Below are 60,948 nucleotides of genomic sequence, written 5' to 3'. Positions count from 1 at the left end.
AAGGGAGACAATTATTATAATCTAATTTTGATAAATTTTTTATAAAGATTTAAAAAAAATCCAAAAAAGCAAAAAAAAAAATATTTTTAATGCATGTCAGTCATTTGCAAACCATTTTATAATTTTGACTATTTTTCTCTTGATGTTTTCTCAAAAACAATAAAAATCCTAAAATATATGTTCGATGCACCTGTGTCATTTTAATATTTTTCAACATCCTTAAAAAAATAAAAAATAAAAAAATAAAAAAGGTATATTCAATGCATTGTGCAATAACTGTATCTACTAAGTGCAAGATACACTTAGTGCACTAATAACTTGCATTGGTTATATAGTCACTGCATTTGACATCATTAAAAAAAAAGGGCAAAGAAAAATAATTGAAGAGGTAGAAAAAAATAATTGAAGGGGGCAAAAGAGAAAATAATTGAGGGGGTGATTATTGAGGATTTAAAAGAGAAAAAAAGGCCTTTCTTTCATTTGCAAAAATGGTCATTCTCTCACCATTTTCAAAAGAAAAGATACATTTTCATAGACACACTAACAAAATAAAATGTGAAAAACTAAGGGACTGACCATTGTGAAAAAAGGAAGAAAATCCAATTAATCCTTATTATTTCATATTTTTCTCCCTCATCACCAATCATCTTTCCCATAATCGACCACTATATCGACGTTGATAATGAGACCACCAACAACAACCATTAGCAGCAGCTACTCTATCTAGCCATTGACAGCTCCTCTACCAATCACCAATACCCCCACTTTAAGAAACCATCAAGAACAAATATAAACACAAAATACACCCACCATAGCAGCTCAACTAAAATCCAAACAAAAAAAAAAAACTAGCTATTTTTTCCTCTACAACGTCAACTATTCATCCCATTTATCTCCCTAACTATTAATATGTGTATGACATCAACAACAACGTCACCTCCTCTCACTCGCCACACCAACAACATTGCCTTAATTTTCTTTCGTTGATGAATAAATTACTCTAGCGAGACCAGACTAATTGAAAACCGACACCAACAACATTTTCCATGACATTTCAACCCATATTATTATTATTATTGATGACAAACCCATTATTATAGCTTCCATCTTCGTGGCCTTCATTAGGAGAACTAGAAAATAACAATGAATAAAAAAAAGAAAATCAGTAGTGAGCAAGAGAGAGCGAGAGATAAAAGGAAAATGATAGAAACTTGAGGGCTACTGATATCTCACTACCTATGACTATAGATGACATTGACAACACTGATATAAAAAGGAGACATAGGCATGCCAGATCTGGTAGGTGATAACCTTCAACAAGCAATGACGTATGGTTCCATGTGCTAGCGTCGGTGGCGACGCATGAATCACATCCATCGATAGTCTTTTGCATCAATTCCAATAGTTCAGTCTCATTCATAGCAGCCTCGACCCAACTTCAGCCACCATGAAAGGTTGATTTCAAATTTAAAACCTTGTTTATAATTTTGTTTTGGTATGTGTTTGATTTTGAAGATTGTGTTGAGATCTTGTGTATTTTTAGAAAATTCTAATATGTTATTATTAATTGATAGATTAATCTGTGAAATATTTAAATTATTTTGGATTGACGCCTGTTGCATGAAAATACTAGTGGTATGAAGTAATCGAGGATTTGTTTTTGTTTATGGTGCAATAAAGATAGAAATCAATACCCCGTGATGAGTTTAGGAGGATTGGGTTGCAACAAGCTTATTCAAGTTGTAATGATTTGATCTTAATGTGAAATTTAATGCCCATTAATTTTTTTTAAATTGTCAATTTTAATGTATTAGACAATTTTAAAATGTGTTTTTTTCTATGGTGATGTTATTTTTAAATTGTGAATTTTAATGTGTGTTGATATATCTTTATGATTTTGTGAAATTTGTATGTGTATGTTTGATTTTTCTTGCATGTTTAATTTTTTTTTATGATACGCTTTTGTGTATAAATGTGTGTTGTGAAAACAAATTATGGTAGAAATATTTTCACATATAAAAAAACAAACCATGAAAAATCTGTGTATATAAAAAATGCAATGTTCTTTTTATTGTCTTTATTTATAAATATATTTGATATTTTTTTTTACCATATTATTTTTATTATTATGAGAGGATTCAGGCTGGATCAACCTGACTTCATATAGGCCTAATGAGTATGAGCGGCACCCTTTAAGAGATGTTATATAAAGTGGGGCAAAACCTATTTCCATCATCCAAACATGTCCAACTCCTTTTTTTAAATCCTATTTAAAAAACATTTTATTATTTATTATTTATATTTAATTTAAGTAGACTTATAATGAGTTGTTGCCATGGATATTAAAAGGAGTAGCGCATCCTCTTAGTTTTTCAAAATAATTAAAAATTTTCTATTTAATATTCACTAATAAAAAAATTGAGAGTATTATTCTCATTTAATATTGACTGATGCTTGAGTGAGAAATATTAAAATTTTGCTTGTAATATTAATCGATGTTATAATTAGGGATGTTATTTTCACTTCAATATCACTAATGCTAGAGTTAGAGATATTAAGCCTTTTCAATATAATGTTTCTCGATACTAGAATTGAAGATTTTATTTTTATTTCAATATTCATTAATGCTTGAGTAAAGAGTATCAAGGTGTCATATGACAAGTGAACCTTATTGAAGCTCATTTCATGAACTTGTCTTAGTACGCCTATGTTTGAACTAGCAACAAGAGCTTAACTCACTGTTGTAAATCCATTTTCACCTTATAAATACACCACCGATAGATTAGGTATAACAGACTATTAACAATTTAAAACAATATTAACATTGTATCTTATCGTAGGTAGGATGCTTTAGGGTGATAACATCTTCTCTCTAGCATAACTAGTTCCTTACCATAGATCTTTATTGACTAGTTAGGGTTCTAGTGATCATAAAATACTAGGTGGCAACTCCTTCATAAAGATTAGACCTTCTCTCTTCTAAAAAATATTAAAAAGACTATTTTTCTCTGGATTTTAAAGAAGATAGCGTCGACCCACCGTGATGTCAGGTGTGACACATTCAATTGAATCTTTTGAAATTGTGTTTTTTTTACTAATTTAATGATGATGTAGCATGTATATTTTCTTTGGCTCTATTTGTGAATGTATTCTAAATTTAGGTTTCAATATGTCTACAAAAAATAATAATTTTAAAGAAATATGAATTAATAATTTTAATCAATTCAATTATAAGCATTTATGATACTACACTACTGACACGAATCAACAAACATCACTAAAGAATCTATTAGAGGTACCAATTGAATGTATTACAAGGTCTGGAACTAATTGCGACGATTCTTGATATTTGGCTTAGTAAGTTGCAAATCTACCACACTAGACTTTGTGTATTATTTATGCTATATTGAAAGTTACAGAATGAATCTCACTACAATTCTAGTTGGGCTTATTTGTGTAAATTGTGTTTCCTTCATTTTTTTAGTGTATTTCTTTATTAGCAATGTTTTCTTATCATTCAAAGACATTGAAGGTAGTTTTTGGGATTATTTTTTATAATGCATAATTTTACACTAATAAGTATATTATTCAATCTAAGCATTGGATCAAGATGAAATAGAAAGGATCAATTTGACCATGAGTTTATGGATCTTTATATCTATGAGATTCACATTAGTTGGTATTAGAATAAGACTTTAAAATCAAGTCATATCCCTTTATCTTTTGGTTTATGCGTTATTTTTTTGTTGTTGTAATTTCTTCTAGAGTTGCAATATAATATATGTGTGTGTGTGTGTGTGTCTAAAAGCTAGGTTATTTTTGATCAGGGTGCTTACAATTTAAAAAAGAAAAAAAGAGATCAAATTCATAAAATCATATTAATATCTTTAAAAAACAAGTCTACATTTAAGCAAGATAATGATTTGAAGTTGAATACTTTTGAAGAGAGTGAGAATGATGTGAATTAGTGAGCATCACCAACAGATCCATTAAATGTACCAATTATGTTTATTTTAAGGTCTAAAACTAAAAGGATCAAAGAGGAACTAATTGGATTAATTCTGGATATTTGGGTTAACAAGATGTAAATATACCAAACTAGATTTTTATGTACTATTTAGGTCATATCATAAGCTACAAGAGGAATCTTGTTGCGATTCTAGTTAAGCTAGAAACTAGACATCTCAATATTCCCATCCATGTATACTAGACATCATAATTCATCTAGATAATAGAGAATGACATGTTTGAAGTTAAGTTAGAAATTGTTGTGTAAGTTTTGCTATTTATTTTATTATGACTTATTTAAAATTATTTTATAAGAGTTTTAAATTGATTTCAACTAATTCTAGAAATTGAATAAATCTTAAATTAATCGGGGAAAGGAAAAAAACTATATTTTGAAAAATAATAATGAAAAAAAATAACAAGCATTTATATTTATTCACCAAAACATCACTAAAAAATATGTTTAAGGAAACTAAGCTAACATTCTCTAACAAATCTAAAAGAGAATGACTTGTCTTTCTTAAGGGGCAAGCCATATAATTAAAATGATAATTGGTTGAGGATGAAATCTGAAGAGCTTTATAAGAGAGAATTCAATGCGAGATTTGAGAATGTGGATGACCAAGCCATTAGTGTTAGACTTCAATGTGGATATTGAACCTAGATAAATCATATTTAACTATATTGGACAAATGGATGACTTAGGAAACTTGATATTTGACAATGCATAAGTGACCATGAAATTCAAAGAAAACATCATTATCTAAAGTCACTTGTCATATAAAAACTAGAGATTTCTTGGTATTAGGAACATGTAGAATGAAAGATAGTTTTATCGATCATTAAGGTGCATGAATTGAAGTATAACTAATGTGTAAGATATTAAGTTTCTTACCATCAACTACTTCAAGTTGTTTGAAACCAGTGTAGGATTCCACACAAGTACATCTAAAGATGTTTAGCGTGACATGATGTATTGCCCTAATATTAGGTTGTTATGATTAACTATAATTTAAAGACAAGTGATTAGCTAAAATGATATCGAGTGAAGGTGAGCGGTTTAAAATTAAAAAGGCAAAAAAGTTTTCTATAAGAAGATAACTAACACCAAAAAATGATAAGAATATGATAAGGCAATATGATTATAGTTACCATTGATTTGACACTAGGTTTAAGTGTCATGCTTGATTGATTCTAAACTTATTCATTTCATTCACTATAATTTCATCTATTTTGACAAGCTTGTTGATTCTATTATGCCCCTTATTAAAAAGATCATTTTGACCAAAGATAAAAAGAAGAGAGTTAAAGTTCTTACCTTTATGAACAATAATGGACTATCTAGCAATGTTGCCTAAAAAGGTCATTAAGTCATCAATATGCATGGATCCCATGAAGAGCACAAAAAAGCATCATTATATAAGAATCATGGATTAGAAAAACTATGAAATTTCAAGAAGGTTATAAGTTCAGACTGAGTTATTAGAATGGTTACTAAGTACTTGAACTCTAATAATAAACCTTTGAAAATATACAAGTTAAAATATGCAAGAGTGAGTAATTTACTAACTGCTACCAATTTATTGATGTATGTTTTAATATATATATATATATATATATATATATATATATATATATATATATATATATATATATAGAGAGAGAGAGAGAGAGAGAGAGAGAGAGAGAATTTAGGTTGTTGAGAGTGAAGCCATATCTTATTCTAGGATTGTTCAAATAGAGTGATAGGTTTTATAATCCATTGCATGATATAATACAATGGTAGACAAAGATGTAATTATAGTTCTTATTATTAATTGATCATATTAAATCAGATGTAAGTAATCTAGGTTTGATATGGTAGTGGACGTGTTCTCATTAGTAAGGAGAATTGGTGTCATGGTTTTGATCCATCAATGAAGCCATACAAACCTTGTTTAATGATAAATGACTAGATTTGAACCTTTCAGAATGAATAGTTTTCATTTTAGAGACATATAATGATGAGCATTCTAAAGTGGCAACAATATGATATTATTGCAATTTGTTAGTCGGTTAATAAAAGAGATGTAAGATGTTGTTCTTGATTGATAAAAGTGCAATAATGATTATTTGAGGAAGTCACAGATGTTATTAAATAAGGCTTTGATACCAAATAAAATCAACGAAAGGAAAAGAAGAAAAGAAAGAAGATAAAAAATAATTTTACAGAATATATTTTCTTGTTGTCATGAGTTTTATATATTTATGATACATTAAGGTATACATATATGTTAACCCTAGTATAGATTATATGTGTTTGATACAAATTAGAGCATTTAAAAAAAAAAAAAATTGAAAAGCATGTCTATATAGTCGTTTGTATGGATATGTAGTCTCTTGGGCTTTCTCATCCATATTCGACTCTAATATTCATGATAATAGGATCAATCTCTAGAGAACACATGGATAGTAAACGTACTTTCATATAGTTTATGTACATTTTATCTTTGTGGTTGGTTATGAGTAAACTAGATTTGATCTAGATGGAATACACCTAGATTGAACAATTGGCTTTAGGATATGTCTGACTAGTTTAGTTTTAATCCTACAGGGGATCATAGCTAACCTTTTACCCGAGGATATTAACTTGCTACACTTTAGACCTAAATTTGAAAATGAATGTTTAGGCTTGTTAGGTAATCGTTACTTTTAAGGATTTAAACCATTTTTTTCAGATCAATAAAAAAATGAATCGTCTAAAAATCCTAAACCTAAAAGAATGTAATTTGTTCTTAGACCCTGGATGCATGAATAAGCTTCATGGCCTAAAAGAATTTTAAGCCTTTCTTTTATGAACCTTACCTCTAATTCTATGACATGAACTATATGGTAAGAGGTATAAATCATGGTTCATCACAAAGATTTTCATAAATCTTTCTATTACTTTCTATTATTTAAAAGTGAATTTAAACAATTATATTACTTAGGATGAAAATTTGAAGATTTTTTTTTAAATTTAGATAAGTGTTTGTTTTTTAGCTAAAATTGAGAAATTCTTATAATTTAGCCATAATAATTGTATTACATGCCTATTCTCTATTTCTCTCTTCCTCTCCCTCTTCTTTCTTTGTCTTTTTGTGCAAGTCAATTATTGCCGAGCTCAGCCCACACATAACCTCAGAAGGAAAGAGGAAACATCCACGTCTAATTAATAATTTACTCTTATATATATATATTATCTTTTGTTCACTCCACAACATATAAGGTAATCAGTTCCCACCCCTTTCCTTTTAAACAAATTCACAAAGATTGTGTCGGTGAATTTGGATTTTCTCTCTTTCTCCCTATCACCCTGTTAGCCAAAAGAAAAGAAAAAAAGAAAAAGAAAAGAAAAATCCTCTCAAAGAATTATTATCAACGTGTATCCTCCCCCAAATGATACCCCTTGTTCTTCTCCAAGAAACCCCTCAAAACATTGCCTCTCTGCTCTCATCCCAATCCCAACGCTTTATTTCTTCCATGAAAATTGTCCAAGAATTCGAACCTTGAATAAGTTTTTTTTTATCGTTTTATATTTTTGAGATGGAAAGTGGAGTAGACAAGGATATGGCAACAAGAAAGAGAGCCGGGATAGAAAGTGAGAGGCAATACAAGGGGATAAGGATGAGGAAGTGGGGAAAATGGGTGGCTGAGATAAGAGAGCCCAACAAAAGGTCGAGGATTTGGCTTGGTTCCTACTCAACACCAGTAGCGGCGGCTCGTGCTTATGACACCGCCGTTTTTTATTTGAGAGGGCCATCGGCGAGGCTCAATTTTCCTGAATTTTTGGCTGGAGAGGGTTTTGGCGGCGGTGGATCATGTGGGGACATGTCAGCTGCTTCTATAAGGAAAAGAGCAACTGAGGTTGGAGCTCATGTTGACGCTATTGAGACAGCGTTAAACCACCACCACCACCACCTTCATCATGATGACCGTCAAAGAAACAGTAATAATAGTAGCAGTAGTAATGATAATAATGAAACGGTCGTTGATAGTAGAGAGTTGAAGCCACGGCCGGTTGACTTGAATAAGGTGCCTGACCCAGAGGATTCCGATGGAGATGAGTGGAAGAGGAGTTAACCACCGGTAGTGGTACGGTGGGAAGGTACTGTAATATGGCTGATCAAAATCATGAAGCCTTGTATGTTTATTAATCAATTTTAAAGTTAGTAGTAGTATTTTACCTACTAGTCAAGTAGTTCATGTTTTCCACTTGTTAAATTTAGCTAGGGTTTTTTAATTGATTAAACCTTCTTCTTCTTCTTCTTCTTCTATTATGGTAACTAAGCAAATTTTGGTAAATGTAAATTACTTGGTTTATGGATCATAATTAAGGATGTTTTATGTTCCAATCATATATATTGTTTTCCCCCTCCTTGGTTTCTACAGTATAAGATAGGCTTGGAACTCTGCTGGACTCTTTCTCCTAGATATTATTGGATTGAAGAACAATCAGTCACCCTTCCTTGTTCTGTATTCATGGGACATGGATGCAACAGAGAGAGAGGGAGGCAGGAGGATTTGCCCGCTTGGCAAATTTTTCTTTTGGGAGAGGAGGGATGTTGAGGTGAGGAGCTGGGGAACAGGAGGTGGCCTACATAGCCAGCAGTTGGTGCAAATAGCCATGCCAACCACTAAAGTTATAACTACTAAAGCGATAAAATTTTGAGTTTGGATCTTTTCTGGTTCTTCACTGTTGCTAAATTTGAGTTGCGGGCACAAGGGGAAAAAGGGAGTCAGAGGAGAGTGATTGCTGCTATCTTGCCAGTGCATGATGACTATGATAATGGGGCCAATTTGATGGGTTTTGCTACCTGAGACGATCCATCACCTGTCAAATCGCCGCTCCTGATTTCTTAACAAGAAAATTAGCGTTTGCTTTAAGACCTACGAACACCCAGATCCATTTGAAAATCGTAGAGACAAGTTGCCTGCCACTGTTAGACAGGAGAGGACAAACAATTAGCCCGCCATTAGCGGATTAATGTTGCCGCTTCTGATTCCTACAGTGATAATAACACGTCCAATTTAATGCGAATCGAGACAAATGATTTCGGGAGTGATTCACATGGCTCATAGGTGACTTTTTTTAAGAATTTTTAGTTTTTTTTTAAATATTAAATTGGTGTTTTTATATATATTTTTAATGATTTTAATATGTTAATGTTAAAAATAAAATTATTTTTAATAAAATCACCTTGTACCGTGATCCAAAACACCTCTTCATGTTGTTGCTGAACATTCAATGATACCAGCTATTATCCTTGGGCAAATAATAGTGCTTCTAAGTTGTAAAACGAGCTCAGGTTGGTCCACAAGTGCATTTAAAGGAATCATGCCTGCCATGAATGGATCATCCAACCAAAAAAAGAGAAAAGAAAGAAGCAGCAGACATGCGCTGTTATAAGCACTGTAAAGAGCTTCAACTACCCTCAAGCATAAAAAGGTGTCCAGCAATAACCACAAAAGATGGTAAGAGATTCCAAATCCGCAAGTGATTGGTTTGCTGTCTTCAGACATTTCCTTACCTCATCCAAACATTCTGCCTGGTATTCCTAGAATAGAAGATGTCTGTTCATAGATGTTAGATGGTTTTCAACAAAACCTACATTTGGCCTACAAAATTGGATTGGGATGACAAAAAAGGCAAGCACATAACAGCACTTCGCACGTAATAGTAACACGCCCTTTCGAGTTTTTTTGCGATGTTTAAGGCTCTTCCACTGTTGGGTTCAGCAATCAGTATGACAACGAGGGACAAAGATCACAACTTGCAATTCAACAACAAACATCCGTATTTAATGTGTTCTGCAAGGACAGATAAACAAATGCCTGCTATCAGCTTCAAACATATCAGAAATTTGAATAGGCCTCCATGATCATACTTCAGTCCTACGATGAACTCATTAACATACAAGTAAAGGGTATATCCATGTAACATTTTGATTATCTGGTTTCAGTTTCTGTCCCTCTCATTTTAAGGGAATAATTCACATCATGGATGGGGTCGAACAGAGGGACCCACAATAATTATTGGTTCCCACAGTCACTGATCCTTGTAGTTATAACTACCAGTACTATACTGGGAACAGTCGACAAACGATGCGATAGAAACATGAGCTGAAATTGTATGTATGAAGCAGCTAAGCCCTTCCAGCCCTTTTTTTTCCTTAGCTCGAAACACCTCGCTTAAAAAGATTCATCCCAGGCCCAGCTTGCCATGTCGACAGCTGCATTTTTTTCTTGAAGAAATACGTGGATACTATGCTTTCCTTTCAATGTCACGTTTTATATGTAGAGCAGCTCTCACAACATTTCCTCTTGTGATAATTCCAACCTTCAACGGTGGGGGAAATGGCCAATTAAACCACCACTAAACATGATTAGAAGAGATTAACCAATACAAAAGTCGACATCTCTTACCAGCTTGCCATCAGCATCAACAACTGGAAGTCTACGATACTTTGTCTCAAGTAATAATCTGGCATTACATAGACCGAGTCAGAAGTTAACTTTAGGTCACAGCTTTTCAGAATAAGCATAAACAAATCAAAAGGATTATTCAAAAAGAACAACTAAGAAAAAAAGCAGAAAAAGAAAGGCTGACAGTACCTTGCAGCATCCTCAAGATTGGTGGTTTCGCGAACGACGACTGGTGCTGGTGTCATCAAGTCACCAACGACCTTCCCATTGGTTTTACTGAGCAACCTTTGCACCTCATTAAATGTCTGCAATCATCATTTACTATATTGTATCAGAGAAGTACATGGTTGGATCATATGCAGCATCTTATCAACTATTAAGCAGCTTGAGTGCCTGCAACAAACAGAACCATGCTGCTCTTTCTGACTTCAAGGTGTCCAGATTGTGTCTTCATATTTCATCATTAAGATAAGGTCAGGAAACATGGTCGTAATTGCAGATTCAGAGCAAATGACTCTTGCAACCAATTTCTCTATAATGCAATTTCATAAAAAACAATGCAATTTCTACTAGATGTGAAGGACAGACAGGTGCTAGCAAGAGAGGAGCTTCTGGCGTCTAAACTCCATAGAACTAGAAGTTCATTTTGGGGACCAGATGCCTTTTCCATTGAAACATGATATGGCTGAACACACACACACATGTATAAAAGGAGCATGAAGCTAACTGCAAGTCATCAAAAACATTTTAAGGCACTCGGCACTTTTTTTTTGGCCAACACACACACAAATGTATGAAAGGAACATGAAGCTAACTGCAAGTCATCAATAGCATTTTAAAGCACTACTGGCACTTTTTATGGCCAAGGTCAGATTTGCATCCAAGAACAGAAGAAAAGCAAATCAGAATCTCAAAAATCACTCAATCACACCCACGCTGAAAGGAACATGAAGCTAACTGCAAGTCATCAAAAACATTTCAAGGCACTCTTGATACTCTTTTTGGCCAAGGTCAGATTTGCATCCAAGAAAAGCAAAGCAGAATCTCAAACACCACTCAATCAAATTTAAATAGCTGTGAGCAGTGTCAGGCTTGCGAGCATGTCCCCCCCCCCTTTTTCTTTGTTTTTTTTTTTTTTTTTTTTTTTTGGGGGGGGGGGTCTTTCAAGGGAAAGGATAAAAGAATTCCCACTTCAGGCATTCACCAAAAAAAGTGACTCGGGCTATCTCTGAGGTTGATTACGATTGCAGAAAAAAAAAAAAAGAAGCATTCAGAAGTCAGATACCCAGCAATATACACAATAGAGGCAAGTGAGCAACTTCTAAACCAATTACAAAAACCAACAATATGCCCTGCACCCTTGGGACCTTATCTACCAGTATGAGTTGCCTTTTTTGCACTAATGCCCTCAACTGTTGAAGGCACTACAAGATTGCCATGTGTATCTCAAGCTCAGTTGAAGTCAATATTCAGTTTAAAGCCTTGAATAAAACATCAATTTTTTTCCAGACCCGTCCATTCATACCTAAAAGAACAAATTCTTAAAACTTTCACCCATCAGAGGAGCACCTGTTAAGACCCTCATCCTTGTATCCCTTGGAATATGCTAGAAAAGAAGAATTCAAACTATTCCAAATCCATTACCCTTCTGAATGCCTTACTGCAAAGAGGCTGGTTTATGGAGCTCCATACAAACAATACTGGGAAACAAATGTCAAAGGGTGGGCAAATAACAATAAATGCATGTCTTTGCATCGAAAGTGTGCAAGTCTGTGTTTAAAAAAAGGAGAAAGCTATCACATACTTTCCACGTGCTGTCAACTTCAGGAAACATGTTAGTTTCAGTTCTTCCACCACCTAGTTGAGACATTGAAACAAATCCCAGATGTGAGAAATGTTAAATTACAAATTTCATTCATATCAAGCATCTGGTCTGATGCCAGTTGCTCATAACTTCAACTATATTGTGGATTAAAGAAATTGCAAGAACATAGAAGGACAGACTGATTTGTTCTTTTCTGAAACAGCAAGAAAATGAAGGCTAAGATTAGCTCGATTATTTTAAATTACCTGATATGGAGTCCAATGCTAGCAAGTCATAATCTGACACAAGACCAACCTACAATAGCAAAGAATATTCAAATCATTCCCATATCCTATATGAGTTTGCTCACAAGAAAATTGCAAATACACTGCACCCATAGATTATAATCATAACCCCAGAAAATGATGGTTGGAACCAGTTCAAAAAAAAAGGCATCCACATCTATAAAATGGCACCACCATATTAAAAGCAAAAGCTTAGGAAGATGCGAGTATCGATTTGATTCCAGAAAATTTCTTTATCATACCAAGCTGATTAAGGATTGTTTAAATTTTTCAAAGCAGGTTTTGCCATTATTGTGTGTTTGGGAATGGGGTGCAAACCGCGCTCCCAAAAATTTTAATTTTTTTTTGTTTAAAATAATTTTTTTTATGTTTTTATATCGTTTTGATATGCTGAAGTCAAAAATAATTTTTAAAAAATAAAAAAACTTCATTTGGATGCATTTTTAAGTGAAAAACACTTTAAACCGTCATTGCTATCACAATCCCAAACAGGCCCTTCATCTTCAAAATTATTTGCGTCGATGATTTTTAAAGTTGAATAGCAACATCCTAAACTGGTTGGTGCTAGGGAGGGGGATAACAGGCTTAAGCAAAAGACATTCGTGTGAATTGTTTGTCTAAGAAGCAAAGACTGCATGTGACTTTCAGAATGAGGAACCCTGAGCCAATTTGGATGACTCAAAATCTGATATCTTGACTTGCCTTCAGAAAGTATGGCAAATAGCTTCAAAAAAATTTTAGAATCCAGAAACCAGATGTTAATTGTTATCTTTCACTTGAAAACCAAAAAGTAAAATGAAGAATCTACATTATTAATAGCCAGACCAACAAACCAAACAAAAATTCAAAGAGGGGTTACCAGTTTCCAGTCATCATCGATCACAGGGAAACCAGTAATTCTATGTTCCACAAGAGACTCAAGTGCTGTTGGCAAAAACACAACACACATATGTGTTAGAAAAACTGTGGTGTACTCTATGGAAAAATTTAAAAATCTAACAAATACCTTCATCTACAGTTGTTGTAGGTTTTACAACTTGCAAATCCTCTTTCCTAGTCATAAAATCACCAACTGTATATACCCCATTTTTTGGCTGCACATCAACAAGTCAAAGAAAAAAAATCATATATAACTTTCATATCACACTTAAAAGTGCGAAACAACCTCAATTGCATTAAAACCAGATTGAATCTGCCACAAATTCTCATTCTTTTGATTGATATTTTTTGAAGTTAAGACCAACCCCAGACCCATACACTAATCCTGACCTATACCACTTCAGACTAAAACCCCAATAACATAAAGTACAATTTGAATTACCAAATTGAATTCTTTCTCCATCATAGCACCAAAGTACGTGACATTTTCCGGTAAAGAATTCCCTAATACCGACATTGCTTACACTCAACAACACACAACTTTCAACATGGCTTTCACACCAAAATTCAAATCCTCTCAATAGACAACACACACCCACGAGTAAAATTAGTGTCTTTAATACATCAATAGAAGTAAACAAGGTGCTTCTCAAAACCCAATTGATGCATTGCATCACTGATACTTGATTCCTATCGCCCACAATAAGCATTAAAAGAACCAAATTCTTCGTTAAAATCTCAATGGGCTCAGCTAATTACCCATAAACACAAACCAAAGAAAAGAAAAGTAACAAAATCTCAAACAAATATTGAATTTCCAAATGATAAGAAACAAAGGGGAAAAGGGTGAGAGCGCGTTACAGAATTAGCCATCAAGGTGCCACTACTTGCAGCAGCTATAAAGGAAGACGACCTGCGAGGGCAAGAAACGGATGATAAGGAGACAAGTTTCGTTCCAGGAGGAGAAAATAGAAGGCACGGCATCTGGTGAGCAAGGGAAACAGCGGATGCTGTGGTGGAAGCGCGTAGGCGCGTGAGGAAGAGAGAACTCGGGTGTAGTAGAATCGAAGCGTCCATGTGTCGGCTCTTCTTGGATTGTTAATTTAGGAGAAGGAATCAACGATGGACTGTAAAGCAAGGTCGGAGAGGAGAAGAGAGACACGGGAGGTGGATTAGAGAGAAATATATGCAAGTATGTGCGCCTGTTTTTCTTCCTTTATGGATGGGAGGCGGGAGAGAGAGAGAGAGAAGTGCCAGTGAAACCGACCTATCCTCTGTGATATTTCAAGACCAAGCCCGGTTTTTTCTTTTTCTTTTAATCTAAATTCTGGTATCTAGAAATTCATTGATCCTAACTAATCCGGTTAAGCCAAGACGGGTTACTAAAATATAATGCTTTTCTATTAATAATATACCCTATTTACAAGACTCGAATTTAAAACCTTATTTAAAGGGAACGAGCACCAGACCACTTGAACCAACTATCATCAGTAAGTCCGGCTTTGTTTGTTGGTATTTGTTAGTGACCATTTAACATTGAGTTTAATAATATTTTTGAAAATTTTTATTTTTTTGTTTTTAGATTTAAACTAATATTTTTATTTTTTTTATTTTTTAAAATAATAATGTTAAAAATAAAAGAAATATGTATTATGTTAATACATTTTCAAAATAAAAAATATTTTAAAGAGTAATCTCTATTATAGAAATTCATGGATTTTGATTTATTTTATATTTAATTTTATTAATATTTTTTGTAGTTTCGATCTTCATTGCATCATTTCATTAGGATTCATGATTTTTCTTCTATTGCAATTGTTTTCTTTCTTATATTCATTTTCTTTTATTTTCATTTTTCTGGTTTTTATTGTATTTATCAATTATCATACTATATTTAAAAAAAAAAATGGTATATGAGTTTTTAAAAGAAAAAACCTAAAATAAATATGCATGTGTCAATCAAATATACAATAATTATTCATGACAAAACAAGAGAAGAAAACAGAAATCAACTGTAAATCAAAAGAATCAACCAAGATAGAAGAGTTCTTGATTGACCCAAAAAGCCAAAGGAGTATTCGACTATTTGTTCAAGCAACTAGGAGTTATGGCAAACCAAGAGAAAATATTGTTCAAAGTCTGAATACACATAGAAAACTAGAAGATATAGTTCAATTCGAAATGAATGTCCTTAAATAATAATGAATTAGAAGTAACAGATTAGCTTATGATTCATGTGTGTATCAATAAAAGAAAAGATTAGTTTATATTAAGATTTAATAAATCACTTTATCTGCTACTAATATTTGTATAAGATTAGAATTATCCATGTAAGTAGAATTTAAACTCTATAACAATATAAATAAGGCTATACATTATTGTCAACAATGATGAACCCCACATATTTGATTTTTGAAATTTATTTATCTCTTCCCCTGTAAGGTTTTTATTTCTTTCTTACTTTTATAAATTCTCTCAATCTCTCTCTTTAAACTCTTGTGTTTTTTTTACTCAATGTTATTCCTTAAAATAAAATATTTCTCTTAGTATTTTAGATTTTAAATCTCACCTCATCATAGATTAAGTTCTTATTAAGTTTAGTTGACAACAGATAGATTGACACGTCTAATGAGACAAGATTTTATATCTATTCCATTAGCCAATAATTATGCCACTTTTCCCAATATAATTGCCTTTACCAATTATTTGTGAGTACATTAGTGATTCTGTGTTTTTAACACATTATTAGGATAATCATTTTATGGGGTATGATGACATGATTAGATGGTCATGACATGTTTGGCCACATTTCAATAAGATAATGGTTGCTCCTTTCTGAACTTAATAAGAACATGCAAGTTATGGCCAATCAACTTAATCAAATCCAAAATGAGTTATGACAGAGTAGATATGGAACTCTAAACCCATACGCTCAGGGTGCAATTCTAGTTTTTTTTTTTTTTTTTATAGTAATAAACATTTTAATAGGAATTTTTGGAAGTGCTCAACCTCATTTTAGATATCACAAACCCTTATATAAGGTGGACTTAATTAAAAGAAACTAAGCTTGAAAGCCTAATTTGGATCAAATTGTGAGAATTGAAAGTTCTAGGAACCAATTTTGAAATTTAATAAGTTAATTGGTCAATTTTGAGGCTTAATTATCAAGAAAGAAAGTTTGAAGGCTAATTATAGGATTGATTAAAGAAATTCAAAATCAAGGATCAAGATACAAAAAGCACGTACATTTAAGAACTAAAATTGACCAAATCAATGGTCAAATTAAGAGAAATTAAAAGTTTAATAGTCTATTGAAGATCAAATTGCACAATTTGAAAACAAAGGACCTATTGATAAAAAATGCGTGAATCATAGGATTCCAGTCAACATTGTCAAAGATGCAATTGCAAGAATTGAAAAGTTTTTGAGTTCATTGAGGGTGCATGTGCCAAAATTCAAAGTTTAGGACTAGAATGAAAATTCCCTTGAAACCCTAATTAAAACCTTAATTTTTAAGATTTAGGCTAGACGACATATCATTTGTGTTTTAATGAAAAGAATGGATGACATGTCATTAAGAAATTGTTCTTTTCTTTGCTCAGTCAAGAAGGCTAATTAAGGAACCACATTCAGGTGAATGAATGTAGTGTCCTCGACCACCTCAAGGGCTCTAATTGACACCAAACATCTGAGAAACACTTTCTTTATAACGATCATCCATCCTCATCAAATTTTTATACCCCAATTATCTCAAAGAACTCGCCAACATCTTGTCCTCAATCAGACTCCCCTACCTTGATAAATTTAAACTAATCAAGATTCAATATTCCAATCAATGAATGTGAAGTTATGGACCTCTAAATCAAGTGTTGTTTGTTCCTAGTGACAAATTTGCATCACTTCTACATGTTTCAAGTTGTTTAATGGCACGTTTACATCTTAATCTCCACAATTAATTCATCAAAGTACCTTACCTAGTTAGCATTGACTGGAAAAAAAAAAGGAAGAAGAAATCACCCTATAAAAAAAAAACTTTAAGGGTGCTTTCTCTTGGTAATGTTCATTGCACAAAGAAAAAAAAGGAAACAAAGACAACAAATTTTAGGGAAGGTTATAAAAGAGAGAGGGGGGATCTTTCGTAACCACTTATCATTGGAAAACCACCAAGAAAATGGTGAGTAGCTTTGTAATTTCCTAGTTTTATTATAACTTATAAAAGAGAGTGTCTCTCATTAGAAAAAAGAGGAGGAAAATATTGAGAGAGAAATTGTAAGCAAAAGTGAGGGAAAAAAAAAGGGAAAGGAGTAGAAGAACAAAGGGTTGCAAAGGAGTTAGAAATAAAAAGAAAATAAACAAGAATATCCAAAAAAAAAGGCAACATTATGATCAGCTTGCCTTTTATGAAAATGTGTAGCTAAATGAACCCTCCTCTCTTTAATGTCTTTTAAATTCTTACTTGAATGTTTATTGTTTATATATTGTAATTAGTTGTTAGTTTAATAGGAAATGTATGTGTTTTAATGTATCTAATCATGTCTTAAAGTAATTTGCATGTTTTTAAATGTATGTTCAAAATGGTATTGGATGCATAGCTTGACATTTTAGAGTTGTTAGTGTATTGAAGTTTAGCTTAGTCACTGGATTTGTTTTGATTTCATGTGTTGATAAATAATTTATCAAAACTGTAATTATAGATTGTTTATGGTTAGATGTTGGATTTAATCAAACCATGTTCATAATAATGTTGGTTGAAAACTAATGTTAGAATCAATGAAATAGTGTTTAGAATTAAAGAAATAGATTTTTAAAGTTCCATAGTTAATTTGGTTTAATTATTGCATTGTTTCTTCTTCATCTTATTTTTTTTTCTTGAGTTTTTTAAGGTTCAAGCAAGTTATTTTGAGCATGTTTGAGCCATTTCTCTGGGATTTTGGTCATTTTCTGGGTTTAAGGTTGTTTATGGGATTTTTTAGGTTTCTAGGTATTAAGTTCATAAGTTGCCATTTTGATTCCTTGCAAACTAATATTTTTTGTCTGTCTTGTGTGTTCTAATTGAAGCCTAAACCTAGACATGATTTTTCTTTACTCTTAATTTTTCTATATGAGATTTGGTTTGGATCAATTGGTCCTTAATGCCTTCAAATATCTAGGTTTAGGTTTAAAATTGTTGGGTTCGATTCTTGAAATTTATAGCATATTTTTCCCTTTAAATGAGTTTTTTAACTTTAATTTTCCATGTTCTATCTCGTTATGCCCATGATTTGATGTAATCTGTTCTTTAGCTTTGATTGAGTTTCTAGGTTCATGTCATTTTCTCGAGAATGTTCAACCAAATATTTCCATTTTATCTTTGTTATTTATGTTTTGATCATGAGCTATGTTTATGGGCTTTGGGATAGGCTAGGAAGCCCAATCCAGGTGATTAGGATGAGTTTGTTAAGGCTTAAGGTCATGTTTGACAAAATAAAAATCTATCAAAGAAAAAATATATTTTGAATCATTAATGCATATTTGGCAAACATTCCCTAGAATATTTTTTAAAGTTAAGTGGTTTTTAGCTAAGACAAAGTGATGGTGCTCCTTCTAGTTAAGAGCTTTACTTTTTGTGATTCTTGTGATGTATCCTTTACTCAATCTTGCTTCTTTGCTATTTTTTTTAGCATTTAATTATTTTTTTTTTATCATTTGAGAAAATCAAGTTCATCATAACATCGATGTAACTAACAGACTAGCTCAAGGCCCTAAGTAGTAACTGCTGCAATCATTAGGTTGGTTGTTGAACTAACAAGTTGTGAAAAAAAAATAATAATGATAATTAAATAAAAATTAAATTTTAAAAAATGATGCATATTTTAATACTTAGAACCTGTTTGTATTTGTCTTTTAAAAGCGTTTTTAAATTTTTTTGTCTTTTAAAAGCGCTTTTAAATTGTTTTTTTTTTTTTTTCAAATTAATTTTTTTTTTGGTTTCCAAATCGTTTTAATGTGTTGATATTAAAAATAATTTTTTTAAAAAATAAAAAAAATATTATTTTAATGCATTTTCTAACTGATAAATACTTTGAAAAGCAACTACTGTCACGATATGAAATAGACTCTTTACCTAAAACCCTTCGGATAAACTTGATTTTGATGAGTTTTTTCAAACCTAACCAAATTACTATGTTATCTAATCTGGACACAAACCTAGATGGGTTAAGGTCTTAAGTTATTATTATTATTATTATCTAATCTATTAAGTAGATTGTAGATGACAATTATAATATACTTATAATTTTCAAAGAATTGAGTTTTCCTGATTATTTTTCTAAAAACAATAGCATTTCGAGTTAAATTTAGAATTCATGAGGGAAATGCATTTTGATTTATAGTATTGGAATTCCTAGTTGTTGTTGTTTTTTTTTTTTTTTTCCGATCATTAAGAGTATTTTAAAACTAGTTTTTTCATTAATCAAGATCAATGTTTTTTGAGCAATTTTAAAGTAGCAAATTCTTAATAATATATAATTTGTTACTTCATAAAAAAAAAAAAACTAAAAGAGTTGCAAGCTTTTCCTTTAAAATTATTTATCTATTATCGGTGATCCAAATGTATCATTATCATAGATATACAGCCTATGAATCATAATTTTGAAAATTAATTTTGTGATTTTAAGATGGTCAAGATACACGTCCCCTTGAAACCTAAAAAAATATTTCAAAGTTATCAAAATTAGGAGATAATTTTTGAATGTTTGAAAGCCCCCCGGAAAGAATAGATACTATTTTGTGGGTGGTGACCACCTCTTCTCTTTTTTAATGCACAATATTCATTTTAAGAGAGCAACCTTTTTAGGTTTTTTATGTCACAAGACAAACTAAACCTATAAAATTTGGAAAATTCATGTCTTTATTGAGAACACCATAAACATCTGGTTTTTTATGTGTTGCTATGTTTTTTTTTCTCAAAACATGCGCTAGTTTAATTTTAATTGATTTTCAGATTTTTAAAAGACAATTTTATTAATGATTTTAGGTATTTTATACCCTTTTATATTTTTTATTTAATATTTGAAATTGTAAACTTATACGTAAGATACTTTTCCAGTATTAAATAATCTATTAAAAAAAATAATAGAAAAACAACAAAAACTCTTTTTTCAAGAAAAATAAGAACATATTTATGTTTTAAATTTTATATGGTCAAGTTTCTAAAAAAAACACGTATTAAGCCCATGGAGACTTGGTCTAAATTTCAAAAACAGAAAAAATAAAAATAAATCAATTGTTTATTTTTAACATCAAGGATTATAAACTTATACATAAGAAGTATTCCCAATATTAAAAGAAACAAAAAGATATAATAAAATTTTATTTGATTTTAGAATAGCTAGGCTTGACCCAGAAATTCACGTTTCACTTTAGAAAGCTGGTTCGCTTTAACCAATAGATAGATCAATTATTAGAAGAAAAAAACAACAATTGCCTTATTTATAATTAGACAAATGAGCAATACAACATATTTTAAGTAGGGTGTATTTGTGATGATATTGTATTCCCTATACAAAACCAGTCCCTTTAATCAACCTTATTGATTAAAAAAAAAAGAAGACTCAAATCAACCAAGTTTAACCTGCCAAAAATATAACTCAAGTCATGAGATAGGGATAATCTTATAAGAAGTCAATCAAAATAAATCACGAAGCCTAATTCTGAATTAACTAATGTTAAATGTTGAAATTAAAAAACATCAATGAAAAAAGAAAAAAAAAATTTGAGTCAACCGAGTTAACCTGTTAAAATTATGGAATTGAGTTATAAGTTTAGGATAATCTCATAAAAAATAAATTGAAAAATTATGAAACTCAATCTCCAAAAAATTTAATGTTAAATATGGAATTGAAATTGAAAAAAAAAAATACAAATTAGAAAAAAGAAACAAGAAAAACATAACACTATTCCAATGAATAGTGTAATGTGAGGAGGGGTATAATAAAACCCCTTCCTCATTTAGTTTTTTGTTAAATGAAATATTTATATTTATATTTAGAGAATCTTAAGCATGCATTTTTTTTTTTCATTTAGGTTTTGTTTTAACTTAATGTTCCTTTTCTATATTTTCTATCATAAATTTTAAAATGCATTTAAAGGTAAATATTAATACAAAATATCTTATTTTTAGTGTTTTGTTAAGTAAATATTGCTACTAAAATCTTAGCCATTCATTTATTTTGAAAGGTTTAAATTAAAGAAAAACGATAGATTCATGTTCTTTTTGAAGGATCTCAATCTTTGTATGAGCCTAGATTTTTTTAAAAGAAAAATACTTGTAAGTTCACGTGTTTTATGTAACTTGAATTAAAATTATATGTAATTTGACGAGTTAGACGCAAGACATTAAGAAACAAACTAAAAGGAGTTTGGGAATGCAGTTTGTGTTAGAAAATACAGTGTAAATCATGTTTTATTAAAATTTAATTATTTTTTTGGTTAAAAAATAATTTTTATATATATTTTAGATTTTTTTTGATGTGCTGATCTTAAAAATAATTTTTAAAAAATTAAAAAAAATATATTATTTTTATATATTTTAGACATGAAAAACATTTTAAAAAATAACTCTAACACATACTTTAAACAGGCACTTGAGACATGAATATATTCATTGATAGCTTCCTCAAGAGACATGCTTTTTTGTGTCTATTTGTAGATATTATAGGTTTTCTTACTCTTCATGTTACTTATTTTTTATTGTTTTTTTTTTCAAAGAAAATTCTCTCCTGAAGTGAGTTGTAAAACATACTCTCTCTCTCTTTAATTATTTTATCATGGATATAGCAAATTACTGAAATGAATTTCAAAACAGAATTTGGATGCACACAATGGCGGAACCGGGGGCAAGTAGGGCCGGGCTCCTACAAGAAAACAAATAATTTCAGCTCCCTTCTACAATTTGCAATTTTAAATTTGGCTCTTCTAAAACTAAGAAGATTTTAAATTTTAACCCCCTAATTGGTTTTTTTTTTAATTTGGCTCTTTATTTTCTAGCATTTTATCGGGGTTTATGGTTAGGCCTTGCCTCACCGTGGCCTTGAGATTCCACCATCCTCTTAACTGCCTAGCTTCTGGGCTGGAAGCCTATTGGATCTGATTGGGCTAAACAAAAGTACTATATTCTTTGGGCCGACAAGAACCCAACTCATAGATTAGGGCACGTTTTGAGATGTAGCTCCCAGCTGCTAACCCATTTTTCTCCATCTTCTAGGTTGGAGCTCAAAATTCCATGGCAAGGAAGAGTGCTGAGTCAATTACCTTAATCTAGCAAGAACCCTGCGATGCGTTCGCATCCAGCACTTTTGTTAATTTGGGAAAGCCGGCTGCCGCGATTATTACATGACAAGACACCGGCCTTTTCTTCGGTGAGAATTATTGCCTGAAAGAAACAGAGCAAAGTCGTCTTTCCGATTTTAGAAACTACGTTGCCGTCCATCTCTCTTCATAAATGGGAAACTTTCCTTCTTCTCGAGTCTTCTTATCAGTTTTATAAAGCACCATGATGAGAGGTAAGAACATTGTCGATGACCACCACGAATCAATCTACCATGAATGCATTGCTGTGGATTAATCTATACAGTGTTGATGGATTTTGCAATATAGAAGCCAAATGTTGAGAGGTGTGGTTTTTATTACATTATTAGTATTTGATGGGAGAACTTTTTTACTTTCATTTTTATTATCTGTGCGTGTGAATTTTCAATTTTTTTAATCAAGTATTTTCATTGAATTTTATCAAATATGCATAAATATTAGACTTCTTTTCTAATTAAGTTTTTGCAGATATTTTTTACTTTACAACTTTAAATAGTTCATGTTTGACCAAGTTAAATAATTTATTTTTATCATAAGTTAAATAAATCAAAACAGTGATAACAATTTCTCTAAAAAAAAAAAAAGGAGTAAGAGGCTTAAAAAATTAATATCAATCATATAACCTTGTTTTTCTTATTTTCTTTTAATTTAAATATACTGTCATTATTGTTTTATTGTTTTAATTTTTGATTTTATTTAATGAGAAGGGGACATTTATTAGTTTTTTAAATTAGAAATGCTCAATTAAAAACTTTTTCATTGAAATTATTATATAATCGGTGGTTGAGATTTTCATATGTAAATTTTCTATTATTAGTGTTTTTGTACATAAATTTGTATTTAAAATTCTTCATTTTGAAAAAAAATAATAATTAAATTTCTTGCCACTTAAAAATTGGAGGTGGAGCTATGCTTGGTTTGTCCAAAAGTGCTAGAAATTAAGTCAACCTACTATTTTTTTTTTTTTTTTATTTGGACAAGTTACCTTTTACTCTTATTTTTCTTTGAATTATTGAATTATTATTATTATTTGTTTTTAACATTCAATTTTACTTAACTTGATCAAATATGGTCTGCATAAGAATATAAAGCTTAGAAGCACTCAGTTTATATATAAATTCTTAAAGTATAGACATTCAATTAGGAAATAAAAAATAGAAGTACATATACTCAAATAAAAAATAGAAGTACTTAACTACAAAAAATAAAAGTTCAAACACTTAAATACAAAAAATAAAAGTGCACTTTGTAAACATTTAATATATAATAATTTCTGTACTGCCAATAAAGAATACCCTAGGCTGGAGCTCCAAAACATATCCCACCATCCAAATTTAGGTGCATGATCCTACATGCAAATCATCCTTTTCATTGTCATGTTGTTGCACTTAAAGATTAACCACAACTTTTTTGAAGGCTTCCACTTGCCACTTGGTGATAAAGGAGACGAGTGGGCACAGAGATGATTGTTTTGTCGTGGCCACTTTTAGAATCCCACTGCCTTCATCCTTGCAATCTTTCCAATCATGGAAATTAACTCTTCAAAACCCATCTTCAGCCTTGAAAACGATTTGATTATTCAAATCAAGATAGCTAGCACTAATGTCAAACGCTGTAAAAAGAAAAAACACTGAACTCTCATAAAATATTTTTCTAAAATACTTTTAGACTTGCTTCAAGCAGTACAGGCTATTCAAACTCGCCTATCCTTTTGGACAATGGGAATGTTAAGCCATCAGAACATCCGCATTGGTACCAGCTAAACTCATTCTTTAGCTATAGTTTCTAGTAAGTGTAAATCTTGGCAAGGCATTGTTACTTTATGAAGGCCTTGCTATTATTGTAGCACTCTTCAGTTTGTAGCGGAGAAGAAAGGGTTTTGGCAGTGTTCTTGTCGTCTTCGGGTTTGGATTAGGGTTTGACAATCCTTTATCATCCCAAATTGAAGAAAAACCCTTGCTATATAGTGTTAGGGTGTGTGGTAACTCTTTCTTTGAAGATGTTGGAGGTGGTGCTGGACGATCCTTCAGGAAAGAAAATGAGTGAAGTGAAACGACGGTGACACCATCGTTTATGGATTGAATGCTTTGATCGTTACCATCTCTCATATTTCTGCATCCACTGATCTCCCTTTTGAGATTTTCACTCTTTGCTCTTTTATCAATCCATGGCAGAGCGTTCAGTCTTGAAACTTTTCTTGTTTCTTTCTTGTTTGGGTTATCTGGTAATTATAGAAACAGGGGTTATTAGGCCAGAGAAGAAGGGGAGACTGAGACTTTGAGATTTGGGTATGGGAACTTTGATACATTCTTGAACTTTATGGTGTTCATTTGTATAGATCATAGGAAAATATTTTGTTATATTTTTCAGAATTTCTTTTAATAAAGAAGGGCCTTTACTAATTTTAAGCAAACAGCAAACCAATACCTCTTCATATGGGACCCAGCAAACCAGCCTTTCTGTGAATTCCCAGAAATTTAAGTTTTTAAGTATACATGTCAAGAAAAAACTTCAAGTTTCAACCTTTTCTTATCTTGTTGTGGCCAAATGGGGATGGAGGAAAGTTTCAGCATAACAAGGTACATTTTACTCTATAACACTGTTAATGAAGTCTCCATAGCAAAACTATATCAGATTTTTTTTCAATAATGCATGCTTGTTCATCATTTATGATTCATTCCTAGTTGATCTTCCTGTATGTTCTTGAGATGAATTGAGCCTTTTTCGTTCAAGTTGCCTTTTCCTTTCCCTGTCTTCAGGTTTCTCCACAATATTTGAGCTGTGTTGCAGAAAGTTTTTAAAATGTTTTAGCAGTCAGATATATTTTTCAGTACTCAAATTCAAGCATCATATCATATTTCTATGGTCTGATTTCTTACATGCCTGTGGATTGTAGGAGTTTCTGTCAGCTTATGTGATTTATGGATTTAGGAGTTATCTATTTTAGCTCTTCATGAGAGATTTACATGATATGATAAACCAATTACTAGTTTTCTTCACTTTATAAAAATATTATTCTCTATGAATGATTGTTAGTCTTTCCATTTTTGATTTTAACATAATGATGTAGTTTCTTATAGTAAATATTTTTATATAAACTAACCATTATTTTCTCTACCCCTACAAATAATATATTTTATCATTTATGAATAAACACATCAATTTTTATGAAAATTTAGTATGGTTTATTTGTTTACTAGCATTTTCCATGAAAAATATTTCTAACCAAATTCTCTCTTTTTTCTAATTTTATTATAAATTTTCATTGGTTTGATTTTTTAATTTAATTTGTATATGTTTTAATTTTTATTTTTCAGGTAACGACCTCAATAATCAATGCATAGATTTTCATTACATGTCACATGATTTGCTGAAATTGGATAAAAGAGTAAAAACCTTAAAGTAACATATGGTAGAATCTATAAAAACTCTTTTATATATATATATATATATATATATATATATATATATATATATATATATATATATATATATAAAGAGTTCTAGGGCATTAACTAGTTAATTTTAGTATGGTGCAATAATTCATCACCAAATAATTTAATATGTTAAGCCTCATAACATAGCATAACAATCAAATTACAACACAACAATTATTTTATTATTTTATTTTTATTTTCAGGTGGCAAGAGCATGTCTTAAACCTAAGATCGCACTCCCTCTCTTTAGAAGATTAAGATAGTTTTGGAACAAGGTTAAAAAACAATAAAGTTGATTTATTATTGAAGTAATTATTATAAAAAAAATTAATTTTAATGTGTCAAAAAGTATGTTTAGGATGTTAATAAATTGAATGGTTAAAATAAAAATAGAGAGAAAAGAAATAGATTATTATTTATAATTTATGGGAGAGAAACAAGGAGAAAGAATACTTGCTTAGATGTTAAAATTCACCATCCAAAAACTCCAATTTGGAAGTGCATAGTACCCTCCATAATAATTTTTCAAGAAAAAAAAGAAGTAAATGTACTTCTAATGAAGGTCCACTTCTAACAAAGATGGGTATGTAAGATTTTTTTTTTTTTTTTTTTATCTCATATAGATGGAAATGGGAATGGAGGTTATAGGCATCCATAGCAGCTAGGAGGGAGGATGCATCATCAGTTTCATAGACCTCCATTTCCATTTCTATCTCTATAAATTAGCCAAACATGCTTATATGGTATGAGAGTAAATTTTAACTCAAATTATCCTACAGAACATATCCTAAATTATAGTTATTGGTTCTGTTGAAATCATAGTGACTTTGTACTAAAAAGATATGCTTGGTGCGAGGGTAAGTGCGTCAAGGCTATCCATTTTTCATTTTTATTCCCCTATGTTTGGAGTTTTAAGAAGTTAATTTAACATTTAACCCAAAAGAATGATTTTAAGTGTTGATTTTATAAGAAAATAATTAGCTCAATTTATCCTTGTATTATAGATTTAGCCCCTAATATGTCTCTTACAGATCAAATTGCTCCTAATTTGTTCTTATAATTTAGGTCTTCTTTAAAGTGTTTTTGTAGATATTCTCATTAAAAGTGATGAAAATACCTTTGCATGGGAAGCATAATTAAACTTGGCCTAATTTGTCATAAAATATATTTCAAAAAAGAAAGAAAAAACAATTGTCATATGGCATCAAGATTTGATTTTTATATATTTAATGACTCAATTATTCCTTATATAGTTTAAAGTCTTAAATATTTTTTCTAAGTGCATAAAAATTATTCATAATGGTAAGACCCAATATTATTCATAATGACTCAATTTATTTTTCACCCCGTTTTAAACACAACCTTAGGTTTACTAATCTCGAGTCCTTTTGTTTGGTTTTTGATCTTTTTGGGCAGTCTTTGATCCTTCGTTACTTCTTTTGTTTGTTCTTCCAAGTTTAACGTTTAAAACCTTACTAATATATTTCATAATTTATTACAAGGTTTTGTGTTTATAAATGGAAAAGATTTATAAACCCACTTAGAAAATCTTGAAATCATTACAAAGATGAATTGGGATGGGAGGCGGTCATTAGAACTTGCCTGAAAATGAATTTCTCTTGGAAGTGAATTTAATAGAAAATAATTTTAAAAAGATGGATTACTTTCAAATGTTTATTTTTAACATGAAAAATAAAGTTGAAAATCAGTTTTTTTGGTTTTTGGTTGTAACATAAAAGGTAAATTAAAAAAAATAACATCCTTTGAGTTTTTTTAAAAAATTGTACTATTAAATATGTTTTTGATGTTTTGTATACATTGAAAATAACTTTTTTTCTATATTATCCTATTTCTATAATAAAATCTATATGACATAGTATAATAATAAAACATTTTATGTATTATAATGTGTTTTTCTAACCATTTTATACAAGTTAAAACATTTTTAACAATAGATTATATGCACTAATATATAAAATTGATGTGATTTTATATGTTACATATGGATAAATCCTATGGAAAATAGCCCAATATGTCCTTAAATAATGAGGTGATTTTTCAATTTATTCTTATATATTTATTTGAGTCAATTTTATCCTTATATAATGATTTAATTTCCAATCTATCACTGGGTTAGTTTTTTTCTATCCAAATTAATATAATCAATCATATACATTAGTTGATATAATATAGAAAATGAAAACCACAGTGGAGAGGGAGTTTCAAAGAGGGAGAGAGGTTTGGTATTACGTAATTTTAGAAAAAATTCTTCTATTTGTTGCATGTTTTGCATATAACTGAAATGTCTATAAAATTTAGAATCATCTAAATATAATATTAAGTCATCTTCATATTTTATTATTTTAAAATATTTACATTGGAAAGTCAATTATTTTTTAAATATTTAATTAGCTGATTAAATATAGAGCCTATTTAACGTTGCAATTGAACAACCGTTTCACTATTTTTTGAATTTTTTTTTTTAAAATTAATTTTTTTTAAATAATTTTAATATATTAATATTAAAAATAAATTTTAATGCAATCCAACATGCTACAAGCAAACGGGTATGAACATAGCAAGTGAAGCGCCTTGATGGACGCTTTCTATGGTGATGAACTGGAAAGGTAAAAAAAAAAAAAGGGAAAGAAACAAGAAGTTCGGTGGAAAGCCACTCTCTTTCTATGCAAATATGTCTAAAATCATACAATCTTATCTCTGAATTAAAAGTTACAAGTAGCAAGTTCTACTCAACCAGAAGTCAACAATAGAAGTTCCTATTTTTTATTGTAAAAGTTTCTTTAGATCCATCGACCCAAGTCATAGGCTGCGTTTGAAATTGCATTTTAAATTATATTTAATAAAAAAAATTAAATTTTTAATATTTTTATATTATTTTGATGTTATGATATAAAAAAAAAATTAAAAATTAAAAATATTATTTTAATATATATATATATATATATATATATATATATATAAATGAATGGCATAATGGCTTTTGCCAGGTGTGGATCAGCTATCGTACAACCATTTTTAGGACGAGACAAGATTTTTGGTGAAAAAGGTGGTGCTGGTTTCAAATGAGTTCAAGTAGGATCCGTATTAATCACGTAATTAGAACCAATTCCAATTTTGTAAGAAAGAAATATCATGTGTTTCTATAGGTGGCAATTTGTCAATTTATCATACTGTTATAGTACATATTATTATTATTTATTAACGTGCTATTTGTCAATTTATCATAATGTTATAAGCCATATTATTTTATTTTATTTTATTAATATGGGTGTTTAGATAAACTTACGAGTACCCTCGATTAATTTTACGGGCCTTAAAGTTAATAATTATATAAGTTTTCAATAACTATTATATCAATAATTATCTAAAATCATAGAAATAATAAATTTTTTAGTTCTAAATTCTTACTTCTACTGATACATCTATTATATGGTTTTATAATTCATATTATTATTATTATAAAAAAAAATAAAAATTGAAGGCATCTATAAGCCTCAGCATAGGCATAGGTTAGATAGAAGGGGACCACGCAGGCTAGCCCACCTTTTATTTATAGGCGCTGCATTCTAAGAGCTTTTTAACCAGCGGTCCTGTTGCTTAACAACGAGAAGGATCTTTCCAAATCCAGGTGAAGAAGAGTTCATTTACCGTGCAATTTACGAACCCATCACTGATTCTGAACGAGATTAGCAGATCCTTAACTTAGAAACTCGACAATATCAGTTATTACTCCGAACAGCTTTTGTACAAAACCAAGGGAAAGTATATATAGTAATTTTCCTGGGTGTAAAGAGTACTCTGCTAGTTCATGTTTGTTTCCAGGGAGTAGATTCTGTTTCCCGTGGCAGGAGTCGCATGACACGCCGGCGGGAAGATGTTTTGCTGCTCCCCCCTCCTTCCATGTATTGCCCAAGCAAAAACTTTATCTGATAAAAAAAAAAAAAAAAAAAGCTTTTGATAATTTCTTAGGGAGTTACGTAATCTGAATAGAGGGTTGCTTTGAACTTTAAACTGCCATTTGTTACTGTTTTGAGAAAGAAAAAAATAAGATAGAAACAAAAAGATGAAAAACGTGAAGGATATGAAGTTGTGATTGATAGTGATGTATAATATCACATCTTTGTATTCTATTTAGTTTACGACGACAAAGAAGACTACACAAATTGTACAAAATATTGTTTCATGGATTCTGATAAACAAATTTCAGATTTTTTAGGGTGCATATGAATATTAAATGAAGATTAGAAATTTTTTCCCATTTTGAATAATTATTTCAAGGTTAGGTTGTTGTAAATTACATGATGTTTAAGTGTCTGACTTTTATCAATAATCTACACCAACCGCCTGCTAAAAATCCTTTTAGGATAGAGGAATTGCTATGTTTTTTAGTACTGACTCTTTTTATTTATGTTTTGTAACTTACATAGTTTTGTATAGAAAATAAGAGACATAACATTTTATTTATACAGAAACCTGAAAACCCCACAGATGATAAAATATCATTTTTTTTCCTGAATAATATCACATATATTATTATTTCATAAAAATTTTAAAAATTTATTTATACTTAATTTTTCTATTATAATTCCCTGTATAAATTACACTCTAATCCTTACTATTTAAAACTTATTGACAATCAAGTTACACTTAATTAATCATCATATTTTAATTTCTTATCAATGGTTCATATGTGTGTGACCCATTAGGTTTCTTAATAAGTTGACTTATAAATAAATCACAATCCTAAATAAAATAGGATTAAATAATTTAAACAAATTTTATTATTAATTCAACAATTGATTTATTTATATTTGAAAATCAAGTATAATGTCTAATAAACTGTCATGATTCCCCGAATATTAGAAAAGTTATAGGTTTGACTTAACCTTTCAGTGAAAAATTTCTTAGTGTAATTATTATTCATTCACCAACAATGTTTTTGATTTAGATATTATAGCATTGAGTGTGTTTACTTTGTAAAATTATGTTTATTCTTAACACCATAGTTATTGATTTTTTAAATAAAATTTGAATCTCTTCTCAAATCTCATTCCTTCTTGCGCAAGAAATTACAATCAATACTATTTAAGAATATATGAAATATTTTCCTTAATTAACATAAGGTGATTAATCATTTCTTGATCACACAAATATTTTCATGTAGTTCTTGTTATATTCAATATCTGCTTATTTGTTACCATTAATTATGACAACATTTAGTCAGATTAAAGTATAACATTCTCTATATAAGATAACTTAATGATCTCAAGTTTAAGGATTACTTGCACAACCATCATATGAGCATTTCCATAATACAAGTGATCTTTTCATATGATATTCTCATACAGGTTAGTTTAGTGTACATGTTATTTGACAAGTATCTATGTATTAGTTCTAGATATTTTTTATACATCAACTTATAAGAACAACTACTTTCTTTCATATATATATATATATATATATATATATATATATATATATATATATATATAACATGTATCGGTTTCAAAAACTCTAATTAATATATAGTCTTAATAAAGTATTAACCATGAACATTTAAAAACAATGCTTTGATGCAATAAAATTTTTATAATTATAACAAGTTTATAATTTTTTCTTTGCAAAGCTTTTTTGTTCCAAGAACTTTATCTTTACTCTATATTTATTAATCAAATATTTGATCAATATTAAAAATAAATAATTTTATACTAATAAATTAAATATATTTACATAAATAAGTTTAATATCATGTGTAACTAATTGATGGCGACAGGGCATCTACACTAACATTATCATCAAACTTGTAATGTTTAGAACAATTAACAAAAATCATTATTTTTATTTTAGCTTATAATAAGCAATAATATTTTTAACTAACTTAAAGTGGTATTTTTTCCACTCATAAAATCATGTTAAAAAAGGATTTGTAATAATTGTAAAATATAATTCATTAATAAAATAATAATGTTAAATTACGATTTACTTGATCATCAAAACATTTCTATAATATATTTAATAATTAAATTAATTATTTATTAAATAAAATATTTTCATGTACATAAAGTTAAAATCTACCATATTAAAAATACAAGATAACAATTCCATCACAAATGCATTTTGTTTTGTTATTATTTAATCCTCACATCTTCATCATTAAGTCCATATTCTTTTAAACCATGATCAATTTTTATTTTTATATATTATATATGTTTTAATTATTATATTTATTTTTCAATAATAATATAAAATTTTGTTTCATAATGTTAAAAAACTCATTTTTTCCATAAAAAAAATCTTCTTATATTTTGTTTTTATTAAAACCCACTATTTGGTCAATGAATTTTATCCATTTAAAAAAATAATTTATTATTTATTTTTAACAATTAATTTTTTTCATATTAATATGATGAAATGAAAAAAACAAACTTTTATTGTAATTACATTCTTAAAAATATTTTATAAAAATTTTATATGTGTGTGCGCGCGTGCAATAGGCTATATTTAAAAATTAGTAAAAAAAAATGAAATTATAAAATATTTGAAGGTACACTCCTAAAAAAAAGTAACTTTGTTTTGTGTGCATCCTTTATAACTCTATTTTTTTAGATGGATAGAAAAATGGTTTAAAATTATCTTTGAAACATAGATAAAACCCTATTTTTATCTCTAGCTTCACAATCAAATGTATTTCTATCTCAATTGTCTCTCTCTCTCTCTCTCTCTCTCTCTCTGTTTTTTTTTTTTGAGATAATAACTAAACATTACTATAACAAACTTTTATTATAATTACATTCTTAAAAATGTTTTATAAAAATTTTATATGTGCGTGCGTGCGCGCAATAGGTCATATTTAAAAATTAGTAAAAAAAATGAAATTATGAAATATTTGAAGGTACACTCCTAGAAAAAATTTAACTTGGTTTTGTATTCATCCTTTATAACTCTCCTTTTTAAATGGATAGAAAAATAGTTTTAAAATTATCTTTGAAACATAGATAAAACCCTATTTTTATCTCTAGCTTCACAATCAAATGTATTTCTATCTCAATTGTCTCTTTTTTTTTCTTTTTTCTTTTTTTTGTTGAGATAGTAACTAAACATTATTTAAATATACTAAATGATATAGAATATTTTTTTTTATTGAAACATATTTTAAGCCTTGCATGTGAGGATTGGTTTGGATGGTAAGAGAAAAAAAACTCATTTAGTCTAATGCCTCATATTCTTATTATTATTATTTAAGATGACATGTAGTTTTTTTTTTTTTTTGAAAAGATGACATATCTATATTTGGCTATCCTTATTTACAAATATATTTTAAACTTCAATCATGACATTTTCTTCAAACAAAACACAATAATATTATTAATTTGATGTTAAAATTCACAACAAGAAAAATATTATATAGTCCTAAGATAATTAACCTTAATGGGCCCATATTGGGTTGCAAATCATTAGGCTTTCATGTAACACAAGCCTAATGTCAAAAATATATTTAAAACACTTAATTTGGGCCAAAATAAACCCAATTGGACTTAAAAACTCAAACTGAAATATTATGGTTCAAATAATACTTAAAACAACATAAAAACTATGTAAAATATTTAAAATAATACAAGGAAACAATTAGCCCCTAAAAAATCCCTAACTTGATTAATTTTCTTGTGTAGCTAGGTTTAACTTATGTAGGAATAATGTGTGCTTGCTGACCCTTTTAAACATTTTTCCATGCTTGGAACATGCTGCCTTGAATGCTTGATCTTTTTTTTTTTTGGTCAAATTAATGCTCTCAAAAATTAGAGTTGCTAAATTCTTTCCTTTTAAAAGCCTTTCACAATCTCTCTTTAAAGTAAGGAAATCCTGCAAGAGAAAGGAAAGAAAACAACAAGGAAAGTCCTTTAAATATAGCTACCTCTTATTCTCCTTGTAAGGAAAGAAATCATTGCTTATAATGGACAAATAAATAGGGGAATTTACTCTTACATGCCGCTTCCCCTTGGTTTTTATATTAGATATGGAATCTTTGTCCAATATAGAGACACAATAATTTGTCTCCAATTTAACCTTATAACTGCCCATCATGAACCTAAACTTAGTTAGGATTTTTGACAAATCCTTGTAGGAAAAAGACTCCAACACCCTAAATAAATCCTAGCCACCTTTGAACCCTATGTAGCCCAAGGCCATGACATTCATATGACCCAAACTAAATCTGGTTGAAATCAACTCCTCTATAATTAGGATGAACTCATCAACACCAACAAACTCAATCTAACTGAATGCATTCCAAGATGAAAACCCAATAATGCTAAATGGAATACAAGTTAAAACCCAAGGAAAAACCCCCCCACTTGGTTGAATGGTCTTCCCCTCAAACCCAAGCTCCCAACTGAATACCTATCATGAGTAACCCAAAACCGAACCATAAGTTGAACAATATCACATATCCTTTATCTCATCAACCTTTTATAATTAGCGACAATTAGCAATCCCAAAACCACCACACCTTTACTACCTACTCTTCCCTTCACCAAAAACACCAACCACGCTGAAAATAGCAACTCATCCACTCATAACATATAAATAGCCATCATCACCTGAATCCTCTCGCCACAATCCACGTCCTTTTTTATTTTTAACATGACAAACCAATTAAAGCAGCAATACAACCATCGTAATGCTAACCACTACCACTGAATACATGATCCACTCAACCCCCCTCTCTCTACAACTTCCATCAGTAACAAACTAGTAAAGAGAAAGGTAAAAACAACAGCTAAAACTTTATGTTATTCATCCCCTCACCTCAAGTGATTACATCTCCAGTGTAAGGAGAAAGAAAAGGAGGCACTTTATTTATGCCAAGAGGCACAACCTAATAGTGATAGTGCATGACAATGTTGGCGGTGGCGACCTAGTTTGTTACCATTGTTCCAGCTCATTTTAGGCCGACTCCCGCAACTTTTGAAGTTTTTTTAACCCTAAACATATTATATTTTATTTTGAATAATTTGTAACATATTATTGATTTTTATGTATTATTAATGAATATGTGAAGTGTTGTGGGTTGCGCCATTACATGGCAACCTTAGAGGTATGAAACTGTTAGGGATTGATATGTTTTAGGTAGAGCAAGGATAAAAATCAATACCTCGTAATGATGTTGGGAGGAATGGGTTCGAGATTTGTTTATCTAAGGCATAATAGTTGGTCATGGTATTGAAATCTTAAGTTTGAACATGTGTTTATTCATTTAGATGCTTGGATTGCAATAAAGATTCTCAATCCATTTTATGTGTTAGAGTTTTTTTTATTTGTTTTCATGTTGTATCGTGTATTTGTTATCTTTTATTCAAGAACTTAACCCACAATTAACTTTTATACTTGGATGTTGACTATCCGCTAATAGAATTAAAGTATACACGTTCATGTTCCTTAATATGTTGTTTCTATATTTTTGTTTGTGGTATTGTGTATTTGCTATCATTTATTTCAAGGCATGATTAGATGACTTGTTCTTGGCTCCCATCATTGGATGTTGATTATTTAATTTAAATTAAAAAAAATTAGGTTTAGATAATCTCTAAGCATAACGAATATATTTTATTTTAAAACAAATAACAATATAATTTATCTTTGGTAAGATGAATAGGGTGATCATTTCTTTTATATTACACAATCAACCCTTTATATAAATAATCTTAAAGACCTATTAGAGTTTAATTTCTAGTTATTATAAATTAGATAGATACTCTTTTTTTTTTCAATTTTACTTTTTTGATTTATAATTCATCGAGATGTCTCATGTGACAAGGAAATTTAGGTTTTTATGATATTTTTATGTGTTTTTCTATTTAAAATGAGTTAAAAAATAGTTTTGAAGGTAAAAAAAATTTTTGGCTTAAATCTTCGATACAGCAGATGATGGTCTTCTCCATTTTTTTTTTTTTTTTTTTATTTTACATTCAGTGAAGGGCATGTGATTTGCTTAATATAAATGGGTGTAGGCACGCACATACCTTTTCCTCTTTTGAGGTAGAGATGTAGGCCTAGCCTCCTAGGTCAATAAGATCTTTTCTAAATTTAAAATAAATATTTATTTAAATTAATAATTATAATGATATTCAACAAATTATCTTATTACATCATAATTTTTAAATCAGATTATACATGTTATGCTTATATTTGCAATCATTTTTTTTTTTTAACAATTATACATGAGCCAATTTGCAATAAATCATATAAAAACTGCTCAATAAATAATGAATGGGAATTAATCAGTTTTTTTTTATTGTTAATTTTTTATATGGTTTTCATGAATTAATTATTCGTTAATTTTTTTTTTTTATATATCCACATATAGAATATGAAGACATTTTATTTTTTATTTTTTGAAACTTGCTTTTTAATGAATTTTTTGATTAAATAAAACATGCTAATAAAAAAGTATTTTCATAAAAAAATAACTTAATAAGAAAATGGGAGCTTTTTACATGTAGAAAATAATTTTTCACTCCTTTATTTAAATTAATGAGATTCTTATATTGCATTTTAATTATCTTATATTTTTATTAAAAACAAAATGTTGTTAATAAAACAAAGATATTTTTCATCAAAACAGAAAAAATATGTAAATAAGGAATAAAGGTTTTGGTTTAAAAAATATATTCTCTTTTAGAATTTAAATCTTTCAAATTCTTAGTAATATTTTATTTTTTTAATCATAATAAAAAATATTTTAAAAAATTACTCCCACAGTATACCATGAGTATAAAAGGTGTGTTTAAGAATGTAGTAATATGCGGTTCAAAGTGATTTTCACTCATAAATACATCAAAATAATATATTTTTTTTATTTTAAAAAATTATTTTTAATATCATCATATAAAACGATCTGAAAACATAAAAAAAATTAATTTTAAAAAAAATAAAATTTAAATTTTTAAAAAACAGTTTGTTTGAACCTTGTTTATAAACACACCATTAAACCAACATGGAAGAAGATAAGTCACTGTATATCTTTCTAGAAAATATTTTTTTTCCTCGTATGTTTGACATTTCGAATGGTGAAACTATGTGTATTATCCTAGGTATTGCATATTGGCCATCTCTATATGTCAAATAACTCTGCAACTTGGCGTAGATGTAACATTGTGCAATTACTTCATCAGTAGCAGAGCAATTGGTTTTAAAGTCTTATTACACCATCTTTGACCAAAAATTTTAAAGTGGTTTTTCGAGAGAAACCATTGGGATTATGTAAGTTATGTGCTACAACCTCGAAGCTTGAAGGGTAAGCCATCACATACAATTAAACAAGGTCATCGTGGCATCACAAAATCAAAACTAATCACATGCAAAGATTCATTTTAATCGTTGCTGGAAATTTAAAAGGTTAAAGTTTACTGGTTCCCACCAGTTTTTATAAATATTTTTGCTCTTGTAGAAGCATTCTTTTGCTTCAAGCAAAACTATTCTATAATAATAGTGTCTGGAAGTGTGATAATAATTACTTTTTAAATGGTTTTTATTTTAGAATATATTAAATTAATATATTTTTTTTATTAAATTATTTTTAACATCAACATATCAAAATGATATAAAAACATTAAAACATATTAATTTAAATAAAAAAATTAAAAAATTTTAAATTTTTTCAAAAATACTTTTTAATTATAGTGCTATATGCTGCCATTATGAGTTATGAGTGTAGGAAAATAAATCTAGTTTTCTTATGGGTTTAAAACTTGTATGGAAAGATGTAGGGATGCTTTATTTTTTTACTTTTTTTTTTTTGTGTGATTCTTAGTATGTTTTGAAGTTGTTGGATATATATATAAAAAAGAAAGTTCACACTTATTCCATCACTATTTTGTATTTTTTTAGAAAAAAATAATAATTTTATTAACAGAATAAATCATATAAATACATCATTGTAATTAAAATAATACAAAGATACAAAGATCCAACACATGAAAGCTGCTTGTTGCTTGAATAAAATTCAGTGGTCCAATTTTGAAACCCAAAGGCCAAAGCAAAGCCATAAAAGGAAAGTGCAAGAGAGAGAGAGAGAGAAGGCAAGGAGTGGTCCTTATTGCGAGAGAAATAGAGTTGGCGTAGCAAATGGGCAAATGCGTCCTACAAAGGGAAATCGAAGGGTAGTTCGTCCCAGTGAATGATGAAAGCGACCCAACACTAAACGGACAATCCCTCATAATATAATTATAATTAATACTGTAATTACCATCGCTAATTAAACAGTAACCCTAATTTTCCCGCACCGCACAGTCAAGTCACAGTCGCAGTCGCAGTCACCCTCATTTTCGATTGGCCCTTTGGCTCTTGGCATCAGTCAGACCGCACACACATGACACAACATTAACAATAATAATAAAAAAACCCAAAAAAAGCACAAATAATTGATAATTGATGCTTCCATTATCATTTTCAACCACAGAAAACAGATCCCAGTTCCATTTCGGGAAATCCCTCTCCTCTCCTCTTCTCTCGTCGTCAAAGAAGAAAAAATAAAAATAAAAAGCTGACCTGGAGGATATATATATATATCTATGCACTCATTTGTTATTTTATTTTATTTTATTTTTACTTTGGTGTCTTTTCATGATTCACGTTTTCTTTCACCCCCTTTATTGTCACATCTCACTCCTTCACATTTACCTTTTCGTTTTTTCTTTTTCTTTTGTTTTCAAGACCACAAATTCAAGTCATGGTGAAAGACAGGGGAGAGAGAGAGAGAGAGATGAATCTGTCTGTCTGGGGACATGGCAGTGTTTCGTAGATCCGATGCAAGTGAGAGGATCTAAGGAGAGGGTGTTTGAGTTCTGCTAAAGGACAAAGTCACTTTGCTCCCTTCATATGTGGAGTTCCCTTTTTTCTACATACGGTGTCATGGTGGTCCGTGGCATTGATTTCTCTCCTCTTTTTTGACACCACATTATCTTGCTGTGTGAAGGCAGGGACTCTTATCACACCCGCACTCTCTTCTTTAAAAAACTTTGGTTAATTAGGCAGGTCGCTACACAGCCCTATCACTCTTTACAATGGTCAAAAGAAGAGTGCTAAAAGCCCTATTATTCGTCGCTTCCATGGCCGTTTTTAGATGGCAGCACGCACAAGCCACCGCCTGAAAACCGACCGGAAAAAGAGAGCAAAACGGACATCAACGAAGCTGTTCCAAGCCCTAATGTACTGTATCTGCCCCACAATGTACAGGATCTGTAATAAAGCATGTAGTAAGTGATTCGACGACGGATAGAGCCAGCAGATGCTTTAGACATATGGGAGTCGTATGTTTTGTCAAAAAGAAGGATTTTGACTTGCGTGTTGAGCTCATGAATGTACGTTTTGAGAAATAAAATAAGCGATAAACGCTTGGTAGCAAGATGGGAGACGTGTATCCTGAGCATAAAATATTAACCTTGATCTTAAAAAATTAGGTTCCCTGATCTTAACCCTTGAAAATATCTGGCAGTGACGACCCAGATGACGAAAGAATCGCTTGTATTATATATAAGTTGTACCTATATATTATATATTAATGGCATGGACATTAATCTTAAATCATTGGACCAATCAAATGGGGATACTTTATGTTAGCTGCTCTGGGTTCTTCGTGGGAATTTTTTTTCTCAATATTCAAAAGCCTGGCCGCAGTTCCTCCGTACGCTTATTCCTGCAAGTTTGGGAATCCTTTCGAAACCGTGGACACAATTTATGTAGGAAAAATTGCTTTTCAGTATTGAGATGCTCCTTTTTTTTTTTTTTTTTAATTTAATAAAAAAAGCTCAATAAACATTGAGTTGCCCAAAGGAATAATCAGAGCGTTTTTCAGTATCTCTAAATTTCAACTCTGATTTAAAAAATAATTGTTTTTTAAAATGTTTTTTTATTTTTTTAAAAAATTGTTTTTGATATTATTATATTTAAAATGCTCTGAAATTAAATAATTATTTTTTTATTCTTTTACTTATCTTATAATAGATAAGTATTTAACAAAAATAGTTACAAAAATTATGAACTTTAATCTTTCTGCAACTTAATTTTTCAAGTTCTAAATTAATAAGATTAATTAAAAAAGTTTGTCAAAATTAATTTATATATAACCTTTTGACACCGACGGAGACCAATAAATATGCAATGAAGGGAGCATAAGATTTTGCCTCGTGTAAAAAGTAAAAACCGACTAGGTTAAAAACCCAAGTGAATCTTTACTGCAAAACTCTCCTCTCTCTCTCTCTCTCTCTCTCTCTGTGCTCATAAGCAAACCCGTTTATGTCCTTTGCTTGGGGCTAATATTGACAAGTCCCGCTCGTCATAATAGCCATGTCTGACTGCTTTTGGCCAAGAGAACTGATTCAAAGGACATGAGAGATAGTGACTATTCATCACCATCCATTGATATTTCCAAGACACAAATACAATTTCCATTTTTCTTGCCTGTATTGCTCCCAACTCTCTCTTCTTTTGATAGTAAAATTGAAGCTTACAGTTCACTTTTTTTTGGCTATATCTTTCTGGTGATAAAGTGTTTTTATTTTTAAAATCAGACGTCAAAAACAGTGTGAAACTATTAAAAAACAATCACATATCAAATATCTTACAATAACACTTAATAATACCTGATGCCATGCCATTACTCAATTTAGGAACTAAAGAATCAGCCTCGAACAGTTGTTTCAGACCTAGACAAGGGTAAAGAGCTAAGAGAAACACCAAAAAAACCACGCCCCCAACCAATCAAAGAGAGCAATCTCGGCGACTCGAATAAAATAGTATCAGGCAACCAAAAACACGTCAGCAAAAACATGGTATTGATAGCCCCTTGTAACCAAAATACAACATTCCTGGACAGGTTATATATTAGCCCTAAAGACAACGAGCAGCGATCAATACCCAATAGAGCGACAAAGCAAGAGGAGCAACAGAACAATATTATTTTTACTTCGAAGATTAAGAGAAAAAAGAGAGAGAAAACGGCCTGCAGTTTTAGTCAGATCCCAGAAATGAATTTATATCTAGTTGAAGATTTCGTCCCTTTATTAGTTTTGACTGATGACCAGCAAACATTTCCCGAAGACTTGGAATTTCATTCTCTCTTTGTTTTTTTTTTTTTTTTTTGGCCAACAATTTCGTGATTTTGTTGGTGGTGGCTCTCTCTGGAGATGGGTGGACAGTGGATAGAAAAACAACCTGCCTCGTAGTTAAAAGCCTTGCTCTTTACATGTTTACCCAGCTAGAAAACAAGGTGAGGATTGAGATTTGCATAGCAAGGAAGATGGAACGGCTACTTTATGTATGGGTTAAGAAGGTCTCATGAGAGAGTTGAACCCATTTTTCTGCAGCCAGTTTTGTGGAGTCCTAATCTGCTGTTGGAATCCTGATGATGCTGCAGCATTTGCAAACCGGGGAGGACCTGCTTGCCATTGCTGATAATGATGGTGATAATGAAGCTCAGATGGAGAGAGAGAAAGATCACTTCCAATTCGGCCTCCATTGCTGCTGCTTGGATGCTGAGTCTAAAGAAGAATTGAAACACAACAATTCAACTAGTTAAAAGGCCTGTACTTTTTCTGTTTGCACGAGCTTTAATTATATGGAAGCTCACTTGATAATTTGGTGAGTTAAACTGTGGGGGAAGAAAAGGATGCATCTGACTATCTCCGAGTGATCTCCTGAACTGCTCATATCTTGGCATTTCACTGGACTTGAGTGATGCTGGAGATTGAATGTGGATTTTGCTAAGAAGCTGAGTCGTTTCAGTCTCTCCATACCCATCTCTTCCATGTCCATCACTGTCACTTGTACAAAGGTTAAGCTGCTGGTGTTTACAACGCCATGAAAAAAACATTAGCAAAATTAAACACTACAACACGGACCAAAAACAGATGACAAGTGCAACATAGGGCAAAACAACCAAGTTAAAATGTCTAATTAATTAGTGTTGTACCTTGGGTCTAAACCCCCGATTTTGCCAATTAGGTTCAAATGGCATGGTTGCTGAATGTTGCTCCATTGCAACATTGTGCCTTTCCTGACCAAATTCTATACTGTTTTGCTTCGAAGCTGGATTGCCCAAGCTCAAATCAAGATTATGATCCGCAGCATTGCCTGGTGATTCTAACCAACATATACATAATTAGTTGAATTAACATGAGTAAATAGAGGGAGGACAAAAAAAATAAAAACCATGGATATCCTCGAAATCACTTACCAATTGAGTTAAGCTCATTTTCATAAATGCTGGGATCAAAATTGGTTACTGCCTCCTTGCCATTGCACTTGATTGCAGCTTTGTCATAGGCCCTATAAAGAGTTGAGGAATATTTAAAACTCCACCAAACAACACGAGATTACATTGAATGATTCCCCATAGGCTACAGTGTCTTATTAGATAATACCGATAAAAGTGTACACAAAACAAAACAAATAGTGAGGACACACGCATACACACCTTGCAGCTTCAATCTCAGTATCAAACAAGCCCAAATAAACATACCTGCAATTAAAATTTATCACAGCAAATATAGACAGAAGCAAGGAAATGAAATTGGGTTGATGTGTAAAACGTCTGAAGATGAGAAAGAAATGGTTACTTTTTGCCTAAGAATTGGCCCATTCGAGCTTCCCATCTTCCACACTTGTGCAAGGTTACACCTCTATACTTGGAACTACCTCTAGGAAATCCTGTGCTTTGCCGGCGAAGTACATGAACAAATTCTTCCTTGGTAAGGTTGCTCATCTGTCATCATACACAGGAATCATCTCTTTGTAAGACCATATGATTATATGTATATTTTTTTTTTTCATAGTTTTCCGATAGCAACATAAAGAAAAGAAAAGCGTATCGAAAACACTACTGTACAAGATAAGGTTTGGAATCACTATTGTAGATAAGATAAAATCTCTACAAAACAAGCACAATCTCTCCCTCCTTCTCTCTCTCTCTCTCCCCTCCCTCCCTTTACCTGTTTCAAGTCCTCCTCATAATCTTCAATTCTAAAATTAATATCTGCTTCCACTCCCCGAAACTTGATAGCTGCCCTATCATATGCACTGCAAAAGAAATAAAAGGAAAAGACTCTTTCAATCTTACAGTCTGGAGTGCTAGACCTGAAAATTATAGGCCATTGGCCTTTCGAAAGAAGACAAGCATAACTTTCACGCTTAGCAAATAAGGAACCATGAGAACTCACCGAGCAGCTGCATGTGCAGTGTCAAATCCACCTATAGAAACACAAAATATACAAGAAGCAAAAAATCAATCTCACCCATATCAGAAATGTCTGAACAATGGATGACAGAAGCCATATTTCTCCAAGCCTAAATCTTTGTAATAATGAAGAAACAAAACTGGACTAAATCATACCTAGATACACTTGCTTCCCACAATCCCTGCATCAAGATCATTCGAAAAGCCAAATCATATATTTTGATTGTCAAAAACACCAACACCACAGCTAAAAAAGGAAAAAAGAAGAAAAAGTTGGGAAGGATAACAGCAAAGTAAAAATTTATCAGCAAACCCAAAACACTAACCATATATGAGACTCCCATCGGCCAGTTCTCCGGTAGAAGGTAACACCGCGGTATTGAGAGCTCCTGGACCGTGGTCCTCGTCTACTTTTCTTCAATGGTTGTGAGACTTCCATGGATTTTTGAGAAGCAAGTGATGATTCCGATTGGCAAAACTTGACACCAACCCAGTGAGCCCGAGGGAATCCACCTCCAACTCCATCACCACCTCCAAAACTACCCCCACCGCCCGATGTGGACCCCATTTCTTGATCTTCTAAAGGAAAGAACTGCCGGGTCACTGGTGGATCACTCAAGTCCATGGAGTATTGATCATAAGGCACCGAGAACCCGAAAATCTTGCTGCTGCTGCTGCTGCTAAAGCTTATACTACGTTTCTTGATTATTTTATTTCCTTTCTCTCCAACAGCATCCTCTTCCTCTGATCCATCTTCAAATACTACAGCAGAAGAGCTGGAATTGGACACGGATCCGACCCTTTTGCCCTTGTCATCTTCTCCATCAATTGATGTTTTTTGACTTGAACATCCCTCGGATTCATCGTCTCTTGTTTGATCAGGCGAGTCATTTAAGTTCCACATTTTTTTTTTTTCCTTTTGTTGAGTGGTTTTCAAGATGGAACCAGAAGCTGATTGCAAGATTTTCCAAAACCCTCCACCATGAGAGAAAAAGCAGAATATAATGAAGAGAGACTAGGAAAGATACGAAGGATGCAGATTGGTGGTGGTAGTGGTGGCTGATTGAAGAAGAGGAGAAGCTAAAGAAGAAAGTTTAATCTTGGTTTTTGTGAGTCAAATAAATAATGAAGCATATTTATATATATACATAGAGAGAGAGAGAGAGAGAGAGAGAGAGAGAGAGAGAGAGAGAAATGGTTTGAGTATTCAAAGGAAAAAACCTAAGACTCCCCAGAGAGAGAGACAGTTTTTGTTGCAAAAAGGTATGGTAGAGGGAGAAATGTTTCAAGATCTTGTTAAATCCCTAACTGCCCAATACAGCATAGACGAGGCCAGTTTGAGTAAGCTTAGCCGAAAGCATCCACACCCACCATAACACCCCCTCTATAACTCTCTACTCCCTCGCGTTTCCTCTCTCTACCAACTTGCCCTGCCTTCCCTTTTTTATTTACTACTATATGGTTTTTATGGCTCATGGCATGCTTCCATAGGTTCTCTCTCTTTTGAGAGAAGACCCTTTGTTTCTTTTCTTATTTAATGTTGATAATAAACTTTGATCCGCTGTTTGTCTATTTTGGCTTTTGTAATCACCCAATATTTCTTTATTTAATTCAAGTTTAAACCTCAACAAACAAGATTTTACTGCTTCATGGTGGGTGTCTACTGTCTATAATTTATATATTTATTTATTTTCTCAAAGGGACATAAGGTTGGGGAAATGAGAGAATGGAAGAGAGAAAGAACCGTCTCTTTCTTACTTCAACTTTCCCACGTTAACCAAATCGAAAAGCATCCTCTCTCTCTCTCTCCCCCTCTGTTGCCCGCTAGTGGAAATAGACAACGCCAAGACTCAAAAGATGGCTAATTACTCAATTACCTTAATTAGCTATTAATTATCATTATTTAGTGTTTACACCCTCACGTCACGAGTCACACACCCCCCCCTCTCTTTCCTAGCAAAATTACAATGGAGTAATTCTCATAAATTTTCATCTTTAATATCTATTTAATAGTTAAACTACACACTTTCAAATATATTTTTATAAACAGAAGGTCCAATTAATATTGGATTAGAGGGAATACTGTACTTCTCCCTCAATTATAAATAGTTAAATACCATATGAAATTATAATTTGCAGCATTAATTATAGTAGCAAACTAGTTGTATGCCCATGTATGTACAGTTGGGGGGTCCGATGTCACTTTGTCGATTGCTTAAAGAGAAACAAGATTAATGGATTCTATTTTAATTCATCTAGATTTTATAATTTAGATTCTATTTCTTTGTGCTAATTAATGGGTTATATATATTTTTTAATTTATTTATTTAAGCGGTATTGTTATGTAATTAATGTTAAAATATGATCGGATGGAATTGTCAATTTTAACACTTCAATATAAGGGTCCACAAACTTCAACGACACCTAACATCATATAATTGAGTTTGAGAGCTCATTTACGCTTTTGCTATAGTATGTAGAATGGTGATTTCTAGGGTTATTTGAACTTATTATAATTAAATACCTTCAAATTTTCTTAAAAAATAGCACAAAGGTATATGATATACTAAGGACAATCATCTATATTCGTAATTACTTACAATTGATTTTTTATGAAGGAATTGGTCAAATTATGAAATAATATAGATATATTTTTAACGTTAATAAGTAAATGTATTTGGTTCTTTGCAAGCATGTAATTATACTAGATATTGAAAAACTTGGAGTGGGAATACTGTTCACATGAATAGTGAACGACCTCAAGTTTTTTTTTTTTTTTTTTTATCTTTGATTGGGTCCTTCAAAAAAAATTTACCACCCCAAATCCTTTTCTTTTATTTTACAACATTAATCATTGATAAATAAATCATGAAACAATTATTGGAATAATAAACAGGCAAAATTTGCAAGATAGAAAAATTATATTAAAAAAGGATAGAAGAAATATATTAAAAAAAAATTCGGAATGCAACACATGAAATTGACAATTTGCAACAGTTACCCATATATATATATATATATATTCTCTCCATTTAATCTTTTTATATTAAGTTAATTTCAGATCGGGTTTATTTTTTTATTTCAGTTAACTTTATATTGTATTCTCACAATGTTAAGAATATATTTCAATATTAAGTTAGTGTTTGATATGAAAAAAATAAATTTTAATTTTATTGATTCAAACTAACTAAGATTTTGGGGATTAATTTCAAACTAAAATAAATATTAAACCTTTTAGTTTATTATCACATATAATTTTTAATTATTTTATTAAACATATTTATAAACTTTTTAGTTTATAGTTAAAAAAATTTCTTCATGATGAAAAAACCATTGACAATGCTTGCACCTTTTTTAGCATTGATTAAACAAATGTTTTATCCAACAACATAGCACATGGAATTAAACTAGTAAACTATCAAACAGTTTTTTTCCTTTTGTAAGATAGCAAAATACTTTTAAAACCATAATTGTACTTTATTAAACATAACTAGCACAATTATAGAGTAATTAGTTAAATTAATATTTATTATAAGAAATTAAATATCTTTAATAATTACAAAAACCCTAAAAGAGTGGTGATTTTCATGTTTACCTTGCAAAACATTTTGAATTTCATTAGTTTTTTTCTTTCCTATGATCCTTTGATTTTTTTTCTACTTTGATTATTAATTTTTTTTTTTCAATTTTATTATTTAACATTGTATTAGTTTGAGATTGAGTTAGATAATTTGTTTCAACTAACTTTCTATGGGATTGTCATGGTGTCAAAAAGATGTCTTGATGTTGGGTCAAAGCTTGATTTTTAATAAAAATAAAAAATATTGGGACTAAAATTGAGGTAAGAAAACATAGGTTTTTATCTTTTTTTGATATTGATCATCTAGCGCCTTTTAAAGAATTTTACTTCCAAGATTCGTTCAAATTCATTTTTTATCCTTTTAGTTTAGAACTTTTACATTTAATCCAAAACTCATCTTGTTCATATTTTCAGTTTTTGAGTTTAAGAGAAGAGGAGAGAGAGAGTCATTGAAAAATGAAAAGGAGAGGAAAGAAATTGGTTGCCCATATTTCATGACAAAAAAAAGCCTAAATTTATTGTCAGTGTTTTTCTCTTGATAAAAAAATTGTAATTGAAATACTTTTGAGATTTCAAATTGTTGGAAAAAAATAGATCAAAATTAAAAAAAAAAAGATATATTTTTTAGGTTTTCTAAGTTGATAAATTAGTTTATTGAGGTTTTTAAGGGTGTTTATTGTTTTTAGATGAAAATAGGTTAAAAAATGGTTTTTTTAATAAAAAAAAACTCCAGATCAATATTCTAACCACTTATAAGATAGCTGTAATTTAGGATAGAGAACGACACATTGTTTGCTTTTTTTTAAAAAAAAAAACAAATAAAATAATAAACGACATGCCATTCACACTTGAAAAAAAAAAAATTGAAGGTCTTGTCTTGAATAACCAAGCAAGCCAATTTTTTTTTTTTTAGGTTAGGCAAGTGGGCTCTATCTCTTTGCATGAGGCTTCAAGCCCTTTCTAAGTTTTATTTTCTATTTGTTTTATTTCATTGAAATGCACGATGAAAAAAAAAAAGGCTTAACATGATTTTATGATTATTTTTTAATCTTATCATGACTCTTAAATAATATCACAATATTTTTATGGGAATGTTAACAAATATTTTTTAGTGACTATGTGCTCATTATGCAAAAATAAAAAAATAAGAGATTGCTCATGAATATTCAATGAAAATAATATTTTTCTTTAAATTCTTTTATGATTTTTTACTTTTTTTTTCAAATTTATTAAATTTTCTCTCTTCAATCATATATAAAAAATTGAGACATTACCTTAATTTTTTTAATTTTATATCATAAATAAGTGATTGCTTATGAATATTCAATGAAAATAATATAATTTTAAAATTATTTTATGATTTTTTTTCATTTTTTATCAAATTTATTAAATTTTGTTCCTTCAATCATGTACAAAATATTGAAACATTACCTTAATTTTTCTAATTTTATTTTTAAATCATGATATGTTTTTATTTAAAAAAACAGTGCTTATAATAATAAAAAAAATACTTTCATTCAAACAATAAAAAGATAAATTGATAAGACAATAAAGTTGAGGTTGAAGAAAGTGATTTCTCCTCAATAATTTTATTCATTGTTTTTCTTGTAAATTTTTATTTTTATAATTGTTTAATTAAATAAAAAAATATTTTAAAAACTAAAATTATTAAAACCAGTTAAGGTCATTATCTATGTGATAGGTTAGATGTGCTAATTCACGAGTTAATAAAAATACATTTTTATTTCGGTTTTTTTTATAAAAAACATTAAATTTACATCTTCAAATCATAATCAACTAGATTGCTAAGTCAGCTAAGTTGAGTTATATTAGGTTAATTATCTTCTAATTTACTTTAAAATCTAACATGATAAATTGATGAGTCATTATATTGATCAAAAAAGGTTAGTTAAATTTAATAAGATTGTTTTTTACAATATCTAACTGAAGTGCGCGGGCCAGGATGTATCGCGTAGCTTAAAGATTTTGTATGAGCTTAAAATAACAAAGAAAAAAATTGTCCTAACGAATCAATAATGGGCTTTACCGAAGGAAAAAAAAAAAGAAAAAAAAGAAAAGGATACATTGAATGAGGAAAAGGGTGGTAAAGGAAAGGGAATAAAGTAGAGAGGGGTGATTTGGGAAATTGAGAAGCTTGTACAATGTATACACTAAACAGGAGAAAAGGCAAATGGGGGTAAGGAGAGGAGAGAGGTAAGGTAAGGTATCAGAAAAGGAAATGAGAATAATGTTAAGAAAAGGAAAATATTTCCAGAAAGGTCCAATCCAAGAGTACGGGAAGAGGGCCCCATTTGCTTCTTTCGTTCTCCCAGCGACCAATAGCCTTCCTTTGCTGTACCTCGTATTTATGACCATTTATCTCTCCCTCTACTCTCCCCCTTTAGCGCGTTCAATGCACTTCCTTATCGTATGGCAAGATGGCAGAATTGATAATCTAAAACTTTGCTCGCTTTTATTGGTGAATTTTGGCTATTTTTCAGCACATTATTTCGAAAATATTGGCAAAATATTAGTGAAATATCACAGATTATATATGTTGTGATTGAAAAACATGATTTTTTTAATTTTTTTTATTTAAAATAACAATTTCTAATAAAAAAAATATTAAATAGGCAAGAGACAGAATATAAGAGAAAGAGAAAGAAAAAGAAAAAGGCTCTAAAGACATATTGAATCTCTAGTTACGACATCATCAATATCATCAGAAAAACCTTGATGAGATGAATCAATCAATACCAAGAACGATCATCAACGATGTCGCAGTCGCACAAATTTTTTACCCTAGCTTCAAACACAATACATAAGATAGTATAGAGCAAGCAAGGGGTCGATCCCACGAGAAAGGTTCAAGTCAGATTTTTATGCTAGATGATATGCAATTTTTTTTTTTTAGGGTTGGACGTTATCTAGGCTAAAGCAAAAGAAAACAGAAAACTATCAAATGAAATTTAATAAAATTAGAAAATTATCAAGAGAACAAACCTTGATCGCAAGCACACATCCATATATAGAAATCAGAACTGATCATAGAAACGAAACATCAATTTATATTTTAAATATTTATCTCTTCTTAACATTAGTTAGTTAACGGATCTGCCATATAACTAACCCTAACCATCAAACAACCACAGTGTCCGCACTAGTAATTTAATTCATTGGCAGCCTTAAGAACTAGATAAGTTTATCAATCAAGAAAACATAAATGTTCGCAGGCTATGCTTGATTTGATTGAATGTTCTCTCTAAGATTAATAACGTAGATCCGCCACAATTATTAAACTCAGTTGCTTCACAAGTTTATATACCACAACTCTGGTTTTGATATCAAACTTAACAATAGATTGTTTACAATAAAAACTTAGAATCCACTCTAGCAATTAAAATAAACAATCATAGGAAACATAAAGCATTAGAGAACAAACATATTCATTATATAAATTGAAAATAAAAGGTAAATTAAATCTCATAGTTCTTAAAATCCGAAGGTTTTCATGTCCTTGCAACCAAAAAAATGAGTTTAGCCTTGCATGTTTGTTAAATAACTAATAAAAAAGATGGAGGAATGCATGATTTCGGGTTTCTTAGAGTAGGGTCCTCTTGGCTAGCTGCCCCCCTTCTCTTCTCTTATTCTTTTTATATGCTAGGAAACCTTAGTCTCTATTTTACAAAATAGTCCTCCTTTAAATAGACAGTTTACATTTAAGTAGTTCAATAACTATTTTCCTAAAAAAAGAAAAATGGTCTTGCATGAAATCTTCAAGCTTTAACTTAGAGGAACTAAATTACTGAAATAAAAACTTTGATATCAGTTTAGATGCTTCGGAACGTAATTTGGACTCGTTTCTTCACGAAACATGTTTGTTGGAAGAATTCAGTTGTCATCTTTGAAAACTCAGATCTCCCTTATATGACATCTTTTTTGGCTTAAATTTGGAGAGTTTATAGGCCTTTGAGTCAGGAATCCAAAAAAATTGAGTTTACATCAATTGAACTTCTGTAGCTCTAGATATTCAAGTCGGAATGACCGAAGGTCAAAACTGGCAGATTGTGAGATTTGACTTTGAAAGCTGCGATTTCCATGCTCTTCCTTATTGTATTGTCTTGCCTTAGATGTCCAGAAAAATATGGATGTTAGCTTTTTAATTCCACTATAATTATTTCATTTTGACCTTTAGAACTCATGCTCTGCACAAAACATCGACTAAAGGTCAAATATGTCAATTATCTCCAATTTATTCCTTTTTGCATCTTTTATCCAAAAGTGCCTTCAAAACATAAAATAAAGAATATCAAGGCATTTTACATATAAAACATATGCAAAACACTAGTTAAATGTGGGTAAAACTATCAAATAATATGGTTGCATCAGGTGGTCCATCACATTCAAATTTGGAGGGTAAGGCTGAATACCTTAAAGAGAAGAAAGACCCCTCAATCGTTGTTAAAGGTAACAATGTTACTCTTACTTTTCTAATAATATCATTAGTCAATAAGTTGTTGTCCGTGTTATTATTTGATTTATGTTTGTTAATGGATGAACATGGGTATCATCATACCTTAAATCATGATCTAATAGTGGTGGTAATAAAAGACAAAATAAAAAGAGAGTGACATCTATAATAGCATAAAATTTGTCTAGAAACTTGATAAACCATCATCATAAGAAGAAAAGATAAAAAAACACAAAACAATAAAAAAAGAGGGAAAAAAAAGACTCATTACAAACATAATTGTTATTATCTCTACTAGTGCAGTGATGTTAATTTAACTTCTAGATAAATCATCATTAAACTAAACCTTTCCTGGAATTGCTGATAAATTATACACGACTTGTTTGTCTACCTCTTTGAACTTGTCCAATATTCCTCAAATCATGTACTAATCTAGATAAGAATTTCTTTCCACACTTCTTTCTCTCCTTTAATTTTCATTTTATGTAACTATGCATACCTCAAACTTTCATGGATCGCCAAAAGCTTATAAAGAAGCAAGCAAACCAGGATTGTGTAACAATGTTGAAATTATAAGGAAAAAATTGGAAATTTTATTAAATTTTAAAAAGCCTAATTACAAAGAAAATGACTTAATTAAAAGAAAATTAAAAAAATAAACAAATTTAAGGTAGTTTGGGCCTCTAAGAACTTAATTAACTAGTGAAAACATTCAAGATAAACGGGTAAATAAGTAATAATAAGTAAGTTCAAATTTTGAATAGGTTTTGTTTTAAATTTAAAATAGATCTAGGCTATCTTGACTAAAGGTTTTACCTCCTACTTAAATGTTGCCATTTTCAATTGATATTAAGTTATTATACATGTGTTGATTCCTCATGGTTAAGTGAACATGGATTTTCTACATTGAATGCATCTCCTAAAATAAAATCTATATTGTTTAACTCAACATTAGCTCTTCTATTCTTCCTTCCAAAACATCCCGCTTCCATGTCCAGAGAGAAAACCCTCTTTTCATTTCCTTCATTCCTCCTTCAATACTTTTCCAAAATCAATACCAATAAATACTTATGTTAAACCTACATCAAACATGCTTATGCTAACCTATTAAAACTTTCAAAACTATAAAAATAGTTAAAAGAAACAAATCAAGAATTCAACCATATTCTTAATAGAAAACCATAAGCACATTCCTAAGATCCTTGAACACTGCTAAATCAATTTTAGCATTTGTTTTTCATCATCTTTAACAGGTATAAAAGTTTGACTAAACCCAACATCATGTCAAGTAACAAATTAAGATCATAGTCTAGACAAACCAAACATTAATGCATTCAACTAAAATAAAACCAAGTGATCAACCTAAACTCCAAAACATCAAAACTGATATTCACACATGGTAATTACATGATTTTAACAATAAAAAAAACAAGTTATATACCCAAAACCATTTGAACTCACTTTTTTTAACAATGGATATTAAATCTAAGAACAATAATATATTAAACATTACTTCTAAAATAAAATTAAATCAACAAAATCATAAAAAACAAGCAAAATATAGACATTAAAGATATTAAAAGAGAGGTGTGCTTATTGGGCTACATCATTTCACCAAAGTTTTAGGTACACCTTCTTAAATAATGCAACCTTTTTTTTTGGGTTTTGATACTTCTTTCTCCTTGTTCTTAGCTTCTAATCTTTAGCTTATATGAACTTCTTCATTTCTCTTTTCTTTCTTTAAATTTTCACTTAATTTTTTTAACTTTTTCTCTCTATTTACTCAAGAATTTTTCTTTGTTTTATCTTTATTTTCCTCTCTAGTTTTTTCTCTTTAAAAATCGACCTCCCTTCTATTCTAGAACACATGCCTTTTTATAAGGAATCCAAAATAAGAAGTTGCTTATGGAAGACTCTTATTCTTTATTTTCCAAAACCTTCCTCCTAAAAATGATGTTTCCTAGTCTCCTTTTTTGTCTTCTTGTAAAATGAATCCAGGCACGAGGAAACAACTTTGGACTCTTTTCTTTCACACATGAATTTGTTCTTTAATCATAGCTAACTATCTTCGGTATTTGTCAATATCATCGTGGAGATTAGTACATAAACATACCATTGATGGAACTGAACCCTGTAGAGAGGATGTAGATCTACCATTAGAATAAACCACATTTAATTTGGAGGTTTAGAACTCCACATTCATTGATTGTAAGGTTGACCTTCGATCATTTCGAGTCTACCAATGCAAGAAAGGCTGATTAGGGATAATATATTATCAAGTTTATCATGCCAAATGATCTAATAATAAAAATAATAGAGGTACTTGCTTGATCATAAATCATGGTACAAATACTCAAATAGAAAAAATAAAAATAAAGTATGTACACTTCAAATGTCATTATCCCTTTTCTTTTCTTTTCAATTTCAATTTTTTTTTTCCAAATACTTTCAATGATTTGTAGAAGTTCTTTTTAGTCCATTGAACACTTATAAACACCATTAATGTTTTATTAAAAAAATAAAAAAATTACTTAATATATTTATTTTACATCTCTTTTTCTATTTTGATCGACTTAGTTTGAATTTAAATTATTTATTATTTTTAATTTAAATTATCTCTTTTTTGATAGGATCCTAATGTGTTTGAATATTATATTTTACTTAATTTCTAGGATTGATTCTCATTGAAATTGTATCTTTTATCATATAACTTATTTTTGTACATTTTCTCTAATTTTTTTTTCTTTTTATCAAAACTGGTTTTCTTTTCTAGGTTTTGGATTTTTAAGTGTTTGTTTATTGTCATTTTCTGTATTTGACCCATTTTGTTGTTGTTGTTACATTTGTTTTTGTCCCTTACCTCTACAAATATATTTTTTTTTTATTATGATCATAATATTCCATAATTATTTATAACATAACATGAATTTTTCTATTATGACATCGTTTAGTTATTTAAAGCTAAAGAAAATCTAAATAAATTAGATTGAGAGTGAATTCTCATTTTTCTTCGTGGTTACTTAAAACTACTATAATTATATAAATTATAACAATATTTTTATGTTATCCAAGACTAGAGAAAATCCTCTTGCTCAATACATGACAATATTTTTGACCATCAATATATTGGATGACATTTATTATTTAAAAAACATATTAGAAATCTAAATTAACCATCCCAAAAACAATTATAACTCGCACCATCTCTACCACCATTTGGTTTTGCTTCCTTTTGGTTATGTTATACTTTTGAGTCTTACTTGAAGTTCCTCAAAAACATGTTTCTATTGATGGAGTTGAGTCAACAAGTTATCTATTTATCTTTTTATATTGACAAGCGTATGCTTTCAAACTGCAAGATTGATCTCTAATTTCCTTTTTATGGCACCCATCTTCGCCAACTCTGAGTTTTGGCTTGAACTTTAAGACTCGTTTTGTGCTTGGATCTCTTTAAGAAATTCTTCCAAGGCCAACCTTCATTGAAACTATAACAACCCTAAATTCTAGGACAAAACACATACTTAAATTATAGAATTACCAGGAAATATTTTTTTTATGCTCTATCAGAAATCCAACAGAGTTTTCTCTATAAATAGAACATCCCAAGTTATCGACTTATCCATTCTACACTTCTATATAATTTCCAAGCCATAATCCAATCTTCATCCATATCAACCATTTATCAATTAAATCCAAGCCATCCAATATCACATACAATTAATTTTATAACACACTAATTATGAATAGATGATAGTTTACACAATATTCTAGTATACATTAAAATTAAGTAAATATAATAAGCCATTTAAATTCAAATATCTACAACAATAAGTTAAGCAAACATGTTTTACATGCCAAAACAAAATTATATTACAAGCAAAAATGAAAAATAATATACCTAGTCTATAAAACAAAAAATAATAAAGAAATCTACTCTTGATGAGTATGAGATGGTCTTGAAAAAAAAAACCAACATAAACAAATGACTTAATTTAATTGACACTAATATATCATATACATGTAATTATGTTCTATTTTTTTAACCCATACTGATAATTAAAATCTTTTATCCCTCTTACTTATCATCTTTTTTCTTAATCTTTTATTCCAATTTTTAACATTAAACTTCATGTTATCATTATAGACCTGTAACCTAGGCAAACTATTCAATGTCAATACCAATACCAAATTGACACCATTAGTCATTACTTCGAATATGATAAATCAAAGGTATGTTGATACCAACCTACCTGATATCATTAGTTTTCATCCAAATGAATAGCTAATCAATTTTTCTAATACATGTTGATGTCAATGAACTCATTGATATCATTAGCCTTCTTATTTCCTAGGAACAAATAATCAAGTCTATTTCTACTTATACCTTTCATATTAATATCGATACCAATGAACCTCATTGGTATGATTTGTATACTCCTAGATAAAATCCATAACATTAGTAAAGGAAATATTATGTTAGAGTTTATTAGTTATATTATACAAAATGTGAGAGATTGCTTAAGTTATATTAAAATCATTAAGAAGTTATATGGGAATTAATAATGGGAAGATGTCGTTGGAATATATGTTAGAAAGATTTGTACACATGTATTTATAGTTTTACGAATATGATGTATATGCCAAAGTATGTTTGGAAGTGAAAATAGATATTGATTATAATTGGAAGAACTAATGCAATAATATGTTAAAAGAAGTTGATGTCAATAAGTAAAGTGTGTAAAAATTGGTATTGAAACAATATTCATTTTGGCACTTCTCTTTTGGAATTAGAAAGGGCACCTAGAGTTGGATCATCTACGGTTGTAGGAGCTCGATCTATTGAAGGAACATATAGGTGTTTAACACTTTATTTGAATATAAAATTCATTAAATTATATTATTGTAAATACCTTGTTTGGTTGATATGTATTGAATGTTTGAATTGCAAGGCAAATAAAGAAATAATATTGTGAATGAAATCATCAGAATAAATCGCATTCATGAGGGGATGATCAGACTATTAACAACCAAATGGGTTACCTAGAATAAATGACATCTATGAGGGGATGGTTGGACTATTGAAAACTAAATAGGTTAGCTAGAATAAATGTCATCCATGAAGGGATGACTGAACTATTAGCAACCAAATTGATTAGCCATGATAAATGGCATCCGTGAGGGGATTGCTGAACTATCGACAACCAAATGGGTTGGCTGGAATAAATATAATCCATGGGGGGTGATTGGATTGTTGAGAACCAAATGGGTTTACTAGAATTATAATCATCTGTTAAGAGGAGGTCGGTAATTGGTGACAACTGCATATGATAGTTAGAAATATTGAATAATGGATTAGAAAGGAAAAATAATAATATATGAACGAAGGTGTTAAATGACTAAAACACATTGGTGAAAAATAAAGTGGTTATTTATTTAGCAAAGCTATTGGTTAACTTACTATTTTAAAATATTATATGTGAATTGTGCATTTTTAGGAAAGAGTAAATGTAAATTGTGGACCTGAAATTATATTATAAGAAGTGATCTCTATACACAAAGGTGATGAATGCTGAGAAATGCCAACTTGCCATTATATATGGAAGTTAATGCCAACCTACCATTGAGATGGAGGTTGATGTCAGCCTACTCATGAGTGAAGGTTAATGCCAACCTGCCATTGAGATGGAGGTTAATGTCAATATGCTAGCAAGTAAGGTGTGGAAGTAAATGCCAACATGTTATTATGAATTAGGTTAAGGAAATGTGGACCTGTATTAAGCAAGAAGATTGAAAAACATTTTAAATTATATAAAATAGATATGGAAGGAGTTGGTTGGAAATCATATGGTCTGTTCTGGTTTAAGATAAACCAGTCGACTAGTTCGTAATGGTCAGTTCAACCGGCTACTAGTTGAACAATAACCTTCGCTATTATATGAACAATACCTTTTCGAGTTTTTAGTGGAGACTGTTGACACGATCAAAAGATTGATGTCTTCTCCCAAGTACAGGAGTGTCGAAGTAATGAATAACTCGGCAAGATTTAGGTCGAACCATAAGGAGATGAACTATATAAATTACAAATAACAACAACAACAACAATAATAAATTAAAGAGGACTTTGAGATGTAAGATTAATATGAGGATTAAACTATGATAAAAACAAATGTCAAGGTTAGAGGATCCACTAATGGTATTAAAAATAAATGTAATATAAACTCCTTTTATTACTCAACTAGAAACCGCACACAAAAAAGGTTTCAATTGGATGATTTGTCATTAATAGCTCATTATAAATTGCTACCATGATCATATTAATTATCTTATTTAAGTAACACCAAACTTTTAAATATTGTCAGGAATTCATGATGCTAACTTATGTTAGCAACAAATCAAGTTCCTTTCATAGCACATATGTAGGTTATACCATACGGTTGGCTATGAAAGTGTCAATCATTTGTTGTACCAAGTGTTATACAACATAAATCTAGATTAACCATTTAACAAGTAAGGTATTAAGAATTAATAAAATAAAAAGATAAGGCATGTTAATAACAAACTTTCTTGGATATAAACATTGAAGTCCATGTTGAGTCTATATTATACCTATTCTAACACCATTAATGCACCCTTTTCACCTTGATATAATAAACTTAGCTAAACATAATGAAGAAGAGAAACTTAAATAAACAATATAAGAACATAAGTATAGTAATGGAAATGAAAAGCATAAATAAGAGATTAAGGAAAATATAACATGGAATAAAACTTAAACATTACAAAAATATTAAGAAAGACATAAAGAGCATGATCTTGATTTGAACAACCAAGATGCCTAAATGCATGGCAAATGTCTCTTATAGGCTAAAATTTAAAACTATTGATTTGATGACTAATTCTTGAGTGGGTGGTCACATCTTGACTTGGTAACAATCCTTATCTTCTTATCTGAACAAAACGTCATTGCTAAAACGTTATAATTTGAACAAATTTATGAATGAAAGTTCTAGGAAGTTGTATCAGCTTTCCAACAAAAAAATAATCGGTGCATTTGAACTTCTAGAACTCGAGATATAGGCTGAATAGTAAACAATGTCTGGGCTTCAGGACAAATTCAGACTTCTCTGTTGTTGCTACAATTTGAACTTGAAAATAGCCTTTTTGAATCTTGGACTCCGCAAGAAAGTTTTAGGCCTATGTCTTAACTTTCCATTCATATAGACCAGACCTAAATCCAAGTTCTATAACTCCAGTTATGATTCAATAACCAAATGGTGTTCTTATTTGGATTGAACCCGCATCTATTTTCTAAACTTAGCCCTCTCTTTGTCTTCTCAATTTTAGTAGTTAAACTCATTAATCAACCCATTGATTTATGTGATAGGCATGCATTTAAGATAAACATTTACCATAAATTAAAGGTATCTTATATTATTAGATATGTTATTATAAAACATGCTCTAGCTAAGGAGTTATTGATACTTCAAGTGCAAAATGATGATATAAAACCTTGATAAAAATTCATTTTTGAGTACTAATCAACTATTTTTCAGTTTTAAAGAGAGACAAACTGGATTTGATTGATTCTAGTCTTGTTTTCTTGAATATGTTTTATAGAAAGATTAAAGATGAGGTATAGAATTACCGGATGTTACAAAAGTATCATTGGTATTCAACTATTAATATATAGTCCTTGTTAAGGATAAATTGAGGGAAGGATGTCAATATAGAGTAAATTGATAACAAGTGAAATTATAATGAAATTTGAATTAAAAGGTTATAATCCAACTGCATATGTAAATGATTTATTGAACATGCCTAATAGATTGTCATATTTGAATTATGAAGTTGTGTATTAATCAACATATTATTGTATTATTATAGGTGTTGTAGGGCCAACGAATATCACTGGACAAAGTTGGCATAGTCACTGATTTTATAGTTATCTAGGTCTATATTTGGTAATATTATATGTATAGCATAAAAAGATGATTGAGGAACTATATATTATTATGGAGATGATGATAGTACGATGGAAGAATGAAGAGTTAATGAACTAAGGTATGCCCGAGCTACCATTTTATATAATGCATTGTTATTGTGCAGGAAAATAGGAAATAAAGATGTTGAAATGATGGAAAATTAAAAAGAAACTTTGTTGAAATTTTATTGAAATGAGAATTAAATAAATTAACAGAATAAATTGCGGTATAAATAAATTTGTTACAAAATGAAGAAATGGAATGAATTAAATATGCTACTAAGATAAAAATACAAAATTTAAAAAGAATACAATAAAAAGAGAAACAAAGTATGGAGATGTTGTGATTGAAAAGTAATATGAAGATAGGAAACAAGTTGTGTATTGTAATTGAATAAGTTATAGATATTTATTAAGTAACACAACAAGATAACTCATGAGAAATGTGATATCAAACTTTAGACAAGTAATGAAATGGATTGTAAATTAAGGAATTTTATAATAAGTGGGATGCTGATGGTTAATAATAAGTATTAGGAAGGGGTTTCGTTAATAACAGATGAAAAAGTATTATGTTGAAGTCTACCATGGAATTTGTACAATTAAGTTAATGATGTTAATTTGCTAATATAGATTAAATTTCTTTCTATTTGTTTTTTTTTCCCAGGAATCCAAAATAAGATATGAAAAAAATATTAGTTTACGAAAGGGAAATTTTAAAAAAAATTAGAGAATAAAAAATGTCTAGCTTGCAATTTTATGTAGACCATATTTGAACAAATTAAAACAACAAAACATTAATAATAATTTATTCAAATTAAAAAAAAAAAAATCCTTCCTTGAATCAAGGTATTTCTGAAGTACTAGAGAGGAGAGTAGGAAAAAATTTCTTTGGTCAATCAATCAAACCATACCAGAAAAGGCACTGGAATCCCGTGGGCAAATTCTTCTGCACACAGAAAAAACAAAAATAATTCCAGTATTTAGGTGTACCCACCACGTCACACTTCCTTTACTTAAATTAAGTCAAGTATACTAATTAACAATTATATTAAAATTAATATAAATTTAATTGATTTAGAAAAATAAAAATAAAAAAAAATAAAAATTATATCAACTTTTATATCAATTAATACATATAATTTAAGTTGAGTACTGCCGGAGTCATGGAGTATTTCTCCAAAAAGGACTAGAAAAAAAAAGAAAAAAAGGCAATGGTTCGCTGTTAAACGGACCAACCGGCCACCTTTATCTCTCTCATTCTTTTTTGATTGGACTGATGGATCTGTCGGCAAATCTTGGAGACAGAACAGTAAACGTTGTAATGATTATTTTTTAAATTAATATTATTTTTTATTTTTTTAAATAACATATCAAAACAATTTTAAAAATATAAAAAAATAATTTAAAACTAATTTTTTTAGATTAAATCAATTTTTT

General features: G+C 30.0%; 3 protein-coding genes across 5 annotated transcripts; 1 reads left to right on the top strand and 2 right to left on the bottom strand.

The window, feature by feature from the left end:
• Positions 1–7,240: 7,240 nt before the first annotated feature.
• LOC118047775 (ethylene-responsive transcription factor RAP2-9) lies at positions 7,241–8,292 on the top strand. Its single transcript, XM_035057146.2, has one exon. It carries the CDS (start codon positions 7,573–7,575, stop codon positions 8,107–8,109), a length of 537 nt encoding a protein of 178 aa, XP_034913037.1. The 5' UTR covers positions 7,241–7,572; the 3' UTR covers positions 8,110–8,292.
• Positions 8,293–9,850: 1,558 nt separating this feature from the next.
• Positions 9,851–14,730, bottom strand: LOC118047774 (CBS domain-containing protein CBSX1, chloroplastic). Its single transcript, XM_035057145.2, has 8 exons — positions 14,302–14,730; positions 13,568–13,655; positions 13,421–13,485; positions 12,523–12,571; positions 12,257–12,309; positions 10,642–10,757; positions 10,453–10,510; positions 9,851–10,366 (listed from the first exon to the last, which is right to left on the bottom strand). Exons 1-8 carry the CDS (start codon positions 14,515–14,517, stop codon positions 10,292–10,294), a joined length of 720 nt encoding a protein of 239 aa, XP_034913036.1. The 5' UTR covers positions 14,518–14,730; the 3' UTR covers positions 9,851–10,291.
• Positions 14,731–41,362: 26,632 nt separating this feature from the next.
• LOC118047773 (floral homeotic protein APETALA 2) lies at positions 41,363–44,990 on the bottom strand. Of its 3 annotated transcripts, none has more exons than XM_035057142.2 (10): positions 43,803–44,990; positions 43,633–43,658; positions 43,460–43,490; positions 43,232–43,319; positions 42,860–43,005; positions 42,718–42,762; positions 42,478–42,569; positions 42,214–42,383; positions 41,872–42,081; positions 41,363–41,782 (listed from the first exon to the last, which is right to left on the bottom strand). In XM_035057142.2, the coding sequence occupies exons 1-10, from the start codon at positions 44,378–44,380 to the stop codon at positions 41,567–41,569; spliced, it is 1,602 nt and encodes a 533-aa protein (XP_034913033.1). In that variant the 5' UTR covers positions 44,381–44,990; the 3' UTR covers positions 41,363–41,566. The 3 variants fall into 3 exon arrangements, with proteins under 3 accessions (XP_034913033.1, XP_034913034.1, XP_034913032.1); XM_035057143.2 differs by having other exon boundaries at positions 41,872–42,084; positions 42,214–42,374; positions 43,803–44,987; XM_035057141.2 differs by having other exon boundaries at positions 41,872–42,084; positions 43,803–44,986.
• Between the last annotated feature and the right edge of the window lie 15,958 nt (positions 44,991–60,948).

Source organism: Populus alba, chromosome 7 (assembly GCF_005239225.2).
Source record: "Populus alba chromosome 7, ASM523922v2, whole genome shotgun sequence".
NCBI lineage: Eukaryota > Viridiplantae > Streptophyta > Magnoliopsida > Malpighiales > Salicaceae > Populus > Populus alba.
Note: the sequence above shows the minus strand (reverse complement) of the source record. Positions and strands in the feature narration are given on the sequence as shown.

Bases quoted from the DNA above. Each gene is read 5' to 3' on its own strand.
- LOC118047775 (XM_035057146.2), top strand. From the start codon at position 7,573: ATGGAAAGTGGAGTAGACAAGGATATGGCAACAAGAAAGAGAGCCGGG.
- LOC118047773 (XM_035057141.2), bottom strand. From the start codon at position 44,380: ATGTGGAACTTAAATGACTCGCCTGATCAAACAAGAGACGATGAATCC. The intron at 42,384-42,477 runs GTAAGTGATTTC...TATGTTGGTTAG, and splicing joins AAATGAGCTTAACTCAATTG to AATCACCAGGCAATGCTGCG. The intron at 42,085-42,213 runs GTACAACACTAA...TGTAAACACCAG, and splicing joins ATCGGGGGTTTAGACCCAAG to CAGCTTAACCTTTGTACAAG.
- LOC118047774 (XM_035057145.2), bottom strand. From the start codon at position 14,517: ATGGACGCTTCGATTCTACTACACCCGAGTTCTCTCTTCCTCACGCGC. The intron at 12,310-12,522 runs GTAATTTAAAAT...TGTCTCAACTAG, and splicing joins AGCATTGGACTCCATATCAG to GTGGTGGAAGAACTGAAACT. The intron at 10,511-10,641 runs GTACTGTCAGCC...ATGTAATGCCAG, and splicing joins AATCTTGAGGATGCTGCAAG to ATTATTACTTGAGACAAAGT.